Source organism: Pungitius pungitius, chromosome 19, assembly GCF_949316345.1.
Source record: "Pungitius pungitius chromosome 19, fPunPun2.1, whole genome shotgun sequence".
Classification (NCBI taxonomy): Eukaryota; Metazoa; Chordata; class Actinopteri; order Perciformes; family Gasterosteidae; genus Pungitius; species Pungitius pungitius.
The window spans coordinates 11,277,333-11,349,421 of record NC_084918.1 but is presented as its reverse complement, the minus strand read 5'-3'; the positions used below and the strand labels follow the sequence as shown (position 1 = coordinate 11,349,421).

Below are 72,089 nucleotides of genomic sequence, written 5' to 3'. Positions count from 1 at the left end.
TTTTTCCACCATGAAGCACATAAAGTCCAAAGAGAGAAATAGACTCACCGACGATACACTGTTTCATTTGATGCGCATTGGGACCACAAACATTGACATTGACATCCAATCCATTGTGAGCCAGCAGGCCAAACCACAGCTCTCTCATTAGCTTCAATTAATGTTGGGCCTCTGTGGTTTTCTGCTATTATTGAATGAGAGCTATTTGCAATAAGTTTAAAAAAATCTTTTTTGTTGTTTGTGATGAATGAGTTCAAATGCCTTTTGCACTTATTTTTTAAGCATGTTTTGTCTTATGAAGGACATGTTACAATGCATTTATTTTATAAGCAGAAACTATTTGCAATCAGTTTTTTAAGCAAACTTTGTTCTTTGATATGAAGGAGTTCAAGTTACTTTTTGCACTTTTTTAAGCAAACTATTTGTCTTGCTAAATTAAAATGCATTTATGCAGAAAATAGTTGTATGTTGGTGCAGTAAACACACAGGTATAAATTCATATTAAAAAAAATCTAATTGAGAATCATTTGTAGTGTTTTTCATATCCAATTATTTCAAGTGCGCGGTCATGTGGCCCTCCAATGGTCCTCCTGAAAAAATTGTGGCCCTCCTCATCATGGAAGTTGCCCATCCCTGGGCTAGATGGTCTGGACATTGAATGTGACCGGATCTTTAGATGCGGGGGGAGGAAGATCCTCCCCTACGCCAGCTTAGGGCCAATAGGAATCTTTTCTTTGTCTTTCGGGTTATAAAACATGATGTTCTTGCTGATGTTAGTTAGTGTGTTCTTCCGGCCTGCGGGCCGGCAGGATTGCTCCTGCCTTTGCAAACGCAGCGCTTATACTTGACCTGTGATCTGATGAATATATCTACCAGAACGAGAGAAGTTGTTTGGCTGAATTCTTCCAGACGTCCCCATCCAGGCTTCCAATTTTTGAACACGTGCCTCTGATGCGTTTGTTCAATCCTTCTCTTTTTAAATTATCTTACAGAACCCCTGAAATCTTTTTGATAGATATACATATTTTTGTACTATATACCAATGGACACATTTTCATGTAACTTATTTTCTTTTATGTCTGTCTTGACAGAACTGTAGTAGTTATCAAAGGATCATACACTTTGTACACACTATGTACCCGTTGGATGGTGGTGGGAAAAAAAAACACCATTTGCCATGAAAAAGAAATGTATTGTTAATCAACTGCCATGTTTTAGTCTCCTCTCCTCCCTGAAGATAGCCATGTGACGATTTGGATTAGTATTAATGTAATTGTGGTAATAGGAAGACATAAGTTGTGTATTCTTGCATATCTATCTACATAGCTTACGTATGTACATTCCAATTATAGTTATGGTGACACCTACTACTAAGTATATATTTGTCTCTTTTTGTCTTGGTAGGTAAATCAAATTGACATAAATTCATTCCACACAAGAGGTTTACAATACAAGCCCAAACATTTTTTTTTATTTTGGCAGGTCACCCTTTTGGCAAAGGTCATTTTGAGGGGCAAGAATGCTTGAAACATAAGAAAATAAGGAACACAGATGTAACAAACCAAATCTTTTAATTCAAAATGCTTCATATATTTATATATTTTCAATTGCACATCTTGAGGTGTGCGTCCACTAGTTTGAGCAAATTGTCAGCACTACTGTTGCTCAAACTTTGCAAATCCTTTCAATTTTTTTTCATCTAGCATTGCAGTGCAGAACTTTTGGTAGTGCTTCTTTTGTTCGAAAATAAAGGTAAAAAGCTCTGCTGGAGAGTCCTCGTTTAGGTCATCTTCCCAATTGTGGAGGTCCTGAAGAGTTTCCTCTTGTTCTTCCTCTTCCATGGGAAGGACAGCGGGAAGTTTCAATCTTCCATGAAATTGTGTCTTGCGACACCAGTCAGCTGCGGTCAGGCAGTCTCCTAGTAGAACATTATCCTGCAGTAAACAATTAAAATATACAGTATATCCAACGTTTGTCGTAACAAATTAATTATTAAAAGTTATAGAGCATTTGAGGTACAAATTAAACAAATACAACAATAATTCATTAATAATACATGAAAATCTGTTTCATTTAACACCTAAAAGTGAAATAATGGGTATGTGATTATATGAACAAACAATAATCAAGCCATCAATACCCATTTAAAATTGAATATCAGTATATAATCTGAGTTACCAGTATTTACATCTATATAAATTACTGGACTCAAAATCATCTCTGTATTTGCATCTTGGTTTTTTATTGCAAAGATTTGAACATTTCTTACCACTACTTTGCTTTCTCAGTCACCCTCCTGACGTGTCTTCAGCACTGCGAAAGATATTATGTCTTTGAATGAACTACCAGATTCTGTGATTACAGTGATGTCAACTTGACGTGCAAAACTGCTGTTTAGCAGCTGTAGCCAGCATTGTGACAGTCAATTAAGTAATGTTGCAGATACGCATGCTCACCCACAATTAAATTACACTCCATTTAGAATGAATGAAAAAAAATGATTAACCGGAACTTGTCGATTATTTTTTTGATCAGCTTGGACAAATCATGTTGTTGGTATATTATGCCTTCAGATAATGAATCTGTGTTGTATTATAGCATTGTCGTAATCAAGAGGCAGGACTACAGGGTCTCTTGTTATTTTGCCAATATCTGTGTTGAAATGCAAAGAGTATTTGTTCATTTTGCGTGTGTGTGACAAACTTTGATCAAGTCTTTGCACTTTGGAAATAGTACGTATAATTTAATAGCTGTTTTCACCAAATAAATTGTTTAGGCTAGAACACATAAATCACATTGAAACACTTCAACAATGAGTCAAACACACAATTGGATTTGTTTGAAGGTTTAAAAGTAAATTAGACAATGATATATAATTTTACACATTTTATTTGATGACTAGAAAATAACATGCATTTCTTCAAGCTATATAACAAAAAAAAAAAACTCTGAATTCACATGATGATATAAAGGAGGGATGGGCAACTGGCGGCCCCGGGCCATTTTTGTCATAAATCTTGCTAGGAAGTGCGCTGCCCCCTCAACCGTTGAAGTTGCCCATCCCTGATATAAGGGTTATATTCACAAAATTTAGGCAACATAAGCAGGCAGTGCTATATGTGTCACAAAAGTAACTACACCAGCAGACTAGTGTCTGAAAAAACAGCCAGGCAAACAAATTACTTCTCACAATAAATTAATAAAGTTAAGTCCTGTTACTGTTTACAAAAAGTATAGAGTGATATTAAAAAGTGCAAAAACATAGTAAACAACAACAAACTAAAGATATACTATATACTCTTGTGGCTAAATAACTTGAATGATGTGAAAAAAATGTGTAACACATTATATATACATATTAACACACTGACTTAGAAGTAGTCATCCTTCTTATATTTGTTTATACAAGCGACAAACAGTGACTCTCTAAGACGTTAATTGTTATTGTACAGCTGCATGTCGAGATGACTTCTTTGCAAGCTATGCCAGCTGCTGCAGCAAGTCGTGGTGACTGCCGCGGAAAGTTGTGGCAGTTGCGCTCACCACAGGAACTGCAAGACAGGAACTGTGGAAAACTGATCGATCACGTGTGGTTTACAAAAGCTGAAATTATGTTGTTTGGGCGTCATGTGGTCAGATTGTTCTTACTGCCTCCCCAAACAAGTGTCCTGTTTGAATGAACAGAAAAAAAGTTATACAAATATACACACACATCAGAGATGCTCGCGAGTCCGAGTCGAGTCTGAAGTCTTTCGAGGACGAGTCTGAAGTCACCGTGTGTGCGACTCGAGTCCGAGTCTCAAACTCGAGTCCCCATCTCTTATCAACGTCCCTTTTACCGTAAAAAAAAACATACCAACAACTTTTTACTCCTCCTTTACTCTTTACTTAATGTTTTTTTGTGGATTTTCCCATAAAATGAAAATACGAAGTGTAGCCGCTAAACCGGAAGTACGTAGATTTTCACAGTAAGAATTGACGCAACCGTCTGTCATGACAGCGGTTACCAGGGTAACGAGGAGAAAAAGTTCATGAACGGATATAAATAAATAATCCTGGTCCGACGGGATGTGTACGTATTGTTTTGCTTCAGTGAGCAGAGCAGAGACAGTTTAAGGAGATCGCAGAGTAAACGGTCCGCCGCTGGAACGCATATGTCCCGACGTCAGCGAACCGTCGGTCGGACCGCCAGCGGCACCCCAGCCTCCCCGTCAGCGCCACCCAGCAGCGGTGTCAGGATCCGGGTCTCTCCCTCTCTCTCCCCCTCTGCCATACACACTCACTGACACACTCATTTACCCATTAGTCTCACCTTAGCGCACACACCCACTTCTGACGTAGTCTTCCCATCCACCTGCCGCTCATTCCAATCAGTGCCCGCCCCGTTTGCTGTTACACCTGTTTCTCGTCATGTCTAATCACCCTGTCTATATCTTGCATGTGTTCCCTTTGTGTCTTGTCGGATTGTTATTGTAAGTCGAGTTCTTGCCTTGTCCAGCAGCCTCAAGACCCCGCTGTCTCTTACGCACAGCCTAGTCCTGCCCGCCCGATCTCCAGCGTCGCGCCGCGGAAGCTGCATCCCGTGGGCTCCTGTCGAGCTTCCCTCTTCATGGAGGAGACCTCCCCGCCCGGAGGATTACCTTGTGTTTTGCCTTTTGCTTAGCTGGTCCCTTAGAGGATACATTTTCGTTCTATGTTTTGCCTTCGAGCTCGGCTCGTTGTTTCAGTTGATAATTAAAACCCTCATTTCTGTGACTTCCCTCTGCGTGTGGATCCTTTCCGCCAGATACGCACCACCGCGTGACAAGCGGCCAGTGCATTCGACATCTGTCTCGTGTGTGGCCGCGCGTGCGCAGCCAGCAATATACTGTATGTCAATGTACGTGTTACGTAGGCAGGTAACGGAGGGAGCGGTATAGCGAGCTCATCAGATATTTCCTAAAATTAAACATTGTTCACGAGTCCCAAAGCTCAAGGTCGAGTCTGAAGTCACCGTGTGTGCGACTCGAGTCGCACTCGAGTCAGAGTCTCCAACTCGAGTCCCCATCTCTGACACACATATATATAAAAAATTTAGGTTTTATGGGATCTTGATCTCATGATATTTTAAACGTTAAAATGCATCTTACCCATATTTACAAATTGCATTCCTTCGGGGAGCTGCCGGATTTTTTTTTTTGTTACCAAGGCAACAAGTGCAAACTGGTCTTAGCCCATATTATCTTAGCTGGACTTAAACGGGAAGCCATTGTCACTTATCGGCGTTTTATGACTAAACCAATTACAACTAACAATACTAATACTCTCAATGACCGCATAGTATTGTCAATATATGAAAAGAAAACGGGAACAGTCGACGCAGTTGTCGTGTAGACGCGGGAACTCACTTAAAATGTATTATACGGTCATATATTGTTGAAATACTAAAAGTAACGGAAACTACACTTCCCCCAAACAATCGCAGCACCCTCACCCTCCGTAGCACAGTTACCTTTACACACCGCTCGAGCTGCCTGCCTCGACCAAGGCTAAGGCTCCCTTAGCAGTCGTGGCACCGCTCCCTTAAAGTCCCAGTACCGCTACCAGCCGAGGAATCGATCCCATACATCGTAGTAACGCTCATTTAACTCGATGCATCTGTCCATTTAGCTCCACCGACCGAGGGACCGGTACCTGATCTCGCGGTACTGCTCGAGCTGCTTGCCTCGACCGAGGCTAAGGCTCCCTTAGCAGTCGTGGGACCTCTCCCTTAAAGTCCCGGTACCGCTACCAGCTGAGGAATCAATCCCATATATCGTAGTAACGCTCATATAACTCGATGCATCTTTCCATTTAGCTCCCCCGACCGAGGGACCGGTACCTGAACTCATGGCACTGCTCGAGCTACCTCCCTTGACCGAGTAAACACACGAGGCAGTTGCCACAGAGTCGAGGCAGTTGCCACGAATCACCGCGGCACCTCAGCGAGTTGCCACTGCCACGATTTGAACTAGACCTTTATAGGAGACTGAGGAAAAGGTTACACTCTTTTCAACATGGAAAAGTGGATTGGCTTGCTTTATGCAATTTTTTTATTTTACTGAAAAACAGCATTCCAAATAGACAATAGTCCAAAATAAAATGATAAAATGCACATTTCAGGTAAACAAGGACTTCAGTCTACAGTGCAGTTAAACCATGGCTTATTTATTTCTTTTTTTCAAGTTTGCTGTGAACAAAGCAGTCAGGCCTCTTATTTCGGAAACGATGAACCGTAACAGTTACCAATAAAAGGTAAGCCTACTACTTCTTTGCTTTCAGCCAGCTACTCAAACAGACAAGCCTGTTGACATTTTCAAACAAGAGCCATCCATCTCCGCCCCCAAAAAATAATATTTTTTCTTTTTTCAAGAAAACATTAATCTCGCGATATATATCTATGTATAATAATGAATGGTGCTTACGATCTTAAACCCATTTTGGTCATCCATAAGAGGACATCCACAAGACACCATGTACATACGTATATACTTGTCTTGTGAATATCCTCCCAGGTAATTTTAAGGGCATCAGTTAACTCCTGTAAAGTCTGAGGAGCAATCTGGCGGCATGTGATGGACCGAAATGGGTTCAAGATCGTGAGGGCCATTCAATTATATCAATTCCTTCATCCTCCAGGTCCTGGCTGCATATTCTTGCCACATCAGGGCGGGCATTGTTATGCATCAGGAGGAACCCAGTACCTACTGCATAGGGCTGGGCGATATAGACCAAAAGTCATATCCCAGTATATTTTGGCTGGATATCGATATACGGTATATATCCCGATATTTTCTCCTCATTAAAGGGAAGAAAACCTGAACACAAATGTCAAAGCCAAATATGACATGTCATCAGTCGTTTAATTGAAACCAGCTATTTCAGTAAGGAGTTGCAAAATCACATAAAAATGAATAATAAATTAAACAATAAACAAATGCTCAGCCGTTCAAATAGTAATATGTAAACATAAATAGTGTATAACAGGAGTATTTTTTGAAAACAAAGCTCCATAAAGTGCACATATAAATAAAAAAATATCTTTAAAAAAATCCTGTTTTCATCTCCCAGTCTTGAATGAAGTGAACTGTCACGCTCATGTAGGGCTCACACATCCTGCTCGACCACATATCGCTGGTCAATGCAAAATGGGTCACATTAGCGGGCCTGTCAGCAAGGCTCTGCCTGACTTCAGTATACATTTTTGGCAGTGCTTCTCTTGCAAAGTAGTTGCGACTGGGAAGCTCATATCTAGCATTTTGAATCCGACTTGTTCAACAGTTGCAACAGGGACCATATCTTTAGCAATGTGATAGGACACCTCTTTCGTTATAGTACACCACTTGTCACTTTTCTTTTCATAAGGCACACTGCGGTAAAATGAGATTTACAGTGAGCTTTGTTTCGTGGCTGGAGCTTGTTCGGGTTGTTTCTGGGGTGCGGCTTCTGCAGCGCGCAGTTTCACACACTCTTCGAGTGTGCTAGCGGTCTACGGGACAAACCATAGTTGCCCATAATTCGGGATGTCCCGGGTAATACGGGACGGTTGGCAACCCTACTGTAACCTGTTTATGGCACTCCCTACATATAACGTAGTTTTGTTGCTCATCGGATACTTTAAATCCGAACCATCTTCAAATTACTGAGCCACTGCTTAGCCATAGCAATGGTCAGACTGCAGTTCTCCAGTGGGTAGAGTTTTGTGCGTCCGGCCATGGATATGCTTCCCCAGACCATCACTGACTCACAATTAAAACAGTCACGCTTTTGCAGGCAGCATAGTGTTCTCCTTGGCTTCTTCAGACCCTTTCACGTCTATCACAAGTGCTCAATTGAACCTGGTCTCATCTGTGAATATCTCCTTGCAATAAAAACACTAAACAAATTGTAGCACTTGTACGTATAATGGCTCTTAACTTTAGCAAGTGGTTAATCGGCTTATTTGATGAAAATGCACTTTCTTGTTTTGAGTTTGTATTCGCTTTGGAATAAAGCGTCAGCTAAATGACATGTACTGTAATGACTCTAACTAAAGCCAACACTATGTGAAGAGCCAGTCAGAGAGATCAAGAGGGAGGAACTTGAATTGGCCTCCACAGGCAAAACCAGTCCGGGGGTGGGCGGCATATTAGTTGGCCCTCTCTGCTCCGCTGCTGAGCCGCCACACGGCCTTATGCACAACATAATAAAGTTAGTGTGCTGCCCTGCGTGGAAAAATAACAACAAACTGAAATTGAAATTTAAAAAATATATATTTTTATTTTTTTTATTTGCACACTTTTTCAGGGTAGGCGCGCCCCCTGTTATAATGGTAGGGAAAACTTAAAAGGTAAATAGTATGGAAGTAAATCTGTGCCATCGGGAGTTGAAATAAAAAGGTGATTTAATTTCTAGCACTGAATATTTATGTGTTGAAATTATGTACCTGATGTTTTTCAACATAAAAGCACTGAAAAAAAAGTCAACCTAAAAAAAGAAAACTGTTAAAATATTCAGCCGCAAAAGAAATGAAGGTTACAATATTCAGCCGCGACACACCAACATCCGGGACCCTAAGGTAGAGCAATCGATTCTAAATTCAAGATCAGGAGCGTGCATCAAGCAAAAGGAGCGAGCACCCAATACACCTTGGGCTTCGGATTGTAGCCATGTCCAATAATAACGGGGCTTTAACTCTTCTTTATGCCATCAGTGTGGAAATGTATTAAGAAATACATAACATATAACATATAATGTTCACCCTGAACCAAAACGTTTGCTTGCCACTGACGATATACAACTTTATTAAAAGTATACAAATCAGCTAGAATCCTATAAGCTCGGTTGGCCGAGTGTGTAACGCAGCTGCTTTGTGGCACAACGTTATTTTGCGCGACACGGTTCGAATCCAGGTTGTGGCGAACTTTTAATAAATGTTCTTTTATGTATTTCTTCATACGTGGCAGCGACGTAGTGCTCACTTATACAATCGTAATCGCTGCAATGGATATGGGATGCATTTTTGAACATTTTCAACAATATGTTCGCAAATGTGTGGCGACTCAAGTGACGGAGGCAGACAACATCTGCCTGTCGGGGGAAAACAAACACGCACGCGTAGCCAAACCAGTAGGTTAAAAAACCAGTAGGCATTTAACACCGTTACTGAAAAATGGGTTCTCGTTTCAGACTTTATGAGCAAATACAGGATCCCTTTGAGTTAAATTCTAAAGCCTCGGATTAAGACGTACATCCCTTTATTTAAGACTGCGCGCTACTTGCAGGTCGCTGTGTTGTGCCAGATCCTCAATAAAGTTTACCCATGGTCATGAAGATCCTCATTTAACGTTACGTGGACTTTGAATGCCGCTTAATACCCAACTGAGATTGGCTTGTGCCGCTCAGAAAAAGTATCCTTCCACCGACCACTTTCCGCACTCTGCGCTACTGCGGTTATTCCTGCATGTCCTGTCGGGTTTATGCGTCTGCACGCTCCGTTAAACCCGCTGCCCTCCCCCCCACTACGCTACAGCGGCTCATGTGGCTCTTCAAGCGCGTTCCTGGTTTCAAAACTCCGCCAATCACTCCTAACAGCTTGTCGAAGGATCTCAGCATCATTAAATTAATTCAAAACTAGAAGAAGAGGCGTATTCTGAGCGGCTGTACGCTCTCGTTTAACTTCCGCTTAGTTCATGTCCAATACAGTCTGTTAATGTACAAATGTCAGCTGTCTGTTACGGAATCTTACAGACACAAACCACACTAATGGCATAAAGAAGAGTTAAAGCCCCGTTATTATTGCACATGGCTACAATCCGAAGCCTGTATTGGGTGCTCGCTCCTTTTGCTTGACGCACTCTCCTGATCTTGAATCTAGAATCGATTGCTCTACCTTAGTGTCCCGGATGTTGGTGTGCCACGGCTGAATTTTTTGGGTTGAATATTGTAACCTTCATTTCTTTTGTAAATATTTTAAGTTTTTTTTTTTTGGTTGAATTTTTTTTCAGTGTTTTAATGTTTGAGTGCCCCCCCCCCCAAAAAATGGCATGAAGAAGAGTTAAAGCCCCGTTATTATTGGACATGGCTACAATCCGAAGCCGAAGGTGTTTTGGGTGCTCGCTCCTTTAGCTTGACGCACGCTGCTGATCTTGAATCTAGAATCCATTGCTCTTCCTTAGTGTCCCGGATGTTGGTGTCTCAAGGTTGACATTTTTTGGGTTGAATATTGTAACCTCCATTTCAGTATGCTTGACACATGACGTGTGTGTCAACTGTGGCTTCTGTTTGCAAACATTAAATATCCGGTGTCGAGTAAGAATTATTCTAAAGCGATACGATTTTTTTACAACCCATATGTCATACATTGAGGTTGCATTTCTAAAAGGGTGTGCCAAATAAAAGTAAATGTTTTAACATACACAAATGACAGTAAAAGGAAAAATTATAAAATGGTTCACTTTTCAACTCTTCCGGTTGAACATTTTTTTTAAGAAAATGAATCTTTCTCACTTGATTTATTACCTCAGTAAACATGTTAAGTGCATATTTCCAAGAGCCACTGTGTGTGTGAGCGCATGCCACATGAAAATGCCCTTGATCGGACCATCCCATGGTATAGTAACATATGGTAACCTCGTTTGTATTTAGAAACTGGACTGTAATTATAACTAGAAAATGCGTTGGAATGCAGAAAGCTGAAATTAATTTTAAAAAGTTGCTTAAAGTACTGAAATGAAACAAGCGTAAATGATTCTAATCATTGCTGAAAGAATAGAAAAAGCTGAAATTTAGCGTAAGGGCATGTTTATTTAACCCTACTATATTATGTTTGGGGTCAATTTGACCCCAGGCTGTTTTAGCTGTATAAAACATAATCCTACAGTCTTTTGATTTAAATTTCAATTGCAAATCAACTACAATTTCAGGGTCACTTTTAAAATATTTTGGATGGTCCTTCAGGATGAGCTACCATCTATCTCCTCAGCTACACATATGTCTCCACAAATATCTGATATTGAAGATGAAGAACTCTTTGCCTGTACTTCCCCCCAGCATGAGCCTGCAGGTGAGTTTGTCCGTGTGTGTGTGTGTGTGGAGGGGGTATGCCGAGACGACATATTTTGTGCAAATGTGTGTTTCCTGTTGTAATTGCAACAACTGGATTCTGTTAAGTGTGCTTTTATATATATATATATATATATATATATATATATATATATTTTCTCTCACTTATGTTAAAATAAAACATATATATAACTGCAGAATTTTGTGAACTTTTTTTGGGGGGGGGGGGGGGGCGCTCAAAGGGGGTCTCGCACTGGGTTTAATGCAGAACCGCCCCTGCTCAAGGCCCTTTGCGAAGCAGGTCTCACAGCTAACCCAAGCAAGTGTAGGCTAGCATATGGTGAAACCAAGTATCTTGTATGTATCTTTTTCACAACTTTTGTATTTGTTACCGGAAATACACAATCGTTGTGATAATCTTTTTCCTGTCTGGTTAGGGCAACGGTAAACAAAGGGCGTAAGCAAAGAGAAAGTTATTGTAGCGTACAGGGCTGTTCTTGTTATTCCCAAAAGCAGTTTAAAGTTTCATTCCTTTCCTTTTGATGGTGATGTTTGACGAAAATGGATTCAGGCTATGCAGCGGGATGACTGACCAAACTTTAGCATTAGGGGAACACTCATAGATCTATGGGAGCACTTGTTTCTGCAGCAGACACTGCCTCAGATGACTACGTTTTAGGGATCGCTGTATGCCACTTGAAACCAGAGGCTGTCCCAAGCCCAGGTGTGTCAAACTCATTTTAGGTCCGAGCCAGATACTGCCCGCTTCGAGCAAACACGGGCCACTGACGATCGGCGAACGGCTGACGGGGAGTGGCGCTGGCGATCTGACCGCCGAACATTACGGCACCAGACGCAACAGACGCGAGTTTGACATAAAGGAGGAAATAAGTATTGAAAACATCACCATTTTTCTCAGTAAATATATTTCCAAAGGAGCTATTGACATGAAATTTTCACCAGCTGTTGGTAACAACCCACGTAATACATACATACATAAGAAAATCAAAACAAAGAAGTTCAGAAATAAAGATATGTGTAATAATGTGAAATGACAGACATACGCTTACTGATACTTATTCAATACTTTGTACAAAAGCTTTTGTTGGTAATGACAGCTTCAAGACGCCTCTTGTATGGAGAAACTAGTCGCATGCATTGCTCTGGTGTGATTTTGGCCAATTCTTCCACACAGTCTTCAAATCTTGAAGGTTCCGTGGGCCTCTTCTATGAATCTTGATCTTCAGTTCCCTATCAGGGAACTCGTGCTGCGTGGAAACGCTGTGGCAACATCCTGCGTGAGATCGGAAGGACGCTTACTTTCATTTATCCATCCTTCCACAACACAGGGAGTTCCTGAGGTTTGCTTTTGGTGACAAAGCTTACCATTCCGTTCGGCCTAGCTCTCTCTCGCCCCGTACGTTTAGCAAATGCGTGGATGCAGCTCTTGCACCATTGCGCCCCAGGGCACCCACATTCTATGTAGTTGATTTTAGCTCTATCCGAACGACTGGCGGTCCAACATCGAGATGTTGTGCTCGCCCACATCAACCGTCTGGGGCTGAGACTCAACGCCAGGAAGAGTGTACTGTCCCCGCTGCAAATGACCACCTTCCTGGGCGTGATCTGGGATTCGACCATGACGCGGGCACATCTGTCTCAGAGCCAAAGGGTCTCCCCGAGGGGAAACCAGCGCCGTCCGATCAAGGTCACTCGTCGGCGCCTGCGGGCTCTGGCTATTAGGAGGGACCCTTGGTTCTTATCCCAAGGGCCTGTCGCCGAGTCACACTCACGACAGACGCTTCCCTAACGGGCTGGGGAGCGATCATGAGTGGTCGTCCAGCCTGGGGGCTGTGGCAACATCATGTGGCATATAAATTGTCTAGAGATGTTGGCAGTGTTTCAGGCATTGAAACACATCCGCCCAGCCTTGATGTACCAGCATGTTCCGGCCCGCGGACTGGAGACTCCACCCCGAGGAAGGCGTACGCCGGTAGGTGGAGGCTCTTTGCCACTTGGTGTGGGGAACGGAAGCTAGACCCAGTTAACTGCCCGGTGTTCTCATTACTGGAGTTCCTGCAGGAACGATTCTCCACAGGTTTATCCCCCGTCTACGATCAAAGTATGTGGGGCCGTGTCGGCGACTCATGCCCCACTGGAGGGGCGTTCTCTGGGAGACACCCACTAGTATCTCGCTTCCTTGGTGGCACTCTGAGGCTGAGGCTAGCAGCCCGCACAAGAGTACTGGGACCTGGCCATAGGTCTCTCCGGGGCTCCGTTCGAGCCCATCGCAGAGGTTGCAGTGAAGTATGTGGCTCTTAAGACCCTCTTCCTGCTTGCTATTTTTTCCCTCAAGAGAATTGGAGATATGCAAGCCCTCTCGGTGACCCCTTCGGGCTTGGAGTTTGCACCCAGGATGATGAAGGCGTTTCTACGTCCTTCCGCTATACTCCTAAGGCGCCGTCCAGTTCGGTCGGGCCTATCGTGCTGCAGGCTTTCTGTCCTCCTCCTTTACTGACGTCGGACCAAGCGAAGCTAACCTCCTCTGCCCAGTTAGGACTCTAGACTCATATATCCACAGAACGTCATCCACAGACGTTAGGAACAGCTGTTTGTGTGTTTCGGACCACCCATACTGGGGGCCCAGTGTCTAAACAGAGGATGAGAAAGTGGGTGGTTGAGGCTGTGTAGCATCTTGAACTCGCTTTATGATTAAGTATTTATTACTAACTAGAATATAAAGAATACAGAAATCATCAACACAAGCCCTAAGTACAGACAGAAGTCAAATGACTACAATTCAGCTGAAAAGGGAAAGATTGTTCCTTCTCCCTCAGAGGAGCAGGAAGATCTGACAAAGGGGAACAGAGAGTTTTTATACGTTTCTGGAAGAGAGACCCCTATCACCCCCCCTTAACCCTCAGGACAGAGTTAGAGGAAAATTCCCAAAGGTCGTAAGTCAACACCCCTGACCCCCCTTGATGGCGCCCAATCAATCACCAACCCAATAACAGATAACACACAGGATATGAATCAGTCAAGGCATCTGTTGGCTTCTCTGTTTAGCCCGGAGGCTATCATAAACTCGGACAGGTCACAGGTCTCCTAAGAAGGGTCACCCCACAGTCCTGAGTGTCTCACACACAAATGCTGCTCATCAAATTCTTCCCCTACAGAGGCCATCTCACTTCGCTGCACGACGTTTGTATGGCGGTAGGCTGGTCCTCTCCCCACACGTTCGTGAGGTGTTTTGACCTTAACTCCACGCCTGGAGCGCAGGTGCTCTCGTCAGAATGTGCACCCTGACTTCACACTACGGTCACTGGCTCATATGGCAGACTGGGTATGGGTGTTCCCATAGCGTTTCCACGCAGCTCGAGTTCCCTGATAGGGAACGAGATGCTGCGTGTCTATGCCATACTCCCGGCATGCCCGTGGCACTTGATACGGCCGTTCAGAGTCGAATGGGCTTGTGTTTCGGGGCCCTTTGTAGCTTCCTGGTCCTGGCGTCACCCGCCTATGACGTACCAGCTCGCCATTGGTTAGATTTCGTGCTTCGTGACGCGGTCACGCAGGGCGTTGCCACAGCGTTTCCACGCAGCGTCTCGTTCCCTTCAGGGAACTAAGGTTACATACGTAACCGGAGACGTTCTTTCCATGGGGATTTAAGTCAGGTCTGGGCCATTCTAGCAGCTTTATATTCTTTCTTTGAAACCAGTTGAGAGTTTCCTTGGCTGTGTGTTTGGGATCATAGTCTTGCTAAAATGTCTACCCTTGTTTCATCTTCATCATCCTGGTAGATGGCAGAAGATTTCTGTCAAGAATGTCTCTGTAAATTTTCCCATTCATCCTTCCTTCAATTATGTGAAGTTTGCCAGTTCCTTTTGTCGAAAAGCAGCCCCACACCATGATTTTCCCATCTCCAAACTCCACTGTTGGTATGGTGTTTTTAGGGTGATGTGTAGTGCCATTTCTCCTCCAAACATGGTGTGTATTTGTCATGCTGTCAACTGTAAGTCCAGCAGCCCCTCGTGTTTTTGTTCTTGTTACCTTTGTTTCCCAGGTCTGTCAACAGGAGAGAGCCACTCCTCCTTCCTCTGTTGCAGAGGGTGTGGCTGAAACAGCTGACGGAGATTTACAATCAAGGACGGCCCTACTTAAACCTGGGTCTTCATGCCACCGCCAGATCGTTCCGTCATGAGAGCGGTAGCTATATGTACAGACTATCTGGTTGTTTATGCAAATTAGACGCTGTTGCTCACTGTACGGGTGTGGGTCGTTCGGGCTCCGGACAAAGTGACTCGATGCCAGGGTCGTGTGCTACAAGGGTTTTTATTTTATTGATTTCAGAGAAACCGGGCCGGCGTTCAGCTCGCTCGTCGTTTCTTCTCCCCCCTCGCTCGCCCCCGCCTCACTGCTATAAAGGGGAGAGCACACACACACATCTCATTATCCCCAGGTGATTGTTATTATTTCCACCTGGCACTGTTCCCCGAGCCACTCCCCCTCTCTCTCCTACCTGCAGCCGGGCTGAAACCACGCCCGCCACCACATACCCCCACCGCCCGACTTAGGCCGGGGAGCCGTCCGGCCTAGCTTACTCCCCCCCCCCCCTCCCTCCAGCGGGCGGGAGAGGAAGTCCGCCACGACCATCTGCGTCCCCGGCCTATGGACCACCTTGAAGTTAAAAGGCTGCATGGCCAGATACCACCGAGTGATCCGGGCGTTAGTATCCTTCATGCGGTGGAGCCATTGGAGCGGGGCGTGGTCCGAACAGAGGGTGAATGGGCGTCCCAGGAGGTAGTAGCGCAGGGAGCCCACCGCCCACCGGATGGCCAGGCACTCCTTCTCCACCGTGCTGTACCTGGCCTCCCTCTCCGACAGTTTCCGGCTGATGTAGACCACCGGGCGGTCGACCCCCTCGACCTCCTGGGACAAAACGGCCCCCAGCCCTCTGTCCGACGCGTCGGTCTGCAGGACAAACGGGAGAGAAAAGTTAGGTGTGTGGAGGAGCGGCTCCCCACAGAGAGTCTGTTTTACCTTCTCAAACGCCCGCTGGCACTGCTCCGACCACTGGACCGGATCTGACGCACCTTTCCGGGTCAGGTCTGTCAAGGGGCTGGTGAGGTCCGCAAACCCGGCAATGAACCGTCTGTAGTAACCTGCCAGCCCCAAAAACTGCCTCACCTCCTTTTTCGTCTTGGGGCGCGGGCAGGCTGCAATTGCCGCTGTCTTGTCCACCTGGGGACGCACCTGCCCCCCCCCCAAGTGGTACCCCAAATACCGTACCTCCCTCCGTCCAACTGCACACTTCCCCGGGTTGGCGGTGAGCCCGGCCCGCCTCAGCGACTCCAGCACCGCGTCCACCCGCCGCACATGCTCCGCCCAGGTGGTGCTGTGGATAATGACATCATCCAGGTAGGCGGCTGCATATGCGGCGTGCGGGCGCAGCACCTTGTCCATGAGGCGCTGGAACGTAGCCGGAGCACCGAACAACCCGAAGGGAAGCATGGTAAATTGGTACAAACCATACGGAGTGGAGAAAGCCGTTTTCTCTCTGGACTCTGGGGACAGGGGAATCTGCCAGTAGCCCTTAGTTAAATCCAGGGTCGTAAAAAAACGTGCAGTGCCCAGCCGGTCCAGGAGTTCGTCGACCCGGGGCATTGGGTAAGCATCGAATAGTGACACGTCATTCACCTTGCGGTAGTCCACGCAGAACCGCACAGTCCCATCCTTCTTGGCCACCAGAACGATGGGGCTGCACCAGGCGCTGTTGGACTCTTCTATTACCCCCATCTCCAACATAGCCGCCAATTCCTCCCGAACCACTTTTCTTTTGTGTTCGGGTAGTCTGTAGGGTCGTGACCTCACCGTCACCCCCGGGGGTGTCTCGATTCGGTGCGCTATCAGGTCGGTGCGGCCTGGCCGGGGGGAGAACACATCAGCAAACCGCTCCTGCAACTGGGCAATGTCTGCTCTCTGGTCCTCAGAGAGATGACCCTCACACGGGAGCGGGGTGGGATTGGCCGCTTTTGGCACCTCCGGCCCCAGGTCCTCTCTTTCCGATACTGTGGAAATCAGAGAAACAGACTCCGCCTCCCTCCAGGGTTTCAGGAGGTTGAGGTGGTATATTTGTGTAGCCCCGCCCCTGTCAGACCGCACCACCTCATAATCAACATCCTCCACCCGGCGTGTGACCTCGAAGGGCCCTTGCCACTTAGCCAGGAGTTTTGAGTTGGAAGAAGGAAGTAATACAAGTACCTTTTCTCCCGGTGTGAATTCTCGCAGCTTGGCTCCTCTGTTGTACAGCCGCTGTTGTCGTTCCTGGGCCTGGAGCAAATTCTCTCGTGACATCCTACCCAGTGTGTGGAGCTTTGCTCGTAGGTCCAGGACGTACTGGATCTCGTTTTTCCCGGGGCTCGGACCTTCCTCCCAGCTTTCTTTAATAAGATCCAGCACCCCTCTTGGTGATCTGCCAAACAGAAGCTCAAAGGGGGAAAACCCGGTGGAGGCCTGGGGGACCTCCCGGACTGCAAACAACAGAGGGTCAAGCCATTTATCCCAATTACGTTCATCGTCGCTAATAAATTTACGAATCATGGACTTCAGCGTCCTATTCATCCGCTCCACCAACCCGTCCGTCTGGGGGTGGTAAACGCTGGTGCGGACGGACTTAATGCCCAGTAACCCGTAAAGTTCTCCCAGTGTGCGCGACATGAACGAGGTGCCCTGGTCTGTTAGAATCTCTTTCGGGATTCCAACCCGGGAGATGACCTGAAACAGTGCTTGCGCGACGCTCTTTGCAGAGATATTGCGCAATGGCACCGCCTCCGGATACCGGGTTGCATAATCCATGAGGACTAACACAAAGCGGTATCCGCGTGCGCTCCGGTGGAATGGCCCGATTAGATCCATGCCGATGCGCTCGAACGGGACCTCCACCAGCGGTAGAGGCCGCAGCGGGGCACGCGGGATGGCTGGTGAATTGACTAGCTGACACTCCGGGCAGGACGCACACCAGCGGCGCGCGTCCGCCCGGATGCCTGGCCAATAAAATCGGGCCATTATCCGGTCTAGTGTTTTCCCGTATCCCATGTGACCCGCCATCGGATTATAGTGAGCCGCCTGGAAAATCATTTCCCGGCGGCTTTTCGGCACCAGCAACTGGGTGTTTTCCTGCCCCGTTCGAGTGTCACGACTCACTCTGTACAACCTGTCCCTAATCAATGAGAAGTGCGGGTACGACAGTGCTACGTCAGGGCGCACCAAATGACCATCAATTTTTATCACCTGGTCATAGGCTGAGCGTAGAGTATCGTCCCGAGACTGCTCGAGTGGAAAATCTTCCATGGAGCGGAACTCGGGAACCGCCGGAGTCTCCTCGGGAGGCTCCGCCGGTTCCCCCCCCCCCGGCGGCGTCGGACGACCTCGCGTCACCGCTGAGCACAGCACAAATACCGCATGTCCCTGTCGGTCGTGAACGCACCCCCGCAGCCTCTCCCATTAACGTGTTAAATCCCTCCCAATCCGTTCCCAAAATTACGGAGTGCGTCAGGTGGGAGCTAACCGCGACCTTTATTCTATATTTTCTCCCCTTGAACCTAAGTTCGACGGACACTATGGGATACTCATGAATGTCCCCGTGCACACACCTAATTCTCACCCGCGACGCTTCTACCAATGCCCCTGGCCGAACCAGGCTCTGATGTATCATGGACTGCGAGCAGCCCGAATCCACCATCGCCTGGCGTGTACCCCCCTGGATTCTTACCGGAACGCGGTACGTCGCTCCCGGGCCGGGGGAGGGTGATGGAGCGCCGGCGACCCGGATCACCTGCCCCACCTCCATCAGCGGGCACTCCCTCCGCAGGTGGCCGAGCCGCCCGCACTTCCAGCACTCCTGCCCTGGCGTTTGAGAACCTCCCGTTGGGTCAGGAAGGGTGCCGGGGTTTGCTGCGGCCGGGGGGTCCCGGTGTACAGCTGCCGGCGGCCGACGTGGGGCCGGTGTGGGCCGCTCCGTGGTCCGCTGCGGGCTCCCTCCGGCTGGCGCTGCTGCCGGTTGCGTCGCAGGCAGCGCTCCCTCCCGGCCGCCCCGTCCGCTGCGGTGCACCGCCAGGTGGTCCTCGGCCAGGGTGGTGGCCGCCTCCAGCGTCGGTGGCCGGTGGTACCGGACCCACGCCGCCGTCCGGGCCGGGAGCCCCTCCACGAACTGCTCCAGTACCACCGCCTCCAGGACTTCTGCCGCTGTCTCCACCCCCGTCGGCCGGAGCCACCTGGCGGCGGCGTCCCGGAGCCGCCGCCCGTAGGCGAACGGCCGATCCTCTGGCCCCAGCCTGGCCCCCCGGAATCGCCGCCGGTGGTCCTCGGGCAGCAGCCCCAGCCGGTCGACCACGGCCTTCCGCACGGCCGCATAGTCTCTCCGAGCCGCCGGGGGGAGCCCCATGGCCGCCGTCTGCGCCTCCCCGGTCAGGAGGGGCACCAGCCTGACCGGCCACTCTTCCTCCGGCCAGCCGCATGCCTCCGCCGTCGCCTCGAAGGCCTCCAGGAAGGACTGGGCGTCGTCCTCTGCCGTCATCCGGTGGAGGGTCAGGCCCGCCATCGCCGTCGGGCCCGGTGGTGGTAGCGGGGGTCCCGACCGCGACACCAATAGCTCCAGTGCCTGGGCTTGTCTCCCCACCTGGGCCTGGAGCACCCCCATGAACTGGCGGTTCGCCTCCGCTTGCTCTCTTTGGATCCCCGCCAGCTCCCCGATCATCTGCGCCAGCGCGACTGCTGGCTGGGTCGGCATACCCAGCTGCCCCTCGTCCGTCATCCTCTGCCAAGTTGGGCGCCACTGTACGGGTGTGGGTCGTTCGGGCTCCGGACAAAGTGACTCGATGCCAGGGTCGTGTGCTACAAGGGTTTTTATTTTATTGATTTCAGAGAAACCGGGCCGGCGTTCAGCTCGCTCGTCGTTTCTTCTCCCCCCTCGCTCGCCCCCGCCTCACTGCTATAAAGGGGAGAGCACACACACACATCTCATTATCCCCAGGTGATTGTTATTATTTCCACCTGGCACTGTTCCCCGAGCCACTCCCCCTCTCTCTCCTACCTGCAGCCGGGCTGAAACCACGCCCGCCACCACACTCACCCTGTCCAATCTTTTTGCCATAGAGTACCGAGACCCCGACTTACCTGCTGACTGGCCTTCCAAGAGAATTACCCGCTCCTAAGACCTGTCCTTGGCACCCTTTTGTTTGTCTGTAAAATAAATCTCGAGTCGAGTCCAAAGTCTTACCATTTTAGTTTCGAGTCATTTCAAGTCCTCTTATTACAGAAAATCCCTTATAACCACATGTTTTATTTGAAACTACTCTTTACTCATATCAATGTTGTGTTAATATTCATTGTCTATTGTACACTAAGGTATACGATAATACATTTCCGTTTATGCAATATTAAGAATATTTTCACTGCTTCAAAAGCCCTTCCCTCAAGAAACTGAAGTCATATGCTTCAAAGCAAAGTGGGGACGGGGAACCTCGGGTGATGGTGCGCTGCCTCACAGACCTAGACTACGAAGGGAAGGGTAATGGTGGATCGACTGTGACTGTGTTATAGTACTTTAAAACGGACGTTGACATAATGTTGGCGAGGATTTCCATCGGAGTCTGAATCCGGGTTCAAAAATCCCGATTTTTGTAAGCATGAACGAGCTGTCTCGTTGATACGGTAAAATGCTAGTGAGTTACGGTACATTCGATAAGGTGCTCAGCATTCGTTCAAAACTTACCTTTCTTTGTGCAACTTCAGGTGTCGAACAAAGTTGGACGTTGTGGCAGCTCCGTCTGTAATCTTCGACCCGCATGTTTTGCAAATAGCAACTCGTTTTTTGTTGACTACCTCGTAATTTCTATAGCCAAATGAAACTATCTTCGGTATCATTTTTCCAACTGGCGCGTTGTTGCGCTTCATAGGTTGTCTTGCAATGTGCCTGTTTAGATACTGTCGAGCGCTCTCTGCATACAGGTGGCGCACATTTTTTTGACAGATTCAGATAAACAGAGCGGCGCGGCCGTGTGAAAATGTTTTCCCCCAGTTTTCATGGGAAGTAGCAAGTCTTCTCGAGTCAAAAGGCTCGAGTCCAAGTGAAGTCACGAGTCATCGATGTTAAAGTCCAAGTCGAGTTGCAAGTCTTTGTACGTTTTGTCGAGTCTGAAGTCATCAAATTCATGACTCGAGTCTGACTCGACTCCAAGTCACATGACTCGAGTCCACACCTCTGGTACCTGCTAATTGCAGGTCTTTTTGAAGCTCTCCACAAGTGGGTCCTTGGCTCTTGGACAAATCCTTCTGATTATTAATTCACTCCTCTGTCAGAAATCATGCGAGGAGCACCTGGTCGAAACAAATTCATGGTGAAATGATTGTCTTTGCACTTCCGTATTATGGCCCCAACAGTGCTCACTGGAACATTTAAAAGCTTAGAAATGTGCGTATAACCAATGCCATCATTGTGTTTAGCCACAATTAGGTTGCATGTGTATGTACTACTTGGGTTGTTACCAACATCTGGTGAAAATGTCATGTCAATAGCTCCTTTGGAAATTTATTTACTGAGAAAAATGGTGACGTGTTCAATACTTATTTCACCCGCTGTATATCAAAATCTAGTCATTTAACTAGGCTTTAAGCTAAAATAAAAAGACTTTACAATAATGCAAATCTATTTTACCAACACAAAAGGTATTCAGGTTGAGAGATTGTTCTGTCTAACCATAAACATATAAATATACACATACATACTTGGATGACCTGCAACTCCCTGATGTTAAACTCGGAAAAAACGGAAGTTATCATGATAGGCCCAGAGCGCCTTCGAAGTCAGCTGTCACGTGATACAGTCTCTATGGATCTGGTATCCAACAGCACCGTCAGAAATCTTGGAGTTCTCTTCGACCAGGATATGTCCTTCAACTCTCATATAAAGAAGACTTCAAGGACTGCCTTTTTTCATCTACGGAATATAGCGAAAATCAGCCTGTCTCAAAGTGATGCAGAAAAACTAGTTCATGCATTTGTTACTTCTAGACTGGATTACTGTAATTCTTTGTTATCAGGCTGCTCTTGTAAATCGCTTAAACCTCTCCAACTGATTCAGAATGCTGCAGCACGTGTATTAACAAGAACTAAGAAATGGGATCATATAACTCCTGTATTAACTTCTCTGCACTGGCTTCCTGTTAAATCAAGAATAGAATTTAAGGTACTTCTCCTCACCTACAAGGCACTTGCTGGTGAGGCACCGTCTTATCTTAAAGAGCTTGTTACACCGTATTGCCCTACAAGGCATCTACGCTCCATAGATGCTGGGCTACTTGTGGTTCCTAGAGTTTTAAAAAGTAGGATGGGGGCCAGAGCCTTCAGTTATCAAGCTCCTCTTTTGTGGAACCAGCTTCCACTTTCAGTCCGGGGGGCAGACTCGGTCAGTTCATTTAAGATAAAGCTTAAAACGTTCCTCTTTGATATTGCTTATAGTTAGGGCTGGCTCAGGTTAGCCTGGACCAGCCCTTAGTTAAGCTGCTCTAGGCTTAGACTGCCGGGGGACTTCTTAGGACACACCGAGCCCCTCTTTCACTCTCACACTCTCACTCTCTCCTCCCACAATCATCCATGTTTTGTTTTATAAATGTACATCACTAATTAAGCTTCTTTCCGGGAGTTTTTTGTGCTTTCTCGCCTAGCAGGTCTCCGTGGATCATAGTTTCGTGCGGACCCCGGTTTTGACTGCTGGCTCATGGCTCTGCTGACACCTGCTGCTGCCATCATCATTACTTTAAATATGATTCATATTACTGTCATCAAAAACCAACATCTTTCTGCTCTCCCTCCCCACAGAAGCCTCTGTGGATGGTGGTTCGATCTGATGGAGGTTGTCCCTGCAGTGGTCCTGCCGTACACCTCTTCTGCTACTTGCAATTACTTGTATCATTTCAGTTAGAGAAATTGAATGTATTGTACATCTTTTACATTGTTGATTCTGTACACATGACATCCATTGCAGTCTGTCCATCCCGGGAGAGGGATCCCTCCTCTGACGTTCTCCCTAAGGTTTCTTCCCTTTTTTCCCCATTGAAGGGTTTTTTCATATTTTGGGGAGTTTTTCCTGTGCCGATGTGAGGGTTTCGGGACAGAGGATGTTGCATGTGTACAGACTGTAAAGCCCTCTGAGGCAAATTTGTAATTTGCGATTTTCGGCTATACAAAATAAAATGAATTGAATTGAATAGGGCTTCACGGTATACCGGTTCATACGAATTTCTCTCATGACGGTGTTACGCCATAACAGACATTGCTCTTCGGCAGGCGGCAAATCTTTATTTTCACACATCATTGAGAAGCGGTCAGAGCTAGTTCTCTTACGTGTGTTAAGATTGAGTCATGGTTATAACTTTATAACTGTAAGAGCCATTATGTTCTCTTTTTGGCTGTTGTAGTTCCACTGGAGAACACTGGGTGGAGTATGGGTTTAAGGTGTATATAGATAATCAGAGAGCAAGGGAAGCCAGGTGTTGGGGAAGCTAACAGTTTTTGACCGTGAGGATCAAGCGTGAGGATCAAGCGTGAGGATCAAGAATCATGGTGGACCAGAACTATGGATTGTAATATGTTTGAGCATCAGAACTGAGCAAAAATAAAGAAGATAAAATGCAGTATTGGACTGGAACTGGATTTGTTTGGAACCACGCGTCAGATAGCCCTACAAAACACCTCTACTAGTGACAAGATGGTAAATTGTCGCTACAATAACAACAATGAATAACCCACAACAAACTCTCTTTAACAGGGTAAAACACAACAGCTTGTGACACATAAACAATTTGTAACACTACATGTTGCTACATGAAAAAACGGAAAATAGCGATACAGGAGGAACAACGAGAGACCAGAGATGCACCAACACAACTTGTGCCCAAGAGAGGAGCTGTGTCTGTTTGGAGGGTTTTGGAAAGTCCGACGTAAGTTACGTTAGATCAGAAAATTATTTATTGAAAAGTCTGTCGAGCCTCTAGTGGCAACATTAGCAGTCACAACAAGCTAAAACGCTAACTTGAATACATCTAGTCGTTAGAAAAAAATTCAGAGGTTGAAATGTATTTTAAGAAGGGTGGCTCTTTGTAGTATAATAAAACTATAAAGGGATCTGTATGTGCAAATGTGAAAGATTCATGATTGGAAATTAGTAACAGTGGCAAAAAATGTGATTAGGGATCTCAAAGTATTTTCTGACTTTCATTTTTACTACACCACCATTGTTTATTATAACAAAATATAGACATGTCTGTTGAAGGTTTCTCCTTGCATACACAATACAGTATATATGTATTAATGTAACAAAAAGCAGAGACACAATGGTTCATGCAAAGACTTTTATTTATGAATTGTCTGCAGTACTGTACAATAGCACACACTTATGATCATTGTCACTGTCAATGATCATTTCAAATATAGACAAATATTGTTCCATCAAAAACATTTCCCTTTTCACAATAATCTAAAAATACCTTGTTCTTTTTTTTAAATATGTAGCATAACTTTTTTGTAATAAAATTATATGAAATATAACAGTTGTTTATTGGATAGACTATATAGTACCAAATGCAATTATATGCAAATAACACCTTCTACCTGGGATTTATAACGCATTTGTCTTCTTTGCATGGACATAAAAAAAGAAACAAAGAAAAAGTTGTGACGCGCATACAAGAGAAGCTGTACATACTTCAGTATGAAAATAGAAAATATCGAAGCAAGATGTGCACCAATAGTCTATATCATGGTACAAAGAACTCGCAGTACAAAAAAAAACTACGAGAACGGTCGTAACACACTACCTGGAACACAGAGTACTGGTTTGTCAACAGGACAAAGACTAAAACCGGCACTGAGCTACCACAGATTGAACTCCAGTAGAGCTACTGCTACGCACGTCTACAACCATATCCAACACGTCCCATATCCAACATGTCCAACCCAAATTACTGGATTAAAGAGTGACAGGGTCAAACAAGCAGAATCAGAAATTACAGTTTTACCTTTCAATTTTAGTATTACACCCAGTAAATGTAATGTCCAATGCATAGCGTAAAGTTTGGTTTGGTATGCTTTTAGATTTCTTGTATTGCTACCGCGTACGTGAGGTGAGTGGAAAGCAAATGGTCCATTATGCCCACAACACACAAAAGCACTAATTAAGTATTGGAACAGATACTGTGACTAGTATTTCAACAGAAATGTTCTGCACAGTATTAATATTTCGCTTCTTCGGCTAGACGCTAATATTACCATTGTTATTATTGCCAAAACAACTCCAAATGTTTTCGTCAAAGTAACAAATCACTGCAGACTAGTTTAAATTAGGATTTGTAACCCAACAACCGTGGTCGTATGACACACAGATGAAGTTCTATCGTTTCCTGCACACACAAAAAAAGCACATCTGAACTCATTGTGAACAAATCAAAACTCCACAGCAAAATATAGACTTCTGCTGATATCACAAAATATATTTTTTTCTTCAACAGTTTTAAGGATGAACAAAAGTAATATTTAAATGCACTATTTCCACTACTGATGCGCAGACTGGCACTGCGGAGAACAGGATAAATGTAATCTGAAGAGATTATCAGGTGCTCACTGTTAACATGAAGCAGATAATCTCAGCAGTGCAAGCGGACATTTGAATGAAATCGGGTACTTGTTCCACAAATCATGTCACAAATGTCCCATATACAACTATATTGCTCTTATATGAAACCATTCAAGGACCACAGTGTTTCTCATTGCAATGCTCTTTGAGTACATTCTTACAAATATAAGAATAAAGAATAGGGGCTTTCATTAGTAATACCTCCTAAGACTACACTTCCAAAACTCTAGTCTTATCTTAACATGGATAAGAAAATATACATTTCTTCAGCAATTAAATTACTTAAATTGATTATTATATTCTTAATATTATCTAATAACTCTGTCTTATTTACATTTGGTGTAGATTAATAATGATTGTAATGCAATACTGTTGCCTTCTTGTTTTGTTTTATACTCTTACATTTTATTTTATTTTCTTAGAAGCACTTTTACATTCATTTTTATTACCCGGGTTCGAGAAGGAGACCAAGTGCAAATGGGAATAATGACATGCATTTTTCGTAAAAAAGCAAAATACCTGATGCAATTTTAAAAGCAGGATGTCAACTTGCTTGAGAAAATAAACCTTTGTAGAGAATGGAAGGATGAGGATGCCAAGGTTAAAGGGCCTGGACATTTGGCACCGGCAGTGCCTTTATTTGGCTATAGAAATGCTCTCGCAGCACCAGGACAGTCAGTTGTTTGAGAAGTAATGCATAACAATATTGGAGAGGTCACGGCTGACTAAGCCACAAGGTGAAATGAAAGCCTTTGTTGTTGGAAAAGCTGTTAAAGACAGATTTCCACAGCGCCAAAGGCAGTGTAAGAGGTTACACTCTCTCAACTTGACTGGGGTCGTAGGATTCTGAATAGAAAAGAGTATAAAGAAAAGGTGAGAACACAATCAAAACAAGTGAAAGCAATATTATTGGTCCTTAAAAAATTGAATATTAGAGGTGTTAGAACTCAGGGACGCAGTTGCTCAACTGGCTGACTGCTAATCGCTTTGGAACCACTTCTGTACACTTATTTTTCATACCTGATGTGCACCATAACAGAGTACACATGAACAATATTTGAGGCAACTTCTCAATTATTTTCAATTCACAAGTGAATTGTTGAATGGGTATGCCCATGTTTACAGTGCTAAAACCCAAACATTAAACTAATTGATTTATCTCTACATTGAAGGCAAAATAAAACAAATGGTTAATCTTTTAGTTCATTCGTACCCACCTGATACAGAGAGCATCTCCTCATCCCCGTTGTTCGAGGGGCCACAAATCCCGGTGCTGAAGCTGAGAGGCAGTGATATTTCTCTCTTGGGAACACTGCGAGGTTTAGGAAGAAGAGGAGGTTTCTGCAGCTTTGTGCGCTGCTTTGGTTTTGGCAATTTCTGTACCACAGCATCTTCAGTTGCCTCACTGACCTCTGATGTATTCTGTCCAACTCTCACTGTCTCCAAAGGCCTTTCCTTGTCGTGCTCCACAGGTTGAGGCTCAACTTCTGTGTTTGACTCCGCTGTTTTGAATTCAACGTCTACTTTAGTCTCTTCCACCTTCTCTTCTTGTATTGGCTCTTTCTCACATATTGCTTCATTCACCTCTCTTTTAGGTTTACAATGACCTTTAGGATCTCCAAACCTGTCATGTGTCTCACGTGCAGTCTCATGCTCAACTGGGTTCTCCTCCCCCTTCCTTCGTTCTTCCTCTGTTTTTTCATTATTTTCCTCAACTCGTTGCTCCATAACTTCCTCTCTTGTGACTTCCCGAGGTTCACCCTCCTGTCTGTCACCATCCCTCTCCCTGGAATCAACTTCTCCTCCGAAATCTGAACCTTTCAGGCTGAGGCGTCTTATTCGAGACACTGATTCCAGTTCTTTCAGACGGGCCATTCTGTCTGGGGTTGACCTGCCCAGAGATGTAGCAAATAAAACAGTGGAAGAGGTTAACTTATCATGCAAGGATTCGATTAATGTTGATGCTCCACCTCGCACCCTTCTCTGCACACTGCACGGACTGAGTGGTAATTTGTCATCGGGTGTGGTGGGGAGGGATGGGGGAAGCGTATGAGGTGGAACCTCGGGCAGGTCGGCCACCACTCCCAGAGACTGAATCTCAGTGCCTTCATCATTGCTGTGGTTGGTGCTGTGCTTTTGTCTATCTCCTTTCACGTGGTCTACTACTGATTCTGTCCCCTTGACCTCCTCTGTCTCTGCTCTGGAAACCATCAGGGATTCCTCTTCTACTAGCTCACACTCTCCTATCACTGGATGTGTCTCTTCGCCTTGGCTGTGTAGTTTCTCAACTACATTATCCAAATCATCTTGTTTTTCAGCCACACCCAATGAATGCACTGGAACACTTATACCCAGGATTCTGGCAGCCCTCTGCTCGATGGACTCATTTTCAGGGATACCTTTTGCATATTTGACCGCATACAGGTTGCTAAGGTCCTCTGTAGGTAAAGAATTGGCTTTCTCCCGGATCAGTAAGTTCTCCAGGTGCTTATCTGCCATGGTTGAGTCATTCTTGTAAATCAGAGGCTCAGAGATGGCATATCTCCCATTGCCATCATCACCCTGTATCCAAAAAGAAACCTCCCTGGTCAGCCTGGTAATATGTGATGAACCCTCTTTCTGAGGTGATCTGCTGCTTTCACTCCTGGTTCTACAAATGGTCAAATTCACCTCACCCCGGAATAGTGGAAAATTGTCTGATTTAGGCGTTCTCTCAGTCTCTGCCTCAGCTTGAAGTTCTTTATTTGAATTGTGCTCAGGGCTATCACTATTTTTAACAAGTGATGTCCTTCTCTCCAATGACTGATGCACTGACTCACTAAACTCCTTATGATCACGTGGAGATGGGACTGAGAGGGACCGCTGCATTGGTTCTCCAGGACCACCAGGAGTCTCTGTGTAGACCGTTAACCCCACATCCCTCAGAAGAGACTCCTGAGGGACTGGAATGTCCTGCCTATAAAACCTATTTGGCTCATTCTGTAGTGTTAGTAAGGGCTGGAGACCACAATTTCTGCAGTCTAGGTTGGAATTTGTTTCATTTGTTGAAGGTATGTTGTTGGCCTGTGGTCTGGTGAAAGCACTCTTAATATCCATGTGGCCTAAATCAGCTGTAGAAGCTAAGGACGTAGATCTGACAATGTTAGGGTTTTCTATGTGCATTGGTGAAAGACTGATTCCTTCCCTGCATGGTTCTGGACTAGCAGTGAAATGTGCTGCTGACTGAAACTGGTCTGATCTCTTCTTTGCCACATCTGAATCGTCAGTGCACTGACCCACATTTGTTTTTTTGCTGATTGTGTCATCCATCTCGTTATTGATAATCTCTAGTTGACCAATAGCATCACAGGGTCGGCGGCTCACTGGCTTTAAAAGAAATTGACCAAAGGTCACTTGTTCAGCAGTCTCAGCGGGATTGGAGTTGCTCTTCCTGGGAGACGATGGCTGCTCTACTTGATTCCAGCCATTTTCTTCCCAGGAGTCTTGTTGGCAGGTTTCGAGGCCTGTCGGTTGTGTTCGGCTGAGGCTGAGACGGGAGAATGCGCTGTTGCTGGAGGGATGAAGGTTTTTCTGGCCTGCTATGGGGTAACCATAGGAAGAGCTTCTTTCTGGCCCAACAACACTATCTAAGTTTGTATCTGAGAGAGATTGAAGATGCTCTTGTCCACCGGGAGGACTCTGGGATTTTGGACTTTTCACCTCTATTGAAGGTGAGCCAGTCTGGGTTTCCTGGTTACGGTACTGGTTTCCAGGCCAAGACCCAGCATAGCATAACTCTTTATCTTGCCTAGCTTGAAGTGCCCAGGCATCTATGATCTCCTTCCTTAGAGGAGCCCTCTTGTAGTTCCTCATTAAGGATGTGCTGCTAGTGTAAAAATGAGAGTAATGGGGTTTTATGGGCATCTCATTCGCTGACTTGCTCCGCACGTTGTGGCTCTCTTTGAGGCCTACAGCAAAAGTGTCTGTGTTGGTGACGGTCAGGCTTGGTTTTGTCTCATTGTTGTTCTGATCTGCTGCGAAGTCTCTGCTAATGTTGATTGGTGTGTGAACAGGGACCGATACAAGGCAGAAGATGGTCTCACTCACTCTTCTTTTAGTGTTCTCTGGCCCTAAATCTGGGACAATTGTTTTTACTTGGGTGATGGTTTCTGCAAAGACTTGATCTGAGTTGGTCCCCTGATGAGAACAACTTATTGATAATGGGGCCTGGAAGGCCGAAGAAGGACGTTGGTTTTTGGCATATCTGTTGCAATTTTGGTCAGTTGCTGGGAGGTTATGGACAGCCTTGTGCAAATCACTGTGCCACCTGGTATTGTCATTGTCAAAGTCGCTAGAAGACGTCTGGTTAGCATCATCGCCCAATTTGGCAGCGATGAAAGGCCCCAATGGTGGGGGCAAAAAGGCACTGTCACTGGATGCAGGCTCCGACACTGTGACACTGGGAAGCTCATTACGGATGTGCCGGATCTTGTCAGCGTCCGTCAGGGAGTTGCCTGCCATTGCTGAGGAAATATGGCGGATACGGGGGTCATCAAAGGGGATGTATTGAATCCCTCCACCAGGGCGCTCCTGGGTAGTGTACACCGGGTAAAGCTGCTTCACACTCCTTTCTCTCTGGGGATCGGGCCAGGAACCAGCTGGATGTCTGATCCAGTGAGATCCATCTGGTGCCACATGTATCTGCTGGTACAAATCCCCTCTGTATCTACAAAGTACAAACAACACAGTTTAAATTCATCTTAGCAACAATAAATCCAAACAAGCCAAAAGGAAATAATAAGTGTGAAGACTGAAGACTTAGAAAAATGAAGTGATGATATACAAATAATATTGCTCTACTCCAGAATCTGTTTAGCAAGTTAAAAACTACTTGTCACTCAATTTCGGTATACACTATAGACGCAACTTTGTTTCACTGAACAGTAACAGATAATAAGTATCAATGAATATAAACAGAGATGTAATTACATAACATAGAATCCATTTAATGAGATCCATCACTGCCTTAAGAATATATATCGTAAATGCGTTCATATGCTTGAGAGTTATCTAAGATACAAGTGCATTAAGACGTGGAGGAACGTGGTAAGCTTGGTATATGTAAGCAATCTATACTATTCACAGCTCATTCTTAAATTGAAATAAAGATATAATTTAGTCCAATGTTCACATTGCAGATCATTACAGACGCTTGAACCAAAATGGCTCTTAAAGTAAAATGTTTGTTTTTTTTATTATAACCTTATTTTTTATTCATTGATTTCTTGTTTATCTTGTTTCATGTATTTTGAAAAATGATGTGGAGGGGAGCTTTATTTATTCATTCAACATGACACTACATGAACTGTCATCCCACATCCCCAAAAAAATGCATTTAATGGATTGTTAGTCAATAAATGCTATTTAGAAGCCTTAGCTATAAATGCGTACAGCTTTCAGTGATGATTCTGATGGTTTTTTCATTTGTATACACTAGGGAAAATCTCTGCACATTACATAATCTAAAAAAGTTCAATAGTTGAAAAATACCCACAGGAAGACCAAGATGTTATGTTTGGCAGCTTCTAGTGTCCACGAAAGCCACACAATTATTTTGTGAAGTAGGCTCTCAGTTTGGCACGGCTAATATATGTAAACAGGAAGATTTATTTTTAACTTGCGATAAAGAAAATGACAAAAACCTGTAGTCAACAGCAATATCGCCATATCCATGTTGCCTGCCTCTCATAATAGGAACTCTTTTATATGATGGAGGAGCGATGTATCCTGGAGGTCCAGAGTCCTGTGCAAAATAGTCTAGTTGAGGGTCAACTGTCCTTGATATTGGGAGTGGGGTTCTGTCCCTGGCCTGGAGAGTCACTGATTCTCTACCGGACAACATCTCACAGCTTCCCCTGATCTGCTGGTGCATCTCATAAGAGGGAGGTCTGGGGGGTCGTGTGAAGCGAGGCTTTGATGTCATTGAGAGTTGGTTGGCGCTACCCGGCCTACCATTCTCCAGCCAGCGGGGTGGCCTATAAAGGTCGTGGTGCAATGGTGGCTGACCGTTGACCCGCCTGAACAGTTCCAGATGGGACGAGTCTATGTCCACATATTGCAGGCTTTCAGGCTGCAGCATCCTGGGGAGGGACTGGGATTTGACTTTGGCCCTGGGATGCACTACCATACCCTCTGGTGTCCTGGTATGGAGTTGCTCTTGTGCACAACGCCCACCGACACACTGTGACAGCTGGCGGCCAAAGTTCACGCCGGGACGCCACTCCTCTGTCCCCAAGCTCTGGCACTTCCTCTCATTAGCCATCCGCAAGTGATGGAGAGCCGCTTCCCTCTCTTTAGAGCGGACCTGAGCCTGCACCCGCGCCTGGGCTGCCCAGTGTTGCCTCTCCTTAGCTGATCTCTGACACTCCTCTGCAGACCACTCTTGGCCTCTTGTTTTTTGAGCACCCTCTGGGCTGCCATAACCCGCGTTGCCTCCTGCATGGGTCTCTCTATGGTCAGCGTACCCCAGCAGCATAGAGAAGTCCTGGCCTCTCCTCCTCCAGTAGGACAAATCCTTGGCCTGCGACTGAGGACCTCTGGTGCCATTACAGAACCTGGGAATAAACACAAATATTAAAGAGGTTGTTATGCTTGAATAATAAGTGCTTGTTAGATGGTTGAATAGAGTCTGAAGCTCCCTGCTCTCCACCTTTTCACATCACAGCTGGGTTTTTGTTCTTTCTCTTCAAGCTCATGTTTGCCATTCTTTACGCAATTACTTCTGACTTTTTTTTGCCATGAAAGTCAGAGCCGAAGTGTCTACTTTTATCCCTGTATGTGAGTGTAAACAGCAGGTTGTCCAACCAGCCTTGGAGCATGAATGTTTGGAACAGAAATAAACACTTCTGCCTTCAGACATGGTGTCAGACAATAAGTAACACAAATTATTTTTTATATTTCATTTAGAGATATGCCAAAGCAGGGTTGCATGAAATTCACAGCAAAGTTATGAGGGCTTTAAAATATTAAAGCAATCTAAAGATTAAAACAGAATAGTACACGGTAATTAAATGCCAACAAATGATGTCCTACTTGTGGGAGGCAAAAAATAATCAATAACAATGAAGACAGATTTTCCCTGAAGACCATTTCCCACTAGAGACAGATGTCTATGAAAAGCAGTGCACATTACACAATGACACACTGTGGCTTTTAGTCCTGAATGTCCTCCAACACAGATCAACAATTTAGAGGACGTTTCATCAACAGTCCGTGTATTGTTTCTTTCGCTTTTAATCTAAGGAAATGTGCAGCATTTTATTTCATGCTATTTGTGAAGTGACTGACTGACTGACAATGCAAGTAAGACGCAAGCACATGTGTACACTCCCTGTAGGCAGAGGCCACTGAGCGTCCTTGACATTTCAATCCATGATCATCACTGGCCAGAGATGTTTGCTGGAGGAAGAGGGGGGCTAGCCATGCCAATCTGCTGAATTTGAGCGCATCTTTCGTAAGATGAGTTACCATCGTTAGCTTAATTGGGATCAAGTACCACTGCCTAATATGAGTACCAAAGATAGGCCTGTTCCTTAACAAAACTAAAGCTGCCAGAAAAAGAGATTTGGATGAGTGGAAAAAATAAGAATTAACAATGAAATGCAATGGAATTCCACAACATGTCTAAGCTTATTCAAGGTCATTTGACTATTTTAGACTGTCACAGGGACCAAAAGGGATTATGGAGGAAAAGAGAAAGTCAGCCTAACAAAATTCAGTAAAAAGTCTGTGTTGACTTTGTCTCAGTTACAGCACACTTACTCCTAGAGCTGGTGTAAATACACAAATTAAACAATCCTATTTTGAATAAAAAAAGATTGACTGGAGCCGGGTGATTTCTCTAGAAAGATTATACAGTCCCTACCCAGAGGGTTTCAATTGCATAATACCAAACGCGGCTAAATATAGCCTATCACCCATATACAAATACATTAAATACACCCTATGTGAATCCTGTATTATTGATGGGGTATGCATTATGTATAATACTTATCCCACTAGCTGATTTGATTACAACTCTGAGGTTCCATGTGGCAGATTAAAGCTTCAGCACATACTCTCCCTCATCCCCTGCCCAATGAACAATGACATGACAATGAACGATTTGTCAATAAAGATCAACAGCACACATCACCCAATCAGGACAGGGCATGCAAAAGGTTTTGTTCAGACTGGGGCCCATTACTCTTCTCACGGTACCCGACTGATTTGGTCTTACCCGCTGTCTGAGGTCAGCAACTCTCCCAAGGAGTGAGCGTCCATTTGGCAGCGGTTCTCGCCCTCCCGCCTGGACAGGCCCCTGTCCCTGGGTTTGTAAATGTTGTTGGAACAGCCGCTGGCATACCCATGTGGCTCCCTGGATTCACTACCATTCCCATAAGGCATCCCGGGCCCCGACAACGTCCCGGAGCCGGACCTGTTATCCAGAAATTCATGGTGTCTGCTGTAGGACGGCAGTGAGGAGGAAGGCGGCTTGTGGGACGAGGAGGCGGAGGCTGGGGTAGGGGTGGAGGAGGTGGTATGCATGGGCAGCTTGTATCCATGAGAGATGAGGAGATCCTCCACACTGTACATGGTCGCATTTGTTTATGCTGGCGTCTTTTTACTTTTTGTTCCTCTCTGTGCCTTTTGTTTTGTGAGAGAGTAGGTTAGTTGTGAAGGTGTCTTTGCCTCTTCCCTTCGTGCAACGGCAGGATCACCGGGACAGCTGCACAGCTAAGGCCATCACTGAAGAGAAATAGATGGGGACAGCAAGAAGAGACAGGTTGAAGCCAAAAACAATATATCTTATCAAAGGCTACAAAATAATGAGCTTCCTTGACAAAAGACTTCCTGGAATGCTTTTACGGTGTCTGTCTGTGGGTGGAGTTGAAATGATTTGCGGATCAACACATAATCTTAAATCTTAAAATTATTATTGTTGAACAATGCTGCCAAATCATTTTTTTATTTTCCTGCTACTCTAAATGTTAATTTGTCTTTATTTTAGTTTAGTTTAGTTTTATTTTAGCACTTTTTAGACTACAAAATACGTCAATTAATCAAAGCTGAGCAACAATCAATTAATTAATCATTGATTTAAATGTTTTAATTCCAATAATCAATAGTCTGCACTCCTTGACAAACCAATGCTGGAAGTGGTTTAAATAGGCTTAAAGCTGAAATGATCTCAAACACTGATATTATTGACCATCAGACATTATGAATGTCAACAAGAACAATGGGTCTCTGCCTCCATAAAAATGACAACAAGACAGAGGATATTGTCCACTGAAGCACACTGCCAACAACCTGGCTGTCCGTTATGAAAAATGGCACTCAGGAAGAGCAGCCTCATACTCGTCACTGTAATCAGATGTGTACAGAGAGTTTAAAAGCCAATCACACACAGCATTGTTCAGTGGCATAGCCAGATTGCTCGGTTTCGCTTAAAGCCTGGAACACACGTCGGGCAGTTTTCGTGCGTCGGCAGACTAAATCTCCTCAGTGTGTTCCGCACCGTCGGCCGAATTTGGTCCTCGTCGGCTTTGTAACGGCCGATTCAACATGTTGAATCGGCGTCGGGGCTTGTTGGTCAGTCGGGCCTTCTGATCATTCTGATTGGCTGCTCAGCCAGCGAACCACTCTTACGCAGGCGCAGAACGGACGAGCTACTTGGCCGTCGGGTGTTGAGAATCGGCTTGGTGTGACAGGGCAACTTTGGACCCAGACGCTGCTGACGTGAGCCGATTCTGCAGTCTGCTCACGTCGCCACTAGTTCGTCGGCGTCGGCTTGGAGTGTTCCAGGCATAAGACAAAAAGTCTGCGAAGCAGAAAAATTAATTCAGCTACAACCAGATAAGCATTTTGTTTTGCTTCTTAGCATTTGTTAGCCACAGTCCCATAGAGATGACAAAATCCATGAGATCTATGAGATTCTTGAATCAGACGGCAACATCGCTATCCCTCCGAACCCTCATACCTGAATCCCGGGATAGACTACTAAGTGATTAATAGGATTTAAGAGCGTGAAATGCCTCTCTATGTATGTCTGGCTTTCTAATACGCTTATCCTTTTAGCATAAAACCTTAAACCTGTTACTTTTGGAGGATTGACTTTTGGCGCTTACCCAGTAAATACTTTGGTTAACCTTAACTCTTTCCATTTGCGTCTTGTATAATCTCCACAAAAGAGGCTAGCTTGGTAGAGAAGGTTTGGTCAGGGATATTCTGGTGGCCAATGTCGATAAACAAAAAATGGGGTAGTGCAGCTTTGCACATTTGTTTAAAACCAGGGTCATGCGTTATTTCACGAACTGTAGTTGAACTTTCTGGGCAACAAGCCCTTTTATATATTAGGAACAGGCACCAATTGTACTTGCAACTTGGAGAAGCATGTATCACAATCAGTCAGATTAGTATCATCTAGGGCTGTCAAAATTGCTCAAAAATTCAGTTCAAAGATTCGCTTAAAAAACCCCACATATATTCGAATATCTGGTTGCTACGGAGGAGACATACGTCACGTCCAGACTTAGTCATGCGCGCAAAGCCGCTGCTGATTCTGCAGCGTCTTTCTTTGTTGAGGAAGTCCATAGCGCATTAGGCACGTCAATAACAGGACAAATTAATACAACGATAATTAACTACTTGTATAGGTAATTTCTTTTAAGTTTAAACATATTTAACAACCAATTATCTACACAAAAATATGTAAATGTACTAATGGCCGTCTCTCGCACACACGCACTCTCTCTCCCTCGCTCGCACCCTAGTGCTCTCTGCGCATAGCGGTTTAAATGAACGACAACAATAAACAAATGCTGATCAAAAGCTTTGTGTGAGCAATTTAAGGTTGCGATTCTTGTCCCAAATATGGCAGGCTTAAATCAGTGATTGAAAAAAATATTCTTAACCTATAGAGGCGAGAATAAAACAGACATTGAACGCTCCAAGCGAGCTCTGCTGTGGTAAACATATAACTTTTCCTTGGCATAAAACGGCAAAAAAATCAAATAATCAGTGCAAAGTTGTTGTTTTTTACATTCAAATATCAAATTTCACATTCGGATATCTGTTTAACAACTTTTCAAATATTTATTCGGATATTGAATATTCGGTGACAGCCCAAGAATTAACACCTTATCTCCCTAACCATCCACAATTCTTAATATAAAGGCCAAGTGGGCCTTGAGTCACGGGCTATGTTCATTAATATCATAATTTGCTTTTGTTATGATTTTCACACATTAACCTGTTTTATCTGCATGTCCATATGCTTTCTAATCTCGCTAAACCCCTTAATCTGAGGACATTTTTCTTGGTGTCATCACCCAATGAGGATTATCAGTAAAAGCAAGGATTCCCTCCTGTAAAGTGACCTGCTCACATTCAGTCATCCGCCACTAACACCCTCACTCCGCACTCCTCCCTTCCTATGGCAAGCCCTGTTTAAATACTGCTAATGCTGTTACGCAATGGAATTACCCATTTTATATCAAATTAAACCTTGGATTCAAGCAACGGTATGCAACAATCGTCGACTTTCATCTCCTTCAACACAACATTGTGTTTTGCTACAATACTGTCTTATGTGAAAAAGACTGGCATTACAGGCTCTTTTGATTTTTTTAATGATAATTTATTTTAATATTTTAAAGCTCATTCAAACAGAAATTAATAATATAGTTTAAGGATAACATGTAAACAGAAAAGCTAAATATGAAACCCAGTTTTTCTCTTGATCAGTCGCTGTACGTTATTACCGTGACACCATTCACATTTACCACGCAGCAATGTGAGGCAATCGCTTTTGGGGTGAAGTGAACTTTTGTCAAGACCAATGCTTCTTTATTAAAAACAGGTACAAGCTTATTTTTTGGGGGGAGTAGGCTGTGCCCTTACTGGCAGCTATACCAGCGGCAACAAGCTGCAGGGGCATGACGGTTTGCAGGTTGACAGTTTGGTGTCAGCTCCTTATTCATGGCCCAACTGAGACAAGGGCATGGCGGGGGAGGTGTAGGTGAAGGCAAACAGACAATATAGGATGGAGACCTAGCTCGGGCTTCGGGGACAACCAAAGAGGGTCTTAGTAAATATTCCAGATAGCGTGGGTGACATCGGTGACATCACCGTATAGATAATCTAAATTCACTTTAAAGATAGAGTAGACATAACAGTCAATGAAAATATAGCATAGAAATTACAAGAAGATAGTCAAAACCAATTAAGTAACAGGGATTCATTTAGATTAAAGAACACACTGAAATGTGTGAAGATAGCATATCTCTCCCAAAAGTGCACTAAAGACAAAAACAAGTCTGGAATGAACAGGCTCATAGCAAGAAAAACACCACAACACAACAAAAAGAATGTCAAGCGCCAGGGCCTGGAACCGATGAGACTTCCAGCCTGCTTACTAAAAATATTCCACCAGAGCCGCCTGAACCTAGGGTGTGTGCACTTGGCTTGTCTCTGGCCCGCATTTTTTTGGACAGTGCACACTCAGGGATGACAGCCTATCACATTCAGCAGACAGCCCCGCACCCGGGATTGCTTAACCGGGTGACATCACTGTATCCCTTAGAGGAGCTGTCTCCCTTCCAAAGAAAGTGAGTCGGGGGCATATCATCTGCGGTAATATCAGGAAAAAAGGTTAGGGAAACCATGACCAAATATAAAGTGGTGAAAAACTAACATAGGGCTGCAACTAATGATTATTTTGATAATCAATTAATCGGTCAATCCATCGATGAATCGGATTTAAAAAAACAGTATTAAAAGCTTAAGTTTCCAACACAAAAGAACACCATATGTTGAGCATATTCCATTGTTTGGCTTTGTGAATGGTACTCCTCAGACAATAGAAATAGCAAAAGCAAAGATATTTCCGCGGCATTGCTTCAGTCCAAAACGTATTACAGTCTGCAAAATCAAAGCCAGTATGGGATAAGGAGTTTGGGTGTGTGCGGGGACGGGGGGTGGGGAGGTGGGGGTATTACTACACCATACTCCAACACATCCTAGTCTGAATCATTTCAGAAAAAGTACTCCAGCCATATGTTTGTCAAACGCAGGATGAGTGCTTCAATCCAATAAAACAATATAGTTGAGCGCATCAACGTACAAGGCAAAGCCGTGTGCCTTTCCCCTTGCAACCAGTGCGACACTGACAGAGCAAGGTTTTTACATCAATGGGCTCATTTCCCCATTGTATGGCAGGCTTAGCTCATTCGGGCTGAATATGTAGAGATTTGACGTCATGAAATTTCCTTCAAGTGAATGCATGTAGAGGGGTTCTTGCTCAAAAAACCACAGCTCTTGCCAACAATTGAAAGTACACAGAGATCATTTCATTCAGGGAACAAAATACACAGGGCCGGCGCTAGCCATTTGGGTGCCCTAAACACAAATGCTTGCTGGTGCCCCCCCCAACCAACGAACCAACAAACCACCACCACCAAAGGAATAACAACCATTCAGAATTTCTTAGTTAGGTTCTCTTTATTACCCAAATAACTTCTAAAGATAAATAATTTACATAAACAAACATGAAAAGAAATAAATTATATAAAAGATAACATTTTTGGAACAGAAAGTATTCAAGTATATAACCGTGTAAGTAATAATGTGCACATTTCTTCAGTAAATAATATACATAAGTAAAAATAAGAATAATAAAGTTAAAATTTTAAAGTGCAAATAACCATACATAAGTACAAACTGCACAGTAGAATTTACTTCTCTATAAAAGAGACCATTCTGCTATCCGATAAAACTATATTACAAACATTTTCACTACCATCAGTTGTCAAAGACCCTACTACAGAGGCACACACCTGCATTTCCTAGCTGCAAAATCAGCTATTGGGTCATCATATGATCCTTTGTTTGAAATACCATTGCTAGCTAGCTAGCAACCTATGGAATGATTGCTAGTTTTATTGCTAATGGTAACATCAATGATAACGCACAGGAGGTTCCCCTTTTTCTCGACTAATTTGGTCTAGGCCTATTACTTTGTATTGTATTGTATTACTTTTGCATATTAACATGTTTTAGACATACGTTATTTGTTATTTAAACTAGGAGCCTAGTGTGATGATTTTTCACATCCTAAAATTTTTGATGCCCCCCCAGGCACTTGGTGCCCCACGCGCAGTGCGTGATGTGCGTGTGCGGAGCGCCGGCGCTGAAAATACAAAATAGAGAAGGTGTTAATATTAGGGCTGTCAAAAATAGCGAGCTAACGACGTTAATTAGTTGTTTGTTGTTAATTACGTCAATTTTTTTAACACATTTCACGCATGCGCAGTGTGACAAATTATTCAGGTCCGGAAAGAACCTCTTCCTCTAGGGAATGCACTTCATCCTATACAACTCATTACTGCCAGGGGGGGGGGTGCTAGCGGTTTTATTTGCAGCGCCAGTCTGATCTTTTTTGTTCTAATTGCAGCGCTCGACTTCATGGTGTAACTTTTATAATTGTTCGGTCTGAAACGGCGCGCCCAGTGACTGATGGTGCAGCAGTATTGTTGTTCGGGTGGAAATCGGGAGAAAGGTTGGTCCGGGAGATTTTTGGGAGGGGCTTTGAAATTCGGGAGGGTTGGCATGTCTGGTCATCGCAGCCCTGAACCATCAGGAGCACAAACTCGTTTTGTCGACCGCAGCAGAGTGGGATAAACTGCAGAGGCTAGAGACCCTTCTGCAGGGAAATCAGTCTGTAACTTATCAAATAACATTGATTTGATTATTTTCTGGAATTAATTAAACGAAGTCAAATATCAATAACATGTATTAATGATAATAATAATAATGATAATTGTGTATCTGTGTCCTGTTATCTATCTTTGGTATGCATTTCAGAAAGAAAAAATGGTTAGGATTCAGGTGTAATTGCAAATAGTGATTTATCCTGATTAATCCACTGAAAATTCTGATTAATTTGATTAAAATTTTTAATCATTTGACAGCCCTAGTTAATATTCATGGTAATCCAGTGTAGTAGGTTGGAAATGCTACACGGTAGTTTTATTAAAACAGACCCCCACCCCCTTTTTTCGTTGTTAAGCATTGCACTTTCAGACGGTATATGAGGGCATTGCACGATCACGTCAGCAGGTGATGCGGCTGGGGATTGAGGGGAGAGAACGTAGCTTCAGACTCTGCTCAGTGTACAGTGTTACGCCGTAGTTGCTAAAAGTTAGTAAGACTGTGTGTGGCATAAATTGGAATTTATTTGAATTTGCTCACAGTAGGTTGTGGAAATTGTAAAATGTTATTATTGTGATGCGCAGCTCAGAATAAAACTAGCTCTGGCTTGAGCATGACATCAACGTGTGTCCTCTCTCTGTTTGTAATTCACAGGCTACACAGTGCTTCTTAGCCTGTGTAACTTTTGCTGCTGGCCCAGATTACCCCTAGGTCTGGTGCCGGTAACACCAGCAAGGCACTTGTCTGCAGAACACTCGGCTTCACCTGCACTAAACTGCTCCAAACCCATGCTTTTTTCTGAAAACGCCAAACAGGCTTCATGGTAATTAGTGTTTGTCATGGTTTATCAGCTAGAAACAGTGATCAAAGGGTTAGCACGCTCTGGCTTCCTGCTAATCAGATGGACTCTGTATTCCTCTTACACAGGATTGTGGAAGGAGGAAGGAAAGGGTAATAAACAATCCAACATAGATTCATGTTAGCAATCCAAAGTCTTATGCCTTATTAAGGCTGGTTAAGCTCATCTGATGCCGAAAGGCGGGTGAGAGGACGTGGCAAAGGAAGAACTGTGGTGACAGTTCACTGTGATGCATATTATCAAAAAGGGCACTCCCACGCCATGGATGTAAAGCATTTTCATAATGGATGGTGAATGTGGACAAGTGAACGCGTGGAAATAAACGGTCAGGGTTATTTGAAGGGCATACGTCTCACACGGACGTCCCAATGCGAGCAGTTTGACACATCATGCGACTAGCATCCGACTAGGACATAGCAGTATTTCAGGCGGGACTCGGACACCAGTTCACGGATCACACTCTCTCCCTTCACTCTGAGAGAGACACACTGGCAGATTTCAGTGGCTTTCACACGTCTGTGGCTGGCTGCGTCCACCGGCCTCCTTCCCCCTGCCTGCGTCACCTCTGCTGACATCACAAGTGACATCAGGCAAGGACGTCTGAGGGTATCCCTTTAGCCAGGCAAACATCAAATGACTTTCAAGAGCTTTGGCTACCACCCGAAGGCAGAAAAAAAACACTTAATTTGATTCACTTGACCTAGAAATAAATTTGAAACCAGATAGGGATTGGATTAAGAGAGAAAGATAATCTGTGAAATGTAAAACAACCGCTGCACACATGCCTGTTGAAAAGAGAAAGTCTTGCCTGTAACAGCAGGAAGTCAACCCAGCCCATACACATTCTACACGCTGTCAGGGAAAAAAATGCTTCTTCACTGACATTTACCAACAGCTTTGTAAACTCGCTGAGCTATGAAAGGTCTTGGCAACTAGGAGCAGATCACTCGCAGGCAATGTTAAGAGTATTTTCTTAAGGAAGCACACAACCCATATTAATAAGCGCTCAGCCTGTCACACCCCGGCCTAAATAAGAAGCGGTTATAAACTACCCCTTCTTGAGATGGTGAGACTCAGTTTGTTCACTGCAGTGACATTTGTGGGTGATCATCTTGAACTTAAACCTATCAGATCAAATCACCTAGAGCATGGTTGACGCAATCAGTCCAAATTTATGTCCCCACATCTTCCAAAAATTAAAACCATTATGCAGTTGCAAACTCTGTGGCATAATGTGAGGTCTGAGTAAAGGGCGAAGCAGTCTTTAATCAATCCAGTGTTGTAGGCCATAAAATATTAAAACGCACTACAAACCTCTTTCAAGTTCAATGTCTGATATCAAAATGTAAATCACAAGCATATTATTTACCTAAACTGGCAGCAGTAGGCCAGTTTTCACAGAATAATGTGCAATGAGCGAAAGGAGGCGTGTGAGGCTGCATGCATGTGGGAGGGGCGGAGCTGGGGTACAGGAGGAAGAGAGACCAAGCAGCAATCATTATGAAAACAGCAGGTGAGACAAAGTGACAGCATGCAGACATCAAAGTCACCTAAACGTGCCCGGGGCTGTTCGGAGTTCATTTCATCTCCATTTGGCGCACAGAAGCGTCCCGGGCGCAAACCTAGAGCGAAATGCTGCCGGACCCGAGTGTTGTCATCCCGTCTTCGCGAAATGATTGACAGGCTCGGCATGATGCTAGCCTTCCTGATTCCGTTGCAGGTTGCTGCCGTATAGCTTCCTAGCCTAGTCCCACGCGCGCAAATCAGCGATACCATTCCGAATTCCGTTATAAACATCTGGCTGTTTAAGGCTCCGTAACAGCGAAGAGACATGTGCGTAGCCGTTTTAACAGGACTTGAGACCATATACGGATCAGTACAGGTACATGGTTAAATTCGACAGATGGATGACCCACTATACCGACTGCTTTTCAATGATAGATATGTTTTATAGCTCCAACTCCCCGCTGTCTATCATCACAGCGCATTGCCAAGAAATTCTATAAGTTAAAAATCCTATCCGCTGTTTGGAGTCACACAAAAAGCCCCCCCTCCCCGAAAAGCAGGCATGGCCGCAGTGTTCAGAGCTCGGCCCGGGCTCCTGTATCGATATAAACCTCTAATCGAAAGCTAGGAAATATAAAACGTGATTTTAACGTAGTTTGGCCTCTCTTCCAAAGCAGGGGAAATGGTGCTAACGCTAGCTCGGCTAGCTCCATCGACAATCTTTAACCTTCAGCCGATAGGAACGTGTCTGCAAACAGTGGCAGCTCACCCACGCACTCAAGTTACAGACCGACAAAATGAACACCGCCATCCTCGCACTCCTTCACTTTCCGACGCCTCGTCCTGAAAGAGTCCGTGTCTTCCCTTATGTTCTTATTCCGGCGGAGGAGGAAGGGACAAGCCGGACCGAAGCGCGCAGAGGCAGCGGGCTTTGGCTGTTAAGTTGAGGGACCGCTGGATATGTTGACCGCAGAGCAGATGCGCCTCCCCGCCTCTGTCTTCGGCTCCACTCGGACGAGCGCAAGGGACGTGGAGTCAAATGAAAATAGCACAAATTCCGGACGGTTATGTAGCTCTTACCTGTGAAATGGGTCGTTGCGTCGACTCCTGGTCCCCCCGCGCTCATCCCCGCCGCTGCTCCAGGCGGACTGAGCTGGAATCTGCTGAGGGAAAACAGCATTCTAGAGCACAGCAGCGAGGAGACTTCCCTCTTCTCGAGCGGGGAAGCAGCTGGATGCTGCATAGCGATTGGGACACTACAACACAATGTGGCCTCGTCTCAAGGAGTCTGTCTTTATATATCTCTGGTCGTACAGGCAGACCACAGGCATTCAATTATTAAATCATTCACCGACTTATGGCTCTAATCAAAATGATTGATGCCCGCGGTTGACTTGCTAATAATAATAATGTCAGATGACCATCACCTCCATACACCTCTAATTAGACGTGATGTATGTATGTATGGCATAGGTACATGCCAAATATTATTTTGTATTTGAAAACCTATAATAGTATAATTTTGTCTGTCGGCCATCAGATCTTAAAGTGATACTCTTCATCCACCTCTTACAAAAGAATGGATCCGAAAGCCTCCATAATATTGACACAGATGTTGCATACAACTGAATTCCCCTGGAACTTCAGGCAGGCTGCTTTTGTCAGCCCTTGTTTGTTTTACTCAGTGGGAATAGTTTCAGTGCTGCTTGGGGTCCACTAAAATACATCTTTGCCGGATCACAGCATCACAGCAGACAAATATGTATGTCCTGTTAGTAAGAATGTAAAATGAACAATAATGACCATGTTTACATTAAGTCAGTTTAACTTTCAAATTACAGACTAGATGATAATCTATAAGTTGATGTGGTGATTCACTTTGATACAAATTCATGCAGACAACTGCATTTATATTATGTAGGAGAGCCACTTTTGGAACTTGCATGATGATTTTATGGGCCGGACATACAGTGCTGTTTGTTAACTCAGTCCGGTAATAAGTTAGGTTTGGTAAGTTTGAGTTTAAGTTAATTAAATCTAACATTTTTTAGTCAACTAATTAAAAAGTGATTCAATAAACATGATCAACATAACCACCCCCAAACGAAACACATAACTTACCTGGAACTTAAATATTCTTGGAAATTATTCACTGATCATTAAAAAAAGCAAAATTAAAAACTGCTGATCAATTATATACATTTTGGTTGAGTAACCTACCCACTCAACAAAAATAAGTAATTGAAAGAACTCAATTTGTGTGCAAGATTCACATCCAATACATATGTATAGATATAACTCAATCTAAGAACATCCATGAAATAGGATTAAATTGATTTAGTCCAACTCATTTTGATCAAATTCATCTAAAATGATTAGATACCATTAATCAAATATGAAAAATGTTGTTTGTTCAACTCATTTTCCACTCAAAAAGTAAGTCATTGGATGAACTCAATTCAGTTGTGTGCAGGATTTCCATCCAATACATATGTGTAGACCTAACTCAATCTAAGAACATCCATTCAACTGATTTGATCAAATACTTCTAAAGCTTAATTATTTTATTACAAACCGTTTTTATTTGATCCCCTATTAAGACACATGAAAAATAATGTAGTTCATGGGGTTTTTATTGCAAATGCTCAGAGAAGTCAGAACTGACCATCCAATACATTGTATAGTGCATTGTGTATTTCAATTATTGACAATGTAAATGAATATCAACCTGAAATCCCGATCCCAACCGCGTTTCTTCCACATGCATAAACCTAGAAAGAAGAATTAGGATAATTAGCACACAACTCACTAAACAAACGGCAGTGAAAAACATCAGACTGTGTCAGCATTGAGTATACAGCCTACTTACTATCATAAAAAGGTTGCCTTAAGAGCCTTGGTGATGCTGAGCAAACTATAAAAGATGAGATAGACGTATTAAAGATGTGAAATGCTGAAATATTCCAAATGTCACAGGGAAGTCAATGTTTTAAAAAAACTTACAGATGAAACATTTACATAATACCAAAGGACCATATCAAATACAAGAGATCAATTGAAAACTACATGATCATAATAAATAGATTTAACCCTATTTCAGTGAGCAGTCGTATAAACTCTCAGTCAAGAAGGAGTCCATTTGAATGTTACATTGATACCCGTGTAACAGACAGAATACTTGTGTGTATAAGTTGATTATTGCAATTCCTACAACATATTTGTCAGTAAAAAGAACGTAACTTCCACAACTGTTAGGACCGGCATGCATCCATTGTGGTAGATCGGTACTTACGGGCAGTGCCGTATGAGGCAAAGAGGGTTGTTAGCCACAGCTCGCCGGTTACTGCCGGCACCTTCGTTGAGGCAGTATCAGGCTACTAATGAAATGCTCTGCATGGGGGAAAAAGAAGCAACCCATATCTCAAGAACGTCCTATGAATCCACATCCCTAGCCCGAAAGACCGCCTCAAGGTAACAGAACCCGGCAAGTTAATATACAGGGACGTTATCAGACGGAGCAGGAGTACAGGAAACAAATTCCGGAGAGGGCTACTCAGATGTTATCGATGTGGGGAGCCGGGACAAATATCACGGCAATGCAATAAAGGGGACGAACTAATGCCGCTTGCAGCCAGCCTACACACCTGTACGCCTCCATGATGGAGGGTACAGAGCACCTGAGTCTTGCCCTGTGAAGCTGAATGATCAGGATGTGGAAGCTTCCGGAAGTAATTTCACATTAATTCACAAACCCTTGATGGAGGGAACAGACTGGCTTCAGGAGGGGACACAACCAGTTTCATGTGTCCATGGTGATAGACGGCTGTAGCAGATCAGGGGACCCCGTTTATGTCTTGTGTCACTGTAACACGTCTGGGTTCTGGGGAAGGGTTCCGAAATGATGAGGACTACGGAAAGGTTGGTTATGATTAGGGTTGGGTATCGAGAATCGATTGGAATCGGAACTAGCTTTGCGATTTACCCGGTATCGTTCGAAAGTTTAAAATTCGATTCCTAGTTTCGATTCTCAGTCCGCCGGCGCCGACCAGAAATAGAAACCGTTGAACACCAACGAAGAAGCGTCCACCGAAAGTGTTGGCGTAACATCGCGATCGAACATGGATAGCGTGCATCGACGGTCCAAAGTGTGGTTACACTTCTCGAAACAAACCGAAAACTCGGCAAAAAACTCCCGGTTGTTGTGAATTTGTGACGCATCAGACCAGTGCGCGCGCGGGTGCCGGGTGGCCAGAGCGGAGCTGTCCTATCTGTTAAAATGAGCAGTGAGGCTGGCGCTGCAAAGAAAAAAAAAAGATTGTGCTAGGACTCCCAGCGTCGACCGTCAGCAGCCCCCCGTCAGCGAAAGTGTCCCTGATTTGAGGTTGGGAGAGTTGCGCGCCCCCCCCCCCCCCCTCCTACGTGTGCTCCGTGTTTGACGCGCTGCGACGCCCGTCCTCCGCTGCCTCTTCCTCTGATTCCAAGGGTTCGTCCATCAGTGGGAGCAAGGTAACGTTTAAGTACCTGCAGTATCATACACTCACGTGTAAATGTGTTTTTGTGAGGTTTCAAAAATAAAGCTCTCTGGTGGAAAGTGTACCCCTGTTAAAATATATTCATAATTTATAATGTTTATACAATATTCAAGTTCATAGTTTGATATTTATATGTTTGATATTTATATGTTGAAAACAGCCCTGTTAGAAATTCATAGTAAAGTTAATAAAGAGTTCATAGAATTAACATTGATGGAGAAGGTCAGACTATTTCCTTAAGAAAGACCCTTGGTTAGCTAGCTCATTTAAAATATCTTAAACTTAAACTTTTTTGACCCTGCCTCTTAAAAGAATCGGAATCGAGAATCGCTGGGAACCGGAATCGAAACCAGGAATCGGAATCGCTCAAATTCAAACGATACCCAACCCTAGTTATGATACAGGTTTTTTATTTTGTGTTTCTCAATCTGCTCCAGGTGTCTGACTCGCTCGCTGGCGTCTCTCTTACTGGGTTATTAAACACAAGCACAATAAGCCTTCACCTGATGAGGACAATTGCCTCCACCTGGCACCGTTCCCTGAGCCGCTCCCCCTCTCTCCCCTCTGTAGCAGAGCCCAAAACCACACAGTCACCAAAAAAAATCAAGCAAGATAGGTCCACCACCCTCAAACGGACGGACTAGTAGAAAGGTTCAACAAGACTGTGAAAATGATGTTAAGGAAGTCAATTAGCTGCTCTCCTCCCTCTACCTCATGTTTGCTGTTAGGGAGGTTCCCCCAGTTTCTACAGGTGTCTCACCTTTTCAGCTCTTATACTCAAACTCAGAGGGATCCTGGACCTGGCAAATTAATCCTGGGAACAACAGTGTTGTCCTCACCGCAAAGTTATTGAGCATGTGGAGGCCATGAAAGACAATTGTCAGAGAGCACAACAGGCATCCTACAACCGCCCAGCACAGCCCAGATTTCAAGCCTGGAGACTGGGTCCTGGTAATGGTACCCACTGTTGAATGTACGTTTTTAGCAACTGGCATGGGCCCTATGAAATTATTGACAGAGTGGGAAAAGTGAACTACAGAGTAAATCAACCAGTGAGGAAGAAACTAGAAAAGCTCTACCATGTAAACCTGTAAACACTGCACAGGTCCTATTAAGCTGTTTACACCCAAAAGACACAGGAATGCCACCAAGGGAAGTCATACAGGTCGTCCCCTGTGATTCGTCCCCCCAACAACAACAGGAGTGCAGGGAGCTGGTGGACCCATTGCGACTAATTGCCCGGGGACTGCGACCCCACAAGAATTATGCTGCAGCCTACTTAGATGACATTGTAATACATAGCACTGTATGGGAGGGTGAGTGTGAAAATCATTTACCCCAGGTACAGAAGGTTCTTAAGGCCCTTTTCAATGCAGGTCTCACAATCTACACAATCGTTGTGATAATCTTCTTCCTGCCTGGTTAGAGCAATGGTAAACAAATGGCGCAAAGAGAAAAAGTTATTGTAGCGTACCGAGCTGTTCTTGTTATTCCCCAAAGAAGCAAAATCTGTTGTTTCATTCCTTTCCTGTCTCTGTAAATTTGCCCATTCATCCTTCCTTCAATTATGTGAGGTTTGCCAGTACCATTTGCTGAATAGCAGCCCCACACCATGATGTTCCCACCTCCAAACTCCACTGTTGGTATGGTGTTTTTAGGGTAATGTGCAGTGCCATTTCTCCTCCAAAAATGGTATGTATTATGGCATCCAAAAAGTTCAATTTTGCTCTCATCTGACCACACTACATTCTCCCAGTATTTCACTGGCTTTTCCAAATTGTCACAACGGGGTGGGTTGCTGGTGCGCAGGGAGGACTCAAACGCAGGGTCTTCTAGTAAGTGCTCTTTAATTGTTCCAAAACAAGGCAGACGTGCACAACCGACAGCATGAGACATAGACAATGATGCGACAGAGGACAACAGGCACAACAGGGAGGTGCACGTGATTGGTCAGACAATCACATGACAAGGCAGGAAGTGAAGCTAATCCAGGGACACAAGAGACATGAAACTACAAAATAAAACAGGAAGCAGAACCAAACCGTGACACAAATGTTGTGCAGCAAACTTTAAACGAGCTTCAACATGCTTTTTTTTCAGCAATGGAGTCTTGCGTGGTGAGCGTGCATACAGGCCATGGCGATGGAGTGCATTACTTCAGTCCTCTGTCAGATATCTTGTGAGGAGCACCTGGTCGAAACAAATATATGGTGAAATGATTGTCTTTCCACTTCCGTATTATGGCCCCAGCAGTGCTCACTGGAACATTCAGAAGCTTAGAAATGCGCCTATAACCAATGCCATCATTGTCTTTTTTAATTGTAGGTAAATCTGTGAGCGAAGTTGTGAATTATCCATTATCTCCTGATGTGTCGACGCTTGACAGAAAGTCCACTTCTACATTGATTACGCATTTCCATTTTTTGTGAAAAAAAGCCCAAAGGGCGGGTGCCTGGTCAAACCACAAGAGGCCGAAGTGAACGCCATCCAAGACTGGCCACGTCCTATAACAATGAGACAAGTGAAATATTTTATAGGGCTGGAAAACTACTGCACACGCTTTGTTCCCAACTTGTCTGATCTTGTTGCCCTCCTAACAGACCTAATGGCAAAAAGCCAACCTTGGATGATGAAGTGGTCGCTGAGGCAGTCCTCTGCCACTTCATCATCCAAGGTAGGCCTTTAGGAGCCTCAAGAAGACGGACGCCTCTGAGGTAGGGCTGGTAGGATGTAAAATTTGACTTAATAGTCTAATAATAAGCAGTTAAATTTAAACAAATGTAAAATGCTGGTGGGAGTGTGCTTAAAATCCTAAAACGTTTCAGACTGTAAGCCATGTGTAGCAAATGTGAAAAAAACATGTATACATCCAGTGTTAAAAAATTGTTTAAATAAACTGTTTATTTATCGAGTCAAAGATAAGGATAAACTACATATTTTCTTTGTGTGAAAAAATGTAATGTTGAGGGGTAAGAATGTTAAAAGTGCATGTTTCCTTTATGTTAGAAGCTGTTGTGTCAGTGTATGTGGTGTAGGATATTAAAAAATGAATTGACGACCAGGTTCATGAATTAACTATAGATAAAACAAACAAACAAAACACAACCATGATTCTGGGAATATGTATTCGATAAAGTAATGGGAATGTTGTAAAACCACTGTAATTTTGAAACTGTAATCAATAGAATAATATCAATGTACAGTTATGATTTGTATTCAATGTAATGTGATCTACTGAAATGCATTCATGTAATACTTGATAACGCCACAACTGATTGAGACTGAGAGGCCTTCAAAAGCCAAGCTACAGTGAACCAGGGGGCGTGGTCACCACTCCTAAGGGGTGTGGTCAGACTTTCACACCTTTACTGATCGGTATAAATACTTGTAGGCAGCCATTGTTCTCGAGTTCGCTGGTTGTAAACAACAGACATTGTCTAGGGATGGTCGTGAGACTGCCCTGTGGCCTGTTGATTGCGGAAGACCAGCGGCTCCTCAGCTGAGATGTCCTTTTTAGCACAACACCCTTTCATTTATTAAATACTTTTGATTTTAACTGTTCACCCCAAGATGTCTCCCGTCCGTCTGGTGTTTCTTCATTATTTGAACACAACAGTGGTCACATGACTGGGCTGACGGGGGCGCGCCAGAGAAGAGATAGTGGGAGAGATGGAATAGGTAGAAAATGTTTTTTTGCCAAAAGTGCTATGGATAGGGTAATATTTCCTTGATGTATGAATTGTCAGCAAGATGATTTGCTACCTATGTGGGGAGTAGCAGTGAACTTCAACAGTTTGACATGCTGTGACTTAACGTCACTTCACTCCAGCGCGTGGCTAAAGTAGCAACGTACCTGGTAATGCTCTGAGTTGATTTGGATAACACTGGATAACCACCTGCTCTGTGAATATAGCCAACCCCGCATTCTGCTCCTGGACTGAGAGCTGTGGACGTGTCATCTCGTCTGTTGGACTGCATCATTTTAGAGCATCAGGCCTGCAACGTTTGTTATTTTAAAGGCTAATTAGCTGGCTTAATCAAGTTATTATTGGAATGTGTATGTGTGTGTGGCACAGGCACACATTTCTGGGTGTGTTTATTATTTCCAATGCTTAAAAAGTGAGAACTTCATTGAGAAGGCACATTAGTCTGGCAGTCTGTTAAAATATATGTGTGAGGTAATAAGTTTCTTTATAGGATGATAAAATATAGTTAATTAGGAATAGGAACACAATTTAACTAAGTAAAGAACTCAGGGCCCTATCTACCAATTCAGAGAGTAGACGGGCTACACATGTTTGAAAGGACTGCAAGCCACCACAATTATGTCCATGGGCATTATGTAACTTCCATTGAGGTGAGGCTGACATCAAAGGCGGATGTGGAACTGGGCTTGCTACAGTAGCTTTAAATAGATCAGCTGGTAATGGGCTTGGAAGGCTGTAATTGAAGCGATCTTAATTATTAGGGTCCTCGCTACGACTAGTTGTAGAGGAACCTATTGTATTTCAAGGAATTATTATTAGGGTCCTCGCTACGACTAGTCATAGAGAAACCTATTGTATTTCAAGGAATTATTAGGGTCCTTGCTAAGACTAGTTGTAGAGGAACCTATTGTATTTCAAGGAATTATTATTATTAGGTTCCTCGCTACGACTAGTCGTAGAGGAACCTAGTGTAACACTGTTGTTTTCATGTTCTGGAGCGGCGTTGCACTTTACAGAGTTTTGGGAAGTTCAGTGAAGAGCGCACAATGTTATGTCACTTATCTTAGTGCCACCTATGGGGATGTGTTGTGGTGATGTTGGGGGGTGGGGTTAAGTGAGAGGACGCGGGAATTGTTTTGGAGAGCGATGGTGTGGTTTTGTTCGGCGTAGGCTACGGCAGACAGTAGCCTGTTTCTCGACAATAAAATGAGAAGAAAAGCACATTGTCCAGAGCTTCATTAGCGAGAGTCGCTACACTATTGTATTTCAAGGAATTATTAGAGTCCTCGCTATGATAGAGAAATTTGCTTAAATTTCTCTATCATAGCGATACATAAGCATGTATGGTATTCTGAGAGGCTTTAACGTTTGGTTATGGTTATATGTTGACCTAAAAGGCCTAAGACCATGATAATGTTAAAGATAAAGATTGCAAAGCGGCATTCCTGGCATTGCTCCACGCGGTAAACGTCGCGACGCGTCCAAAGCTGCTCACAGCTTTAAATCATTATTATTATCCGCGGTGGCTATGGTTCCACCTGGCAATCCCGATCCTATCTATGATCGCTCTAATTTATGGCCACTATCTTTAAAGACAAATAACCAACAATTATTTAACTTTTCTACCCGGCAACAAAATAATAGAAGGAAAAAGAATGATTTTATGCTGATTTTAAAAAAAGAAAAAAGAAATACAGAAATAATGTGCTAAACTTGGCTCAATATACAAACTGCTCATTTGTGTGTCTTTGTGGGAACCAAAATTGTCCATTTCCCACCAGAATCCATCTGCAGACCTACAATTGAGGTTATTTTAGGAACACCAGAGTATCCAGTGGTCACTGTATGATCTGAATCTATCTCACAGATCCACAGGAGCTGCCCTGAAACCCAAACAAATGCTCCAACATAAACACAAAAACTGATTCTGTGCTGCCTTCTTCAATCCATCACAGTCACCTCCGATGTAATTGTAAATCAAAAGCAGGAAATCATTGTCAAAATCCTTGTTTACTGCTCTGTAACATGGTGCGCTGTCTGCAATAAAGCGTCTGCGTGCCAAAGCCGTCTTGAGAACCAAATATGTAATTCTGAGATTATTGCTTTTCAAATACGCTGAAAAAGAGTGAGCTGACAATGTGTGGCCTAACGCTGGTTATCTAATCTACCCAGTCTTTTCCTACAGACAGCTTTTTCTTTTCATGGGCTTTGTCTCACAGCAACAGGTCTGCAACTATAGGGGACAGAAATGTAGTGAAAAAGCAATGATTTTAAAGGTAATTGCAAACACATGTAGTCCATGCATACAGACGCTCGCACACGGACACGCACGCACAGAAGTACTGCTTCTTCTCAAATAAGGCCTCTCACACAGGCCTGATCAAATCATCTTTGCAACCAAATCCCTAAACAGCTGTAACTCAGGACTGGAGAGGGCCGAACTGAATGAGGTCTGAGCCTCCCTAGAAGTATCACACAACCCACAGGCATCTACACAAGAGTTCTGAAGGCTGACTGGGTATTTCTTTTGGTGTTTTGTTCCAGTCGTGGGTTGTGGATATTGTTGTAAGGCAAGAGATCTGTGGGGAAGAGGGCACACGGGCCACTTTCAAAACATGAGGATCATGTAAAGCCCCCCTCACCTCTGAACCTGTAGTGTGGACAGCTGCCTCGTGTTGATGCAGATTCACTTTAATCCACCTGGATCTGGATTCATGCAGACAACTGCATATTCAAAGGGGAGCTGCTTATTGAAATTTCATGATGATCTGTGTGTGCAACTCGACTACTAGGCCTTCAGACATTCAGACAACCTAAAATTGGACTAAGTATCTTTTTTTTTAAACCAAGCTAGTCTGCTAAATTTGTTGTTGATTCTGCTGTTGTAAGTGAATTTGATTGCTAGTTTGCTTTGGTTCTTGCTGTTTTTTAGTGACTGGACTGTCAGTTCTTGTTGTAGATTCTGCTATATTTTATTAACTTAACTCTTAGCATGCCCTCCTATCTTTGCTAGGTTGGACCTGATCTAACTCTCTTTGCTTACTCCTCTGAAGCGAAGCAGACTTCAGGAGCAGCAAACTCTCAGTTTGTCAAAACAGCAGACTGTGAACGTCTACTGACTAAGTGGCTGTTGTTATGCATTTTAAAGGAGTTTCTGCTGAGGGAAAATCGACCTTTGGTTTCCTAACGACGAGGAGTGTGGCCAGTGCAGCCATAGCCAACTTCCACTGACGAGGGTGTATTTAACTAGAGGTTGGGTGGAGCGTTGGCAAAGACTTGTCGCACGCGACAAGTAGGAAAAAGACAAGGGAGTCTTTCGTGGGAGTCCCCAGGGGCGGCTGTGTGTGGCAACTTTGACTGCTAGTTACTAGTAATCAGAGGTGTGGACTCGAGTCATGTGACTTGGACTCGAGTCAGACTCGAGTCATGAATTTGATGACTTCAGACTCGACTCGACAAAACGTACAAAGACTTGCAACTCGACTTGGACTTGCTACTTCCCATGAAAACTGGGGGAAAACATTTTCACACGGCCGCGCCGCTCTGTTTATCTGAATCTGTCAAAAAAATGTGCGCCACCTGTATGCAGAGCGCTCGACAGTATCTAAACAGGCACATTGCAAGACAACCTATGAAGCGCAACAACGCGCCAGTTGGAAAAATGATACCGAAGATAGTTTCATTTGGCTATAGAAATTACGGGGTAGTCAACAAAAAACGAGTTGCTATTTGCAAAACATGCGGGTCGAAGATTACAGACGGAGCTGCCACAACGTCCAACTTTGTTCGACACCTGAAGTTGCACAAAGAAAGGTAAGTTTTGAACGAATGCTGAGCACCTTATCGAATGTACCGTAACTCACTAGCATTTTACCGTATCAACGAGACAGCTCGTTCATGCTTACAAAAATCGGGATTTTTGAACCCGGATTCAGACTCCGATGGAAATCCTCGCCAACATTATGTCAACGTCCGTTTTAAAGTACTATAACACAGTCACAGTCGATCCACCATTACCCTTCCCTTCGTAGTCTAGGTCTGTGAGGCAGCGCACCATCACCCAGGGTTCCCCGTCCCCACTATAATAAGAGGACTTGAAATGACTCGAAACTAAAATGGTAAGACTTTGGACTCGACTTGAGACTTGTTGGCTTTGACTTTTGACTCGACATGGGACTTGCCTCATCTTTGACTCGACTTGACTCGGGACTCGAGGGCAACGACTTGAGACTTACTTGTGACTTGCATAACAATGACTTTGTCCCACCTCTGCTAGTAATGTGTTTACTCTGTCTACCTGATCAAATCTCTTCCTGCAGATCCTCTCTTACCTATCCCAACCGCTCCAACATATCCAAAACCTTGTCACAGGAGGCCTCTGGAACTGCCAGTCAGCTACTCATCCAAACAGACCTCATCTCCGGCTTTGCTATCCAGCAGCCGCTTGACTTCCTCCCTCACACTGAGACCTGGATCACACCGGACAACACATCCACCTCAGCTGCTCTCTCATCTGCCTATATGACGGTCAATTTGTGTCTTTATTATGCAAACAAAAAAATGTGTTTTCAGAGCAAATTTCTTGCTCTCAAAATTGAAACGTTGCATTTCTCATTATTCCAGGTTTATTACCTGGTTTCCTTTTGAACAAAAATAAACAAACAAATGAGGAATCCTGTGGGAACGCCCTGCGTGACCGCGTCATGAAACACGCGTCATAGGCGGGCGACGCCAGGACCAGGAAGCTATAAAGGGCCCCGAAACACAAGCCCATTCATCTCTGTGCCTTCATCAAGTGCGTGTGATTTCCGACGATGGCTGGGTTGCAACGTTTTGTGCAGTGTGCTCCCCCCTGCACCCGTTTTATTACGGGAAAGGACTCACACGCTCTGTGTGTGGTCTGCCTTGGCGTAGAGCACGCTCAGCTAGCCCTTGAGGGGGCTGGCTGTAGGGACTGCGAGCGCCTTTCGTGACGAGGGTTTATTCCAGTCTCCGATCAAAGTATACGTGGCGGCCTTGTCGGCGACTCATGCCTTACTGGATGGGCGTTCTCTGGGGAGACACCCACTAGTATCTTGCTTCCTTCGTGGCACTCTGATGCTGAGGCCTGAGGTCTTGGGACCTGACCATCGTGCTAGAGGGAAGTTGAGTCATGTATGGTATTTTGAGAGGCTTTTATTTTGGGATGGTACATCAGAATGTCCTGAGTGACACCTTGGGATGTGTATTATCTGTCTAAAGTGGAATAGTCATGAAAGTATTGATTGTTTACTTTTAAATCTAATCTGAAAATGACCAGAAGCTGGCTGGAGATTGAGTTTATGGCTCATATATGGTATTTTGAGAGGTTTTAATTTTGGACTGGTACTTTATAATGTCCAGGTTATCCCTGGGTGATACCTTGGGGACGTGTACCAGCAATCTAAAGTTAAATTATCATGTAACTATTGAGTTTCCTTTTACCTTGGGGACGTGTACCAGCAATCTAAAGTTAAATTATCATGTAACTATTGAGTTTCCTTTTAAATCAAATCCTGGTCCTGGCATCTGGTCAATCTTAAATTGACCAGATGTAGTCTAAGTGATTGAGATATTGAAGGAAATTGGCTCATGTATGGTATTTTGAGAGGCATTAACTTTGGAATGGTAGATCAGAATGTCCTAGTTATCACCAAGTCACACCCTGGGGATGTGTACTCTATGCCCAGGTGGAATGACTGTGTAACTATTTATAGTTACCTTTTATCTACAACCTGAAATTGACCAAAAGTAGTCCAAAAGACTTGTGAAAGATTTTGAAGGAAACCATACAGCTCATTAATGGTATTTTGAGAGGCCTTCATTTTGGAATGGTAGATCAGAATTTCCTGGTTATATGTTGACAAAAAAGGCCTAAGATCATGATAATGTTAAAGATAAAGTTTGCTCCACACGGTTAACGACCACTGACTTGCGAATGCTTTGTCCTCGGCCGCATTTGTAACCGTCTGGCCAGTGCCCCGACGTGCGGAGTAGCGAGGACCTGTCCAACGCTGCTTGCAGCTTTAATTATCCTTTATATTGGATATTTATAATAGTTGTCACGGCTCCTCCTCTGCCTTGCAGGGGGGTCATTAGTGATTGGAGCCACCTGGGCTCTGGGTATATAAGAAGGCATCTAACCACTTATCTCTCTCTCTCTGCTCCTTCAGGTATGATCCTGTTTTGTTTGTTCCTTTGAAGGTTTACCTTGTTCCCAATCAGTCATGTTTACACATACAGATTCACTCAACCATGCACTTTACATACACCTTACATTATGACATTCTCACACCTCATTTCTTTTCTTTGTTTAAAGTTACTAGTTGATTTATAATAATCTCTCTTTTGATTGGCCTATACTTGTTGTTTGTGTCCCCTCATTCTTGCCACAGGCTATGAGCCGGCCTGTGATAAATGGGGGCTCGTCCTAAAGTTAAAGTTAGTTATACTTTAGTCGTTAGTATTTGAGTACTGTAATAGTTTGCCATACTTGGTCAAAGTTTTGTCTAGATTGTTTTGGCTTTGTCATTGATACATTTGTTTACTTGAAGTTTGGTTTATTTGATTATTGTTTTGTAGTTAACTTTTCTGGGTTTTTGTTCAGGTGGGAGTCCTCTCCTTTTGAGGCTTATGTGGCAAGTGTCAATAGGAGGCTCGTGGTGTTTTTGTTTTAGGTGCCAGTGAACGTGGGTAGAGCTTCCCTTTTTTCCTTTTCCCCTACATTGGCTCGGGAGCACCTCCGTGGATGTGGGGGGGCAGCCAGTTTCTAGTTGTCTTTCCACTCTGCTGGTTTTGTGTGCATAAAAACCCACCACATGTGACTGCACAAAGACTAGGGGCTAGTTAGTTGTTTTGGAGAATAGTGGTGTGTGGCTCCTGTCCTTAAACCCAGACAGGCAGCAGGTGAGTTATGTCAATTTTTTTTTTTTTTTCTTCAGAGTTGGTAATAGTTGTATTGGTTGAGGAAAATGTCTTCCATTCTGAGTGGTTTTGTTCAAACTCCTTCAGAGGTAGCTTTAGAATTGTGTACTAAGGAGCAGTTAATTGAAATTGCTGACCATTATAAGATTGAGATTGATGATGGAAAACGTAAAGAGTCTGTCAAAGCTAGATTAAAGCAGGGTCTTGGAGAAATAGGTGTTCTTTGGGGTCAGTCTAGCCCTTCATTAACTTTTGAGCAGCAGCGGGAGCTGTTGCAAATGCAGAGATAGCACAATTGCGGAATGTACCACAGTTTGAGGTTTCACAGAATCTTTGTTTGTTGCAGAAGCTAGAGCTTGGTCAGATCTGGACATGACTATGTTGTTGCAATGTGCACTTACAGGTAAGGCACGTGAGGCTTTTTTTTTCTCTGAAGTTAGAACAGTTCAATAACTCTGTGTCTGACCAGGTTGCTACATACATTAACAGAACGTAAAGTTAAGTCTCCAAGTGATGCAGCAGTCCTTGCAGATGAGTACAGGTTAACCCATAGCCATTTGAGTGAAATGGTGATATGCACTTTAAAAACTTTACTCCTAGGAATAGTAGGTCACCTTTTTCTGGAGCTTCGTTCCAAAGGCCACAGAAGTTAGGTTTTTGGGGACCTAAAGCACCAGTAAAAGATAATACCTGTCGCTACTGTTTAGTTGAAGGACATTGGAAGAAAGACTGTCCTTTACTTAGATCAAAAAAGTTAGGTCAAGCTAAACCTGCTGTGATGGCCGTTTCTGTTACAGCCTCTGACCATCAGGGTGAGTATTTTCAGCCAATAGTTGAGTTTGGTTCTCAGTCTCACCAATGTGACTTTTCAGCCTTTATTTCAGATGGTGTGGTGTCGCTGGTAGATGGCAACCGCAATGTTCCAATTAAGATCTTGAGAGACACTGGAGCTTTGGATTCTTCTATTTTGCCTTTCTCTAAGGTGTCTGGCAGTTGTGTAATGGTACGTGGCCTGGGTTTAGGTCCATTCTCTTCTCCTTTACATGTGCTAACTCTAAAATGTGGTGATGTAGCTGTTGGGGTTAGACCCCAGTTGCCAGCAGAGGGAATACACATGATTTGGGGGAATGACTTGGCAGGTAGTAAGGTGTGGGCAGATGGCAAAATAAACATCTTTCAGAAGCAACCTTCAGTGCCCTCTGCAAAAGTATCTCCAGATTACAGTTGTGTGTCTCCTGAGGTATTTCCAGAGTGTGCTGTTACCCGCTCTGCCTCACGCAAGAAGATTGAGATTAAGCCAGAAAATCTTGAGTTGCCAGTTAAACTCCAAACTGAACACTGTAGTTCTAGAGAGTCATTGATAGCTGAACAAAAGGCTGATACTACCTTGGCTGATCTGTTTGATAGAGTTGTTCCTGAGGCAGCGGTGAGGAATAATGCTCAGTGCAATTTACTTCTTGATGGACGGTTGGTCAGGAAATGGGTTCCACACTCTGATCAGGGTCTAGGCGAACCAGTTTTTCAGATAGTTGTACCTACTGTTTTTTGCGAAATAAAGTGTTGCAAACATGGTGATGTGGCAGGTCACATGGGTGTTCGTAAAACTTATGATCGCATACTCCAGTATTTTTTTTCTGGCCTAGTTTAAAGCGAGCTGTAGCTCAGTTTATTAAAACTTGTCCTACGTTTCAGCGCACAAGCAATCCAAACCAGATTGTGAAGCCAGCTCCTTTGTATCCAATACCAGCCATAGGAAAACCTTTTGAGCATCTTATTATCGATTGTGTTGGTCCTTCACCACGGTCCAAGTCAGGTCATAACTACTTATTAACTTATGTGTCACGCAACTAGATATCCGGCAGCTTTTCCCTTGCGTACCATAACTTCAAAAGCAGTAGTTAAAGCGTTAACTCAATTCATTTCTACATTTGGAATTCCAATAACTATCCAGTCAGATCAGGGTACAGAACTGTCTGCAGATTGGGAGGAGGGGTTACCTTGGTTACTACTTGCTGCTCGGGAGGTAGTGCAGGAGAGCACAGGGTTCAGCCCAAATGATTTGGTGTTTGGTCATAAGGTACGTTGGCCTTTAGCAGTGCTGCTGTCATGTTGCCCCTGTCGGACTCCTCCCCCGCCAGCTCTGCTCCACTCTTCCCACCAGCTGCAGTCAATCACCCTCGTCACCTCACCTCCTCTTAAGGAGCTGCAAAACCCTGTGCCGTCGTCAGTTCGTTGCCATTCAACGTCGACTCGCCAGGCCCCAGCCAAGCTTTGTCTTGTCCTGCCTTGCCTTTTCTATTTAAACTAACCATTGTTCTCGTGCCTCAGGAAACTGCTTCAGGAGCACGCCAGGGGGGACCTCCAGCCAAGCGGTATCACCCATCCTCGAGCCCGGACCTCGTCCAAGCCAAGTCCCTGTCTGCCGCACCGACACAATAAACCTGTACACTCTCCCACGACTTACCTGTCTTTTCTCTGGGTTCCAGCACCTGGGTTCGCCCCGTCAGGGTACCATGACAGAACGAACTGACCATACTCCGGACCCAGCTGACCCAGAAGGACTCCGTCTTGCCGTCAACCTACAAGGCGTCGCCCTGGGCCGCCAAGCCGACGCTCTGTCCCAGATTGCATCTGCCCAACAAGAGCTCTTCCGACGCCTAGATGGGTTGACACAAACCTTAATGGATCTAACTGGTCAAATGTCCACTTCCCCCACCGCAGCTTCACTTCCGGTTCCCAGCAACGCTTCCGCCCCTCCTTCCGCCATGAACCCGGAGAACGTCCGCCTACTGCCCGAACCGTTCTATGGGGACGTCGAAGCCTGCGGCGGTTTCCTCCTTCAGTGCCGTTTGCTGTTTCAACAAGCCCCGAGGTATTATCAGTCCGATCACAGCAAAATTACGCTCATCATCAATTCACTGCGTAACAAGGCTCTACAATGGGCTCAAGCGTTTCTGGCTGTCAACCCCGTCTCTCACCTATCCTTTGACCACTTCATCGGGGAGTTCCAGTTGGTGTTTGACCGCCCTCAAAGACAAGAAGAAGCCGGCCGTAAGTTATTAGCCCTGCGACAACGCAACCGTCCCGTTAATGATCATGTGATCGATTTCAGGATCCTGGCGGTGGAGGCAGGATGGTCGGACCCAGCATTAAAAGGGGTCTTTTACCAGTCATTGAATGACCCCATTAAGGACCATTTATGTACACAACCAGAAACCCACTCTTTTGAGGAGCTCGTCAGCGCTGCTCTCCGCTCGGACACCCGACTACGTGAACGTCGGCATGAGAACCCTTTTCCGTCCCGCAAGAGCCCAGTAAAGACCACTCAAGGTACGACACACCACTCTCCACTCATTTCCTCGTCTGAACGGCCCCTTACGTCGCAAGAAGAACCCATGCAGATCGGCCACTCGAAACTATCCGCCGAAGAACGCCAACGCCGACGCGATGAGGGGGCATGCTTCTACTGCGGCCAGCAGGGCCACCAAGTAAATCAGTGTACGGCCCGTTTAAACTCCAGAACCCCCCGCTAGACGACAGGCCGCGGGTGGGTGACTCGACACCCTCTTCTAAAGCTTTTCTTGTCGTTCCTGTCAAACTATGTCATCAGTCTAAGATCTCTGAACACCAAGCGCTCATTGACTCCGGGGCTGAACAAAGCCTTATCGACCACAGTGTGGTTTCTCGTCTCTCGCTACCCACAGAAAAACTAGAAGCTCCTGTTAAAGCTGCTGGTTTAGGAGGACAACCTCTCTCGTTAATAACTCACCGCACCAAGCCTGTATTGCTAGTCACCTCCGGTAATCATCGGGAATTCATACGATTTTTCATCACTCACACCCCCCAGAACCCGGTCGTGTTAGGTTTTTCTTGGCTCCAGCGCCATAACCCCCAGTGTGACTGGGTTCACCGTCACATCACCAATTGGAGTGTGTTTTGCCTAGCCAACTGTCTGCAGTCCGCTGTGCCTCCCGTTAAGGGCTCCTCCAGCCCTAGTCTTGAAGAGGTCGACCTATCCAACGTGCCCGACTGCTATCATGACTTAAGAACCGTTTTCAGTAAGGCCAAAGCTAGCTCTCTCCCGCCACACAGACCCTATGATTGCTCTATTCGTCTGCTCGATGGTGCCACGCTTCCTAAAGGAAGGTTATTTAATCTTTCAGGTCCCGAGAAAGCAGCTATGGAGAAGTACATCCAAGAGGCACTTTCTTCGGGACACATTCGTCCCTCGTCCTCTCCTGTTGGTGCTGGGTTTTTCTTTGTCGAAAAGAAGGACAAGACACTTAGGCCGTGCATTGACTACCGCGAACTAAACCAAATCACGATTAAAGACAAGTATTCTCTCCCTCTTATAAGTTCCGTCTTTGACTCTATTCAGGAGGCTCGTATTTTCTCCAAATTAGATCTTCGCAATGCTTATCATCTTGTCCGGGTCAAAGAGGGGGATGAATGGAAGACGGCCTTTAATACACCCTTGGGGCATTACGAGTATTCGGTCATGCCTTTTGGCCTGACCAACGCGCCTGCCGTCTTCCAGCGTTTAGTTAATGACGTTCTTAGGGACTTTATGAATCGATTTGTGTTCGTCTATCTTGACGATATACTTATTTATTCTAAAGACCCCACTCAACATCAGGAACAGGTCCGTCGTGTACTTCTAAGACTCTCCGAAAACCAGCTCTTCGTTAAAGCCGAGAAATGCCAGTTTCACACCACCGTTATCCCCTTCCTGGGGTACATTTTTGAGGCCGGCAGTATCCGACCTGATCCCGCCAAGCTCGAAGCCGTCGCTCAGTGGGAAACCCCCACTTCACGTAAAAAACTTCAGCAATTCCTCGGCTTCGCTAATTTCTACAGACAATTCATCAGAAACTATAGCTCTATCGCCGCCCCCCTCACTCAATTAACATCCACCCTCAGAACCTTCCAGTGGAACCCGGCTGCTCAAGATGCCTTTGACACCCTCAAAAGACTTTTCGTCTCTGCCCCCATCCTTATCCAACCGGATCCCGCCAGACAATTCGTTGTCGAGGTAGACGCTTCGGACTCTGGCGTTGGGGCAGTGCTCTCGCAACGAGAAGAGAAGTCCGGCAAACTAAAACCTTGTGCCTACTTTTCCAGGAAACTCACTCCCGCAGAACGCAACTATGATGTTGGCAACCGTGAACTCCTCGCTATCAAGTTGGCGGTAGAAGAGTGGCGACATTGGCTGGAGGGAGCGGTCCAACCATTCATCGTTTGGACCGACCATAAAAACCTCTCGTACCTACGCTCTGCTAAAAGGTTAAACTCACGTCAAGCCCGTTGGTGTCTGTTCTTTGACCGTTTCAACTTTTCAATAACCTACAGACCAGGCAGCCGTAACGTCAAGCCAGATGCCCTCTCCCGTAAATATTGCTCCTCGGAGGACCAGGACAGCGCCAAAACTACCATCATCCCGCAATCCTGCATCGTTGGAAACCTCACCTGGGACATCGAAACAAAAGTCCTTCAAGCCCAAGGTGAGGAACCGGACCACCCCAATCCTCCTAACGGCACACTCTATGTTCCATCCTCTCTCAGATCTGACGCCATAACCTGGGCCCACTCCTCCCGTATCGCATGTCACGGAGGTGTCACCAGAACCCTCAACCTCCTCCGCAGACGTTTCTTCTGGCCATCGATGAGTAAAGACGTCAAGGAGTATGTTGCCGCCTGTCCAACTTGTGCACGCTCCAAGACCTCCAACGCTCCACCATCCGGACTACTTCATCCTCTGTCTACCCCCAGCCGGCCATGGTCACACATTGCGGTGGATTTTGTTACTGGTCTCCCCACCTCTCAAGGCAACTCTGTGGTATTTACAGTCATTGACCGGTTCTCCAAGTTTGCCCATTTTATCCCGCTTCCACAGTTACCCACAGCCACCGAGACTGCAGATATCCTGGTCCAACAGGTTTTCCGACACCATGGCATCCCCTCTGATATCGTCTCGGACCGAGGGCCTCAATTCATTTCCCAAGTTTGGAGAGCATTCTGCTCAGCGCTGGGCGCCACTGTAAGCCTCACCTCCGGATACCACCCTCAATCCAACGGGCAGGCTGAGAGGGCTAATCAGGAGCTGGAGACCACCCTTCGCTGCCTGGCCTCTCAGGACACTACGGACTGGGCGAAATATCTGGTATGGGCCGAATATGCTCATAATTCTCACCCTTCCTCTGCCACAGGACTGTCCCCGTTCGAGGCCGCCCTCGGGTACCCACCACCACTGTTTCCATCCCAGGAACTGGACTTGGCAGTGCCCTCGGTTCAGGAAAATCTTCGTCGGTGCCAAGACATCTGGCACCAAACCAGGGCTGCTCTCCTCCGCACCAAGGAGAGCAACTGCCGTTCCGCCAACCGCCACAGGGTGGTGGGACCCACCTACCAGCCAGGTCAGAGGGTTTGGTTGTCCTCACGGAACATTCCCATCCAAGCCACGTCACGGAAACTCGCTCCCCGCTACATCGGTCCGTACAAGATTGAGAAGGTCATCAATCCCTCCTGTGTCCGCCTCCGGTTGCCCGCTGCCCTCAAGGTCCACCCGTCATTCCATATCTCCCAGATCAAACCTGTTCGAGACAGCGCTCTTTTCCCGCCTTCCGCACCCCCACCACCCGCCCGGCTCATTGACGGTGCGCCGGCCTACACGGTCAATCGCATCCTGGACGTCCGACGACGGGGTCGTGGCCACCAATTCCTGGTGGATTGGGAGGGGTACGGTCCAGAGGAACGTGCCTGGATCTCTCGCTCCCTCATCCTGGACCGTACCCTCATCGAGGACTTCTACCGTGCCAACCCGGATCGGCGTCCAGGACCGCCTGGAGGCGGTCGTTGAGGGGGGGGTACTGTCATGTTGCCCCTGTCGGACTCCTCCCCCGCCAGCTCTGCTCCACTCTTCCCACCAGCTGCAGTCAATCACCCTCGTCACCTCACCTCCTCTTAAGGAGCTGCAAAACCCTGTGCCGTCGTCAGTTCGTTGCCATTCAACGTCGACTCGCCAGGCCCCAGCCAAGCTTTGTCTTGTCCTGCCTTGCCTTTTCTATTTAAACTAACCATTGTTCTCGTGCCTCAGGAAACTGCTTCAGGAGCACGCCAGGGGGGACCTCCAGCCAAGCGGTATCACCCATCCTCGAGCCCGGACCTCGTCCAAGCCAAGTCCCTGTCTGCCGCACCGACACAATAAACCTGTACACTCTCCCACGACTTACCTGTCTTTTCTCTGGGTTCCAGCACCTGGGTTCGCCCCGTCAGGGTACCATGACAGCTGCAGGATGGTTGTTTGCCTGAAGGACCACCTCAGAACCTCATTGACTATGTAAATGGTTTTAGGCTGAGGTTGTATAGGGCTGGTGAACTGGCGAAAGAAAAGCTAAAATGTTCTTTAAAGAAAATGAAATTGAGATATGACCGACCGGTTGAGTTGCGCGAGTTTAGTCCCGGTGTTCGGGTACTCGCTCTTTTGCCTCTTGTAAGTTCACCTTTTCAGGCAAAAGACTGTGGTCCTTTTACGGTGTTGTGCAAAGTGTCAGATTTGAACTATCTTATTGAAACTCCGGGGTATAGGAAGTCCTCTAAATTATGCAATGTGAATGTGGCGAGTGGAACTCTTTGGGTGTGGAGCGCTTTTTTGGCCCGCTCAACACCGATGACACCGGCAACGCCACCCGGGGAATTTCACCCCAAGAATGGGATCGTACTACAATTAATTCAAATACAGAAAGCACACAGGTTCGATTTATGTGTGAAGCCAGAGACGTAGTTCCGTTATAACAATAATTTTATTTAATACAATTACTAAAAACATCAAATATAAAATACCATTGGGTGTGGGGTCTCAGGGAAGGATCACCCCAATCACACGTGAACACACAAACACACACTGCGGCGAGCAAAACTCAAATCAAACCAAACGGGGGAAAACACAGCACACAAGAGGGAGACACCACCACCTGGGACACAGACACCTTCGGCACTCAGCAACTATGGAAGGAGAGCATACCGTTATTGGGAGGAAAAGTAAATCAATAAACAAAAAAATAAATGAAAATTACTTAAAGGCAAATCTAGGCAGCAAAGGTGTCTTAATGGCTGCCTAGAGCCTACCAACCCAAAATGACAAAAATAAACAATATAATCAACAAAATTAGTCTCATCATAACTTAAACAAAAGAAATATAAACCAAAATCACTTAAATCATAGTTTAACAAATAAACCCATAAACATAAATCTCAAACTCCATACACATAGTAGCAAGACACAGGCAACCCAAAAAGAAGGCAAACTATCATTCGGGTCGCAATGAGACAGCCCTGCCCGACACTTTGAGCGACAAATCCGGGCGCTTCAACTACGAGTTGTAGTTGGAATCAAATAAAACGGAGACAACACAGCAGCGTGGCAGGGAAGGGAGGGGTTGGTGCAGATACCAGCGCACGGCGAAGCAATTTTACGACCCAGTCAGGGAGTGTCGCACCCGTACACCTGCCGCCCTCATACAGCTACACACAGCCTACAATAAAACGGTAGATTACTTAAACTCACTCATTAAAATCCGACCTACCAGCGGCACCGCTCAACCCGATTCCGTTAAAGGAAACCATGGGTTGGTGACAGGGAGACACTGCAAAGAGACAATACACTCTGTGATGGTCATCTCAACGCAACCAAGGCCAAAGTAAAAAAACAATTAAGCACACTACATTACCTGTTGCACAACCGTGAACGCGCCGCGAACGCGAGAGGACCCAGAGCGGAAATGTACCTCCAGCAACAAAGAGTAACGGGTCAAGATGTCAAACCCCCCGCCTATATAGCATGCAGTAACTTCCTGATTGGTCCAAAGAGAATGACGTCATTGAAACCACCTGCGACCAGTCAACCTGCTACATGAACCTGTGAATATGTTATCACTCCTGTGATCAAAGCAAAGTTCAGGGCACTCGAGTAGTGAAGTCAGCATTGACTGCTGCTCCAGTCACTGTATCTTGTGGCTTAAACTTTGTGGATGGGGAGAAGAGGTCATTAGGGTTTCTGATGAAGTCCTGCAGGGTCGGTTGAAAAACTCCCAAACTTTGCAAAACCTTGGGGTTTTGGTAGATCATTTAGACTCTAAGAAACGTGATGAATTGGTAGCTCTTATTAGAAACTACCCTGTTTTGTTTTCTGACACTCCATCACAAACCCATTTAATAGAGCATGACATAGAAATCGGAGATAGATTTTATCGTGTATCTGAAGAGAAGAGACTGAAATTGGAAACGGAGGTACAGTATATGTTGGACAATGGTATTGCTGAGCCATGTTGTTCAGATTGGGCTTCACCCTGTCTTCTGGTAAAAAAGTCTAATTCCACTTTCAGACCCTGCACTGATTTATTGAAAAGTTAACAATGTTACTAAAGGAGACCTTTACACTCTTCCTAGGATGGAGGATTGTATTGATCAAGTTGGGTCTGCAAAGTATGTTATTAAATTCGATCTTTTAAAGGGATATTGGCAAGTGCCCCTTACCAAAAGAGCTGGTGAGATTGCTGCTTTTATAACGCCATTTGGCTTATTCTCTTATTCAGTGATGCCTTTTGGTTTGCGGAATGCTCTAGCCACCTTCCAAAGGCTGATGAATCGTGTGGTCTCAGGTCTGGAAGGGTGTGCCATGTATTTGGATGACGTGGTCGTCTACTCTGACTCCTGGGAGGAGCATATCTGGAGAGTGCAAGCCTTGTTTGAATGACTGGTGTGGGGCAGGTTGACCATCGACCATCAATTTGGCAAAGTATGAGTTTGCCAAAGCTACAGTCACATACCTAGGCAAGGTTGTTGGTCAGGGTTTTGTTTGTCCCGTGGAAGCAAAAGTCCAGGCTGTGAAGCAGTTTCCACAGCCCTCTACAAAGAGAACTTGGGCGCTTCCTGGGAATGGCGGGGTACCGTGCCTTCTGTAAAAACTTTTCGGTAGTAGTGTCCCCACTGACCAATCTGTTGAAGGCTAAAGTTTAATTTATCTGGTCCACCCACTGTCAAGAGGCATTTGATGCAGTTAAGGCTCTTCTGTGTTTGTCGACTGTGTTGGCAGCACCAAATTTCGGGAAACTTTTTAAATTACAGGTAGACGCCAGTCAAATCGGTGCTGGGGCTGTGCTTCTCCAGGGAAATGATGACAAAGTTGAGTGTCCAGTCAGTTTCTTCTCCTGGAAATTTAATAAGTATCAGCAACACAATTCTGTATTTGAAAAGGAGGCTTTAGGTCTCATTTGGGCTCTACAGCACTTCGAGGTCTATGTTGGTTCCGGTTTGACCCCTTGTGTTCACTGACCACAACCCCCTCATTTTTTTACAGTCCTTGCAAAATCCCAACCAGCGCTTGATGCGTTGGGCTTTGTTCCTGCAACCTTGATATTAGACATCTTAGTGGCAAGGATAATATCATTGCTGACGCTCTGTCCCGTGCTCTCGTAACCTAGTTGGTATGTTCTTTCTGTTGAACCCTACGGGCTGTCTGCGCCTCTTTTCTCTTAATTTGCTCCCTAGGTACCAGGGCTGCAGAGTTTGAGGGATGGACAGTCAGCCAGGGGACACAGGGTGACTGTTAGGAGCCAGGACTGGTATTCTTTTTGTTTTATTTTTGGGAAACTGTTGGGATTGTTTTCAATGTTGGGCCAAATTTTGGGGCTGAGGGAGGGACCCTCATCTTAAGGAGGGGAATGTCACGGCTCCTCCTCTGCCTTGCAGGGGCGGTCCCTCCTGCAGGCGGAGGAGGGTGATTAGTGATTGGAGCCACCTGGGCTCTGGGTATATAAGAAGGCATCTAACCCCTTATCTCTCTCTCTGCTCCTCCAGGTATGATCCTGTTTTGTTTGTTCCTTTGAAGGTTTACCTTGTTCACACTCAGTCATGTTTACACATACAGATTCACTCAACCATGCACTTTACATACACCTTACATTATGACATTCTCACACCTCATTTCTTTTCTTTGTTTAAAGTTACTAGTTTTTGATTTATAATAAACTCTTTTGATTGGCCTATACTTGTTGTTTGTGTCCCCTCATTCTTGCCACAGTACACACGAGAAACTGCTCTACCTCTAACCTCACTGTAACTCCACTTCACGTCACTGACCACTTCTTCATCTCTTACTCTCCTGCTCTCTTTCGCTCTCTAACTGAGTCGTCACTCAAAGAGTCATCTCAGGGAGACATGTCCTCATGTGCAGGAGCTGTTGCCGACAGTCCTGGGCTTGTGAGATCTGGAAATACTTCGGGTACGAAGTATTTATTATTTTACGCAATTTTTTTTCGAAAAGAGAGAATGTCCAGGTAAAAGGACTTTGTCTTGTGTTGCACTTGCTGATGTTTGACTGTTAGAAAAGTTGTTGTCAAGCTAGCCAACACAGCTACAGGGCTGCCATCTCTCACGCTTTCCCAGTGTGACACACGCTTTTGCACATTTTCACACGCACTCATCCAATGTCTCGCGCTAACAAAACATCTTTTGATCTTGGTATCGTCGCCGACCAAATCGGATTTTTAAATTGACAGTTCATTTTAGATTGAGCCACATCTGTACTGTAGTTTATTTTTTATTTTGTTTATTTCTCTTTTTCCTTTTGTTGCTTTTTCTCTTTGAGAGCCGGGGCCCTTTATTGGTTAATTGTGTTCCTTGGTGTGTGTGTGAGAGAGGGTGATCAGGGTGCCTCCTCTTTTTGGGATCCTCACCTGTACTGGGTCTCCTCGCCACTGGTACGCCACAGCCCTACATTGTGATTAATTGATGCATATGGCTAGTTGTTTTAGTATTGTAGATTCAATGTTATTTGTGCCTGCAGATTAGGTGCATTTTAAGCATCCCCTTCCCATATTTCTATGGCATACTCTCACTTTCCCCTTGACTCTTCTGTGAATGCATATGCATGACACGGAAAACGCAATTCGCCTTTTTCAGTTTCCACGTCAGGCAGTCACCCCAATGCGGCTTGTTTGTACATACAGGACTGTCTCAGAAAATTAGAATATTGTGATAAAGTTCTTTATTTTCTGTAATGCAATTAAAAAAACAAAAATGTCATGCATTCTGGAAACCCTTGCAGGTGTTTCGAGTTAATTAGATGATTCATGTGATTAGTTGAATACCCTACTAGTATACTTTTTCATGATATTCTGATATTTAGAGATAGGATATTTGAGTTTTCTTAAGCTGTAAGTCATAATCAGCAATATTAAAAGAATAAAAGGCTTGCAATATTTCAGTTGATTTGTAATGAATCCAGAATGCATGACATTTTTGTTTTTTTAATTGCATTACAGAAAACAAAGAACTTTATCACAATATTCTAATTTTCTGAGACAGTCCTGTACCTCTCCATGCTTTTCCGTGCACATTGCAAAACAAAAGTGGCCGCAAAAGCATTAGTACATGAGGCCCTCTGTGTTGGTTTGTAGGATGAATCCAAAGGTCAGGGACAAATGAAATGTCACAGCCAGAAGGGAAGCTAAGAAATTTGTCTTGCAGCTGCATTGCACTCCGATTTCTGCTTCTGTGGGTGCAGAAAGAAAAAAAGTAGCTAGCTCTATCTGCAGTAGCTGTTTTTGACATGTTTATGTATCTTAATACATTTTGAGCATGTCTTGGGAGTAAAAAAACAACTGCACAGCACCTGTTTGGAAACAGTTTGCATTAATTCATTCCTAGTAGTTAATTGCTAGTTTCATGGATCTCAGATATTTAGCCAAGACTGCAGAACACGGCAGCATCTGGCTGCCAACCTCATCAGCTTTTCCTCTTTGCGTTGCTTAGCGTTTAAATGATTGGAAAGAGTAGAACTAAATAAGCAATGATACACCCATTCTCTCCTTGCGCTATTTGGTAAATTAATCCACATACTAGAGAGGAGCCGGCAAGATCACTGGACCCCACTTATTCTTTTGATTAAATTCAAGCAAATTGCCGAGGCTCGTCGATTCACCCAAAGGCCCAGCAGATTGAAATGTGTACAAATCAGGGTACAGAGTGACTCGTCCCCCGCAGCGACGCGTCACTGTTGTTTGTATGAAGTATGTCTCCTATAATCTGAATTAGATGGCCTGTGACTCAGACAGAAAAGTGCATTCATGCAGACACTATGGCTAAATGTTTATGTCCACATCGACGGGGGTCACATGCCATAGATGACAGGTTTTGGTAGATAACTAAGGTTATCACTCTGTGTCTATTTTGCCATCCTGGTGTGCTGTTTGCACTCTTTGCTCCTCAAAGTATCACTGAGCTGTCATATGGTAAAGCACATAATCTCAGCATCACACACACATGGTCACAGCAATATAGTCAATCGAATTTAAACAAATGTTTTAAATGTCGCCAAAAAAAACAAAAGAAATGTGAATAAGCTGTGCTTTCATTGATTGGTTTGAAGGGGATGAACATAGCTACAGCGATCTTTTCTGTAAAACCTTTGAAAAATAAATTGTCAATGCATCAAGCACTGGAAACCAAATCTCATTAATCTTTCATGATTTGGAGAACCACACACTTTTGTAGAGGCAGAGATCAACCAGCTGTGGCCTCAGTAAAGCAGAATGCCTTGCATATTTTGTAAAAATCACATCTTTCATCCGGAAAAACTCTTCTCTTCACACGTCACACTAGGAGTGTGGGGATTTTAGCAACCCGAGCAATTTACATTTTACAAATTAAATTACTCTGCATTACTGAATATTTTTCCAGTTCCAGTGAGCTCTATGGAAAAGCAGAAGACACAAATTTAGATTATAGTTCGTAAAATAATGCATCATTTATTAGCTTAAGAGCGGCATATTTCCCTCAACAGTAGGACTCAAAATAGAGCATAAAAGAGAATGACTTAATTGAAATACAGCACCAAATGAATGCTAATATTTATTTATGTCTGCTAGATGTGTGATGTAAATAGGTGACAGTTTGTCATAACTTTAAGATGATATGTTATGGTTGTTTGAGTTTAGTTTGTTTCACTGCCCCTAGGATACACATTGTTAATTCCTGAGGCAAACACAATCATTTATCTAATTATG

At 44.8% G+C, this 72,089-nt stretch overlaps 3 protein-coding genes across 7 annotated transcripts in view; 1 reads left to right on the top strand and 2 right to left on the bottom strand.

The window, feature by feature from the left end:
• Positions 1-151, top strand: part of LOC134107509 (general transcription factor II-I repeat domain-containing protein 2A-like) — a 2,027-nt gene extending 1,876 nt beyond the window's left edge. The window contains exon 3 of the mRNA XM_062559343.1: positions 1-151. This exon is cut by the window's left edge and continues 186 nt beyond it. Within this exon, the coding sequence (XP_062415327.1) occupies positions 1-151 (151 nt within the window).
• A 15,286-nt stretch (positions 152-15,437) lies between these two features.
• On the bottom strand, positions 15,438-20,120 carry LOC134107483 (uncharacterized). Its single transcript, XM_062559250.1, has 2 exons — positions 18,833-20,120; positions 15,438-15,478 (listed from the first exon to the last, which is right to left on the bottom strand). Exons 1-2 carry the CDS (start codon positions 19,871-19,873, stop codon positions 15,473-15,475), a joined length of 1,047 nt encoding a protein of 348 aa, XP_062415234.1. The 5' UTR covers positions 19,874-20,120; the 3' UTR covers positions 15,438-15,472.
• A 4,344-nt stretch (positions 20,121-24,464) lies between these two features.
• jcada (junctional cadherin 5 associated a) lies at positions 24,465-44,111 on the bottom strand. Of its 5 annotated transcripts, XM_037456127.2 has the most exons (6): positions 43,926-44,111; positions 35,289-35,591; positions 34,008-34,516; positions 31,432-32,343; positions 26,968-30,455; positions 24,465-26,596 (listed from the first exon to the last, which is right to left on the bottom strand). In XM_037456127.2, the coding sequence occupies exons 3-6, from the start codon at positions 34,361-34,363 to the stop codon at positions 26,562-26,564; spliced, it is 4,791 nt and encodes a 1,596-aa protein (XP_037312024.2). In that variant the 5' UTR covers positions 34,364-34,516; positions 35,289-35,591; positions 43,926-44,111; the 3' UTR covers positions 24,465-26,561. The 5 variants fall into 5 exon arrangements, with proteins under 5 accessions (XP_037312024.2, XP_037312023.2, XP_037312025.2 ...); XM_037456126.2 differs by lacking the exon at positions 35,289-35,591; XM_037456128.2 differs by lacking the exons at positions 35,289-35,591; positions 43,926-44,111 and adding an exon at positions 43,636-43,886.
• Between the last annotated feature and the right edge of the window lie 27,978 nt (positions 44,112-72,089).

What these genes read in the sequence shown, in the direction of transcription:
- LOC134107483 (XM_062559250.1), bottom strand. Translation starts at nt 19,873, where the DNA reads ATGACGGACGAGGGGCAGCTGGGTATGCCGACCCAGCCAGCAGTCGCG.
- jcada (XM_037456127.2), bottom strand. Translation starts at nt 34,363, where the DNA reads ATGTACAGTGTGGAGGATCTCCTCATCTCTCATGGATACAAGCTGCCC. An exon ending in GATATTGCTGTTGACTACAG is followed by an intron (nt 30,456 to 31,431) that starts GTTTTTGTCATT and finishes TGTACTTTGTAG; the next exon opens with ATACAGAGGGGATTTGTACC. An exon ending in GGAGATGCTCTCTGTATCAG is followed by an intron (nt 26,597 to 26,967) that starts GTGGGTACGAAT and finishes TTTTCTATTCAG; the next exon opens with AATCCTACGACCCCAGTCAA.